At 40.1% G+C, this 72,089-nt stretch overlaps 2 protein-coding genes across 2 annotated transcripts; both read right to left on the reverse strand.

Moving 5' to 3' along the window:
• Nucleotides 1–3,445: 3,445 nt before the first annotated feature.
• On the reverse strand, nt 3,446–23,456 carry SELL (selectin L). The gene is made up of 9 exons (XM_012783908.2): nt 23,307–23,456; nt 22,372–22,453; nt 20,214–20,600; nt 19,209–19,316; nt 16,466–16,651; nt 15,073–15,258; nt 13,618–13,746; nt 9,606–9,624; nt 3,446–4,749 (listed from the first exon to the last, which is right to left on the reverse strand). The coding sequence occupies exons 1-9, from the start codon at nt 23,445–23,447 to the stop codon at nt 4,716–4,718; spliced, it is 1,272 nt and encodes a 423-aa protein (XP_012639362.2). The 5' UTR covers nt 23,448–23,456; the 3' UTR covers nt 3,446–4,715.
• Nucleotides 23,457–33,385: 9,929 nt separating this feature from the next.
• SELE (selectin E) lies at nt 33,386–44,269 on the reverse strand. The gene is made up of 14 exons (XM_012783909.3): nt 44,166–44,269; nt 43,745–43,828; nt 42,764–43,147; nt 42,131–42,238; nt 41,358–41,543; nt 40,023–40,208; nt 39,731–39,919; nt 38,569–38,757; nt 38,259–38,447; nt 37,876–38,052; nt 37,197–37,304; nt 36,412–36,433; nt 36,231–36,303; nt 33,386–35,258 (listed from the first exon to the last, which is right to left on the reverse strand). The coding sequence occupies exons 2-13, from the start codon at nt 43,779–43,781 to the stop codon at nt 36,246–36,248; spliced, it is 1,833 nt and encodes a 610-aa protein (XP_012639363.2). The 5' UTR covers nt 43,782–43,828; nt 44,166–44,269; the 3' UTR covers nt 33,386–35,258; nt 36,231–36,245.
• Between the last annotated feature and the right edge of the window lie 27,820 nt (nt 44,270–72,089).

Below are 72,089 nucleotides of genomic sequence, written 5' to 3' on the forward strand. Positions count from 1 at the left end.
TTCTGCTGCCCTTCGCCACGTGGTCTCTCCCTCCTCCGAGCTGCAGCGTCTCTGAGGGGCACGCCTGGCAGAACCATAGTGCCCGCCACCTGAACTCGCAGTTACGGGGCTTTGCCTTCCTTCCGCCTCCAGCTGCTGGGTCCCCAAGGGCAGGAGCTCTGCCCCTGTGTCCACAGCCCCTGGTAACGTTTCTTGCAATAGTACATTTCTGGCAAATGTTTAATTGATTTTTGAAAACAATCGTCCCAAGTCTTACACCCCTCTTTTTGCTAAACATGCCTATGTCGTTTCTCACTCGACAGCCATGATGTCGTCCTGTTGTCCTGATAAAGAGGTCATTCTGAGGATGCTGAGCTGAGACACAGCCTGCTCTCTCTAGATCGCTCTGGAAGGGTGATTTTCTTGTGAATTGGGAAACGGCTGCATAGTTTGGGACTGCCCACGTCAGCGAGAGTGCTTACAATCAAATCTATTCTAAGTAATATTTTATTCTATTTTCATGTCAGCATTAGACCACAGGTCCTTTTATGCTACTTTTCTTCATCGATTAAACAGATACTAGCTATACAGACATTGTCTAGCTATATATGGACTTAGATTATTTAATATCTCTGAGCCCCAGTTTCCTAAAATTTTAAAATGGGTTAATATCATCTAAGGCCAAGGATTAAATGTATGAGGAATATAACCTAGATGTCAGGTAGTAGCCCTTTGCCCCCTAAAATCCACATAGAATGAATTAAAAATACTGGGAATTGTGGAAGCCCAAACCCTCTCTAAGCGTTCTCAAGATTCCCAGAGAGTTTAATTTTCATGCTCACCTTGGCACTGATTTTCTTCTAAATATGTTGTTTCTGCCAAAATAGGTTTGTTCCAGCTTTGCCTTTTGGTGGCTATTCTTTCATATCTATTTCCCCAAACTGAGGAAGCGGCGCTTTTACCTTAAACCCCTCCATTAAAGCGAGTCTGTGTTTGCAGCAGAGTGTTTACAGAGATTTGTGCAACGTGGGGAATCACACCATTTAAATCCGTATTAGTCCTAGAGGCCAGGCTGCCCCACGGACTTCTTCAGCCTCTCACAGCATTTCCAGTTCTCCTCCTCTACCTCCATTATCTTCTTTCGTTCCTTCTCACGCCCTCACAGAAGAAAAGTCACTTCTCTGCATTTTCTTACATAGAGCACCTTAATTACACATTACTGTCAACCCTCGCTATGGTCACTACTACTATTAAAGCAATCGCTAATAGTTCTGGAATCACTACTGCAGGTCTGTTACTAGGACCAAGCTTCATACCAAGATGCTAAGGAAAGATGAGCTCTAACTATAAAACCCTGTCAGAGTCAGGGAGGGGAGCCTGCAGGTGTCTCATAAAATGTCAGGGGCCGCTAGATTTAGCAAGACTGCCAAGGCCCAGGGGAGGTGAAGATCTCATTATTTCTCCTAATAATATCCCTGTCCCTTGTCATGAGTTGTGGGCTGTTTTGGTGAGGGCAGATTTTTTTTTTTTTTTTCCTGAAGAGGACAGGTGAACAGAAGGAAAGAACCAAATTGTCAAAGTCAAGAGAAGGAAATTTTACAACAACTTTAAAGAAAAGTGAAGTGTACAGGCAGGTCGGCTGGCAGATAAGAGGAACTTTGAGGGGAAGAACAAAGCTATCTAAAGGATAAATTTATTAATTTTCCACAGTATGATTTGGGTATGAAGGTTCTTTCTTGCCTTATTTTACTTCTCATTAAATCAGTACAGAGCTGGGTCTGTTTAGTTCATGAGTCAAAGAACAGAGCACAGCCTCAGAGAAGCCAGGGGGTGAAGGCTGGAGTGTGTGACAATCAGGTGACGGATTTTTCTTATTAGAGCTAAATCGATACAATTAGATTTTAATTTGTTGAAATATTTTTGCTGGAAACTACAATAACATACATAGCCCAGGCACATTGATCTGGTGGACAAATCTATATGGATAATTCTATGTTCCTTAGAAGGAGTTTGTATTCTAGATAATGGGATAAAATAGTTATTTCATTTAATCTGGAGCACAACCCTATGTGAAAGATAATGGGACCCCGTTTCATACCTAAATCTGAAGTTCAGAGAAGGTGGCAATTTGCCTGGGTCACATCGCAGGGGTAGAGGCAGGGTTCCAAACAATGCCTTCCACTCCTGTCCTCTGCCCTTCCACCTCATCCAGTGGGGGTGTAGGCAGCAGAGCTGACCTTCTGCAGGAAAATCTGAGAACTGGGTTCCTCTCTAGAAGGACCAGAAAGTCCTTCTCTGGTTCCTAATCTCAGGAGAAGGCCTCAGAGCTGCTTCTGCTGCAGACTTTGGGTAAGATCCTGAATTCTACACCAAGAAAGCATGAAAGGTGAGATTTGGGTGGGGGAAAAAAATCTATGTTTAAGGTTCAGCTCACAAAGCAATTTCATACTCGAGATAATATCACCATAACCCTGTGAGGTAAGCAAGGCAGACTTTATTCTTATTTTATAGGCAAAGGAATTAAGTCTCAGGGAGTTTATGTCCAAGGCCTTTGGAGAAATTTATATTATGAATCTTTATAGGATATGGAATGATATAATTAGTAAGATCACATAGTAACCTTAAGGCTTGAATTTAGGACTGTATTTTAAAATCTATACAAATCTCACTCGCAAGAGGTAGTCTCCACTTGGGTTTTTTTTTTTTTTTTTTTTTTTTGAGACAGAGTCTCACTTTGTTGCCCAGGCTAGAGTGAGTGCATCAGCCTAGCTTACAGCAACCTCAAACTCCTGGGCTCAAGCGATCCTCCTGCCTCAGCCTCCCAAGTAGCTGGGACTACAGGCATGCGCCACCATGCCCGGCTAATTTTTTCTATATATATTAGTTGGCCAATTAATTTCTTTCTATTTATAGTAGAGACGGGGTCTCGCTCTTGCTCAGGCTGGTCTCGAACTCCTGACCTCGAGCAATCCTCCCGCCTTGGCCTCCCAGAGTGCTAGGATTACAGGTGTGAGCCACCGCACCTGGCCTTATTTGGGGTTTCTTGACCCTGGTGTTTTGGTTGAATAAACACTTGCCATCAGGGCTGCCATGTGACTCTGTGCAGGTTGCACATTGTACAACTCCATGGGATACACCCTAAGCCACACAAACGTGAACAACACATCCTACATTTGCAGTGTACAGCATGGAGAATCTTTTGCAACACCCCTTACTATAACACAGAATTTGAGATGGCTTTGGAAAAAAATGTAATCCTTACCATTATTATTCTCCTAACATGTGCAAATTTGTATGAAAGCTATATTGGTCATGGGACAAGGAGGTATTTCCAACTAGTTTCTGACAGGACCCCCTTCTCTTGTAAGAATTCAGCCCTTGACATTAGGTGAGTATCTGTCCAGGTCATCAGATGGCAGGGAGAGAGAGGGTTTGCTGAAACATTTATCAACAGTACACGGTATGCACTTTCCGATTTATTTGAACATGCATTTATTGAGAGTCAAATAGCAAACTAGACATTTCAGGTATCTGGCACAATCTCTGCCCTTAAGCGTACAATCTCATTGGGGAGAAAACATGACATATGATAGTTTTTAAAACAACTAGATAACCTTTAAAAAAAAAAAAAAACCAGGCTGTATTTATGCACAAACTTCCATGGTACAAACTAAGCTTGCAGTAGGAAGCCAGGAAGGGGAGATTGTTGTGGATTGGGCTGGTTAAGGGCTAGTTATAAAAGAAGTGGCAAGAGTGCAGGTTGCCTGAGATGAATCTTGAAGAACAGATAGAATCTAGGTGTGTGGATAGGAGGTTTGGGGGCAGGGGACCAGGGAGCATTTCACATGAGTCAGGGAATCTCTTTACTTGTTTCCACTCTTCTGTACAACATCAAATGCAGATGTCACCTGCAGCTAGCATTCCAGCGCTGATGTTTCTTTATTAACAATATAGTGGTCATAAAAGCAGCATTGACTTCAAGAAATGTGAATGTGTCTAATAAAAAAGGGACAGCAAAACCTTCAAACAAGGGAAAAAACAGTGCAGGCTATTTCTCTCTTCTTGCCTTTTGTTCGGTGCTCATGAAATGCTACGTGTGGAAGTCAGCCAACTGAGAAGGGGAGACGGCTGAAGGTGAGGAGGCTGAAGGCTGTGAAACAGGAAGGCCTCATTCACACAGGGCAGGGCTACGGTGCACACTGGACTTTCTCAGCTTGAGCAGGAGGACTCCATTACTTAGCTGGAGTAGCAAAGCAAGGGTAACGTCAATTTTATGAAAATTCACAGTATACAGAATTCCACAGTATACAGTAGACAGACAATGTTAAATTTGATCTCCAAGAAAATTGAGTCTGTAGTTACATATGTATCAAATTTCCACTGCATATAGAAGTTTGTGTCACCAGGTACAGCATTGAATTGAAACTGGAAACAAGAGTCAAGAAAGAGCAAGGTCAGCCATCTTCATAGTCCACAGTAATCCTTTCCCCCACGGTCTCATTTGTTCCTCCGCAGGAAAGATAAAGACTGAGCTATGTGAACAACACCTGTGGGCTGGGGGAGGGGGGATGGATGAGGGGCAAAATCAGGGCAGAGCAGCTGTTGGTTACGTAGAAATTTTTCCAGATGCACTGAAGGAAACACATTCATCTTTGATAAGGGAGATGCCACCATGCAAAACTTTTCAATGAGGTTTTGAAGAATCCAATGACCTTTAGCATACCAAGAGTTTTCTTTCATAGAGCGTGATGTAGTATGGGTTCATCCACACTGAAAGAAAAACAAGAGATTATAAATTAAATGAAGGAGCTTAAAAACTGCAAAAATGGAAGTGCTGGTAGTAAAGGTAAATATTCACTAAAGGTGACAAGTGGAGCAGGGAAAGGCTTTCAGCTGGAAATCACGGACAAGAGGCACGCCTTCAGGATGCAGGCAAATGGGAAGAGAACCTGAGAGCCGCACCTCTCATGTTTTCCTGTGCTTCCACCCAGAGATGGTGCTAAAATGCGGTAGGTCTGGGTAGGGCCTGAGATTCTGCATCTCTAACAAGCTCCCAGTTATGCCTATACTGCTGGTCCACAGACCGCACTTGGAGAATTTCTGTAGTACAGCCTTGGTGCCCATATTGAACGATTTGAAAAGACAGTTTAGATTGATTTTTGAACAGTGGAAAGTCAGGAGAGTAGATAGAAGACATGCTCAAACGGAAAGTAAAATCAGAAAAAATAAAAATGCATGAAAGGAATAGTGGTGGTTCTAAACATCAGATTCTGGTGGGATATAATTTAAGGAGTGACAAATTTAATTTCATGAAATAAACGCCACTTTTTGTGTGTGACACAACTGTGTCATTTTGGGGCAGGCCAGGTGGTATGTCTTAATAGCACCTTTCAAGGGAGAACCAGATTCTGAGACTCTGGTCTCATGATGAACTGTCAGGGTAAACCACAGTTCAGCAGCTGCAAAAGTGCTTGCAAATATAGAGATAAAAATGTTTCTGAAAACAAAATTTCACATATGCCCTCCTCTGAGGTTGGCATCGTATCTTCCTGTGTATCTTGGGTGTAGCTTTTACCCTGCCAGAATTTAGACACTAGAAACCAAATGAGGTGATAAACACTGCCAGTTTGCAGAAGAGTCAAAATAACCCAGCAAGAATTGAAACCACAAGTACCCAAGGACTCATTCATTCACCTTCCAAAAGCTAGTACAAATGAGCACAAGGACTATAAAAGTTAGCTCCAGGTCTTAAAAAATATTGGCACATGGTGTTTAGTGTGATATTGTTCATTTTAACTGTGGCTTGTTCTAGAAGCACACCCTACTTCTACTCCACCCTTCCTTGGGGCCATCACCCTATGGTTTCAGTGTGAGAAAAAAAAAATCACATTACTGAAAGAGGAGGGTGTCTGAGACTTACAACTCTAACCCAGGAGTCAAGAATCTTGAGTTCTGAAGTGGGGCACAGTGGTATGTACCTGTAATCTTAGCTACTTGGGAGGCTGACGTAGGAGAATTGATTGAGCCCAGGAGTTCAAGACCAGCTGAGAAACATAGTGAGACCCCATCTCAAAAACAACAACAAAAAAGAGTCTTAAGTTCTGGAACTATAAGGGTTAACAGCATGTACCCTGGATCCAGATGGGTACAAATTTAGCACTGCCATTTTTTCAGTGACTTCGGGCTATTTTATTTCTTTGTGCCTGTTTCTTACCTATAATGAGAATATTAATAGTACCTACTCCCACAGACTTGTAGGCAATATTTAATTATTTAAGGCATGTAAAACACTGGGAATAGTGTGCAACATGGAATTACTATTTGATAAAGTTTTATCATTATTGTAACTAACTCTGTCCCTAGCTCCAGGCCTATAGTAAATTAGCTCAACTAAAAAGAGAGCTTAAACATCATGTCCGCCAAGATCCTTTTCAGACTCAAAATCCAAACACTCTATGAATTAAGATAACCTTGGGCAATAAATGAGAGGTGTCCCAAGGCAGCTGAGCAAATAGTTCTTTGCTAGGTCTTTCTAGACCATCCAATAAATCATTCAAGACCTATGTTGGTGGGGCCAGCCTTCCCTTTCAACTTCTATTAATACTTCACTGCTCCTCAATGAACTATGGGTTCTAGAAAGTTCTACTAACTGGCCTCAGAACATGCTTTCATAGTCCCCCTACCATATCATTGTTTATATCATTTCCCTCCTCTGGACTGCCTTTCTTCCCTGCTTCTCTCTATATGCTTAAATCCTATCCATTTGTTAAAAAGCAACTCAAGGCCAGGTGTGGTGGCTCACACCTATAATTCCAGCACTTGCAGAGGTAGAGGCAGAGGATTGCCTGAGGCCAGGCAGGAGCTTGGGACCAGCCTGGACAACACAGCAAGATCCTTTCTCTAAAAATATTTTTAAAAACCCTAGCTGGATATGGTGGTGCACACCTGCAGTCCTGGCTCCTGGGGCAGTTAGAGGTTATAGGGTTACAGTGAGCTGTGATCACACCACTGCACTCCAGCCTGGGTGACAGAGTGAGATCCTATCTCAAAAACACAAACAAAAAGGCATCAACTCAGTTTTCACCTTCTTTATAAGATCTTCTCTAGTCACCAAACCAAATGATCTTTTTTCTTCTCTGATATAGCACTCATCAGCCATTAATTTACTTTGCCTTGTAGTTTTCTGATTTTTTTTTTCTGTATTTTTGTCTTAACTCTCCAATTAGATAATAATGTCCCTGAGGTCAGGGACAAAGGCTTACTCCTATTGGTGTCTTGATCAAGCTTAGCATTGTTCCAACAAAAAAGTGTTCAATAGAGAACTATTACTTGATTTATTGTAAATATCAGTGAGCCGTTAAACTTAATATGGCAATGTGCTTGCTCTGGTAATTAAGCAAACTAATTAACTAATGCTAATACTCTTCCAGCCAGCATCTCTTCCTGTGCCTCAAGGATATCTAAAAAAATTGAGTTGATCTACTTCCATCTAGTGGCAATTAAAACAGGTGGTTCCTGTGGCCAGAAAACGGCTCTGGGTAGATTGTGTCAGAAAAGACTTTCACTTAATAGTTGTGAGTATTAAAGAAAGCTTCACATCTTGTGGGTTTCCTGCCACAGAGATAGGGAGGCCAGTCCAGAGTCAGGACCCCTTCCTCACTGGACCCCATCTATACTGTGAAAGAGGAGACAGGATAATAGAAAAAAGAATAAAACAGGGACCCCATGTCACCATTCAGTTGCCCTCTTCCTCCAAAGCCAAACTTTTTAAAAGAGACGACTACATGTTCTGCCTCTACTTTCCCAACCTGAATAATTCCTCCATGCTTGGTTGACTCCTGTCTTGATCTGTGTGCTGAAAATGGTGTCCCACTGACACCCTCATTCCGTGAGTGGCAACTCACTGGTTCTCTTGGCAATACTTGAAACTGTTTCCACTTCCTTCTTTCCTTGGCTTTCATGACCCCATACTCTTCCTCCTCTTCTTTCTACCTCTCTGACAACCTCTTCTCCTTTCCCTTTTTCCTTAGCTGACTTGTGAGATCCTCTGGTTCCCACCCTCTCTCCCACCCTCTCTTCCATTTTCAGACTCCTGAGATGGAGTACCCACTCCTGAGATGGCAGTTACCCCCTGAAATGTGAGAACCCCCAAATCCACATCTCTCCTGCCCCAAGGTAGCCCCTGCACTGCGACAGGTCCAATGGACCACAATGGGATGAACTCCAGGCACCTAAAGCTCAACACACTGCAAAACTGAATCCATGATCTTTGCCTCCAACACTTCTCCTTCTTTTATGTTCCTTTCTCAGTAGCAAATAGTTCTACCATCCACCAGTTCCCAGGTCAGAAGCATGGCATCTTCTTTGATTCTTCTCTCTCCCTCTTAGCCAACTAACAAACACATTCAGTTGATTCCAGCTCCTCTTATCTCATGTACCCATCCTCACTGCTATTTCTCTTGACAGGTATCATGAGCGTTAACCTAATAACTTCAAATGCCTCCAGAACTGGTCTCTTTGCCTCCAGACTCAGCTGTCTCCGTATTTGCCATATTGCTGTGCAAGGTGATCCTCATAAGATGAAGAGTGCAAGGTGACACTGCTTAAACCCTCTTAGAGATACAGCTCAAGATAAAGTCCATAATCCTGAATATGGCTCATAAATTACTCTATGATGTGGCCTTTGGTACTTCACCTCCTCCCAGTTTCTCTTTACACTCTAAGCTACAGCCCACTGAATTACTAAGTTTGTGGTCTATAGGAGGGTTGCCCAAACAATCCCATGGGGAACCATCTTCTTTCACTTCTAGCATTTTAAAATGAGCCCAGTTGTCTATCTGGGCACTTAATATGTCAACAAAGTCTCATTTCCATAGTTCTTTTTGCTTACATTCTTCCTTCCTAAAATTTTAAAGCAAGTCACTAAATCTTTGAAACTGAGAAATATTTTGCCATCTTCATTTCTGTCAGATGGGCCATGCACTTTCTCCTGTCTACATTCTTTCTCGGTATGCTATTTCTCCAATTGAAGAAATCTAAGCTTCAAGATCAAACTGAAAAATAATTGCCTCTTTGGGAAGACAGCAGGTAGAATTCATGCTCCCCACCTTTTCCACACTGCTGAGGGTCAATACGTACTAGAGCTGCAGAGGTTTACCCTTTTGTATTAGGTATTCAGGGCTTAGAGTTTGGAGATATACCTTCTTCTTAGGGGCTAGTACACATTATTTTCTCAATAAGTACTTGTTGAATTGAATGTTTCTTGGATACTGTATTTAGAGCCTCACGTTCAGCCAGAACAAGAAGAAACATATGACAGTGCTTCTAACCCTCAAAGACAATTCTGAGACAATCAGGAAAATCGTTTACATAAACCTCCCTTTCCTAATGGGGTATTACTTGTTCATTTGTTCATTTATTCAGCTCCACTAGCACCAAAAAAACCCCACAGCTTTTAAGGGAAGCTAACAGAGTTATCACCTTATCTGGAAACTTCATTTAAACAAGGACCCCAATGTAAACAGCTACTATGAGGTTACTATGTCTGGCTAGAACAGGAAGCATCTTAAGGAAGGTAGAGAAGGGATCAACCGATGTGGAAACTCCTCACCACTGATAAAACTTACCTTTTCTGAGATTTCTTGCCTAAAAATAGAAAAGAAAATAGAGAAATGGCATTAGCAAAATAATAGACAATTTAAACTTTTTAAAGAAAGGGAGAAAGGAGATCTCCACCCTCAAAACTAACTTTTGTTAGGGGGACCCTACCTGTGTCTAAGATAATCTGAGGTACTGGCTTACTGTTCTAATTCAAGCAGTGGTAGATACTCAAATAGAACATATGTGTTGATGCAGATGCCTCCTGGGGTTCCAGTCCATTCTCTGTGATGCTCATAAAGACAAAAGTCCAGGCTGGATTGCCTGGTGGCCAGACCAATATGCCCATTCACGTGTTTATCCCTTCCCCACTTGCTGTCCCATCGGCTACCTGCAGATTCCTCCTGAAAAGGACTTTAGCTGCTAATACTATGAGAATACATTACATCTCACAGCGTCTTCTCTATGTGAATCCACGAGAATTTCATTCTGGCCTCTTTGGTAGGATTTGCACAGCCTCATCTAAGTAACTAATGTGTTTTTACAGTAAGTATCACAACTGGTTACGCTTCCTTCTCTGGCTGCAAGGAAACTGGGAGCCAGATCTGAGACTTTCTCCTATCAATTGTATAGGACTTTGTGACACACATTTCTGTGCCCTAACTTCAATTTGGGTACTTATTTTTATACCCTAAACTTAAATATGGCTTGTTTTCCTTATATTTTAACTCATTTTAATTTGATATGCTGAATGTATTTTGTATTATCTTACATTTTGTGAAAAAAGCAGAATATAAATAAGTAGATAATTTTATTTAGAAAAAAGCTCTTCGAGGAGAACTGATCATTTGGAAGGCAATATAATATTTCAGTGGCTGTCGGCTGGAGCATTATTCCACCCAAGTGCAAGCCCTGTTTTGCCACCTGCAGTGTTGGTGTGTCTTTGAACAGCTTCTTTTCTTCTCAAAACCACAATTCCTTCATCTGTAGAAAGGGTACAGTAATTGTATCTTCCTCATTGGGTTGACGAAATAAAATATATTCAAAGCATTTAGGCCAGGGCCTAGCACTTAGACAGTGTTCAGTTACTGTTTTAATTGTTTAAAGTGTTAGAAATTACTATTTTGAATGTTTTCTCCCAAAATCCAGCCTGCTGATGAGATGGACCAAAAGCACTTGAACAAGGACAATCGAGTCTCAATTAATTTCAAGTTCCATTTGTTTATCTTCATGTGAGTATTTCTTTTTTCTTTTAGGAACAATGGAACAATAGATCAGCAAGAATCTGTTTCTACTGAGAGGGTTTCTTTTGAAAGAAAAGGGAACTAAGGGGCATGTGTTCAGTTTCATGCCTTGTTCTAAACCTGTTCAAGGGGAGAATTCTTCCAACTGAGAAAAAAAAAAAGAGAGTCTCATGAATCTGAATACTAGTGGTTTTAGGGGAGATATCTGGGTAGGAGTTTAATCTCTGACTCTGGCATCTATTGACATGGGATTCTAGAGATTTGGACTAAAACACCATTGCCTCAGTTTCCTCATTTACTGAACAGGTAGCCAATTTACCTTGTTTACCAGTGGTAGTGACTAATCAGAGAAGTATAATGCTAGGAGCACGAAGTGTTTCTAGAGGAGTACATGCACAGGGGAACATGTTTCTGAACCCCTCCCTTATTCGTTTCCTAGAAGAAAGGAGCTAAAGTCCAGGCACCAAGACTACTAGGGCAAAGGCCAAAGTGCCAGGTTCAGAAGATCCATCTGAGGACAGAAGAGCAGGGGTCAGGAATCTGGTCACTTCATTGCCTACCTACCATGCTCCAAACATTTACTATCTGCTTTTACTAGCTTTTGGAACCCAAAAAAGCCTACAAAATTATCATAAAAGATGAATTACTGCATAAATGCAGATTTATTATTTTTTACTTTTATCCTTATAAATGCATGAGATAGCTACATTTTGTCTTAGAAAAGCTCTTAGGCTTAGCCTGGGAACCTAGCCATCATTTCTACCATTGCCTCTATAGGAAACAATATTTTGTGTGTTTTTAAAGAACCAACTTACAACTAAAATTTTTGGAAGACAAAAGCATCTGTAATTTGGAGATATCAGAAGATGCTTCACAAATGAACCCTATTTAAATGTTATGTTACAGATACCCTTACTTTCCTACACAGTCAGTGAGTGATCTTTTGGGGGCTTCTGGTCTCTTTGTGGGCATGACTGTAGCTAGCCTAACTGCCCGTTATCTGTTTCCTGTTTGCGCCACACTGATTCCCACAGCAGGAGCATGCAATCTTCAAGTTATCGGTTTGAGATCTTGTACAGAAATGACACTGAGATAAAAAATTTAAAAAACAACCCTACTGCTTTTCTCACCCCTGGTTCTAAAACAGCCTTAGCCACCTAAAGCCCTCATTAAATACACATGACTTTGATTCTACAAACATTTGTTAAAAGGTTAGGGGATTTGGGAATAGATATCTTCCTCATCAAGGTGACTTATAGCTCCAAAGTCCTTAAAGTTACTTGGATAGAAGCCACCTTATCCCAGGGGGTGGTGTGTAATTCCCCACTCTACTCTCTACCCCTCAGTTCTGCAGGCATCACTCAAGGTAGGAAGATAGAAAGGATGGATGGCATCGGGCTTTGAAGTCTCAATGGAAGAGATAATCAATGGTGGGAGAAAAATGTCATTTTTCTTTTGCTTTAATGCAGTACTTAAGGACTGAGTACTGTATAGTACTCTAAGATGGTGGGATCCAATCTCTACAGAATCTCTAACTAAGAGCAGGAGCCGAGACATTGTCACTGCTCGGTGATCTCGGGTTGTAGGTAATGAAGCTCTTGCACATCCGCAGTGCCCTCCCCCATTGTCTTTCTGGGTCGGTTAGAAAACTAATCTAGCACCCTCTGCTCTGAAATTTGGATGAAAGATCAGATTGAGTGGAAGACCACTAAGGATTGATAGATAACATTTCTGTGACTGCCAGTGCGGATGGGCAGAGGGCACGCTTTGCCTATTGTACTCAGTGAACAGAATACATACTAACTAATTCACAGGAAGTGAACTCAAAATGGCAATTGAAGGACCCCACAGAAAGGCAGCACAGAGCAGTTGGTTAGCAGTTATTCTGAGGTCATTCATGGTCCCCGAACTTGAAACAGGAATATCTTAAAAGCTGCCCAATGTCTAATGCCCAGTCTTGAATGGTTCTGCCAGGAGAGTTTGGCCAAATGTGTTCGTGTGCACCCCAGGCTTGCCACAGACTGTGGGTCTGTCACTGGTGGGCTGGTCCCACTTTAAGGCTTGGACACACTCAAGGGGAGCTAAGGGGAGTGACGCTGGTGTTCTTCTCTGGTAGAATTCTGTCTACTATTCCAGGCAGCAGATATTTACTTCTCTGGGAAGTCTTCCTTCTTCCCTTTTCTTCTCCAGTCCAGGGTGGAGGGAAAGCATACACGGTGCATACATGCTGTGGCCTTAGGGAGAGGCCTGGGCACTGGGGAGGGGCCTTGGTGACTAGACACTGGGGAAAACACGTGGGAATGTCTCCCAGGGTGAAGGCAACTCCCATGTGTCAGGAGCCTGGCATGTATGTGACTCTTGAAGAGGTCAGGTGTTTGGGAACAGTGCCTTGAAAACCTTAGTGGGCATTAGATTCATTTCTTAGTGGAATTATAGCACTGAAATCCAGGGTATGTAGCCTCTTAGAGGGCAGAGATTATGTATCCTTCTTTCAGAATTAAGTGAGAGCCAAGAACCATTAGAATATCTCATTTATTATCACCCTAGCAAGAGGTCTTAAAGATAATAGGCATTTTAAAAAGGCTTTTGTCAGATGAAAAGCAAAAATCAGCCAGCTTGTTTTAGTGAAGGTGTGTGCTGGGCTAATTTACATGCCTCCAGGGACCGACGTCTATAGAACGTAAAGCTTGGCATCCTGCTTCAGTTGAATCTATTGTGCTTAATTTCCTGTAGTTTTTTTTTTTTTCGTTTTCACCTTAAAGTCACATTATTTTCATATAAAGTTAAACTCACATACCTTTTCTTAATCGCCTTGCCAGCCAAATGATAAACATCAACCCAGAGAACGCAGTGACCATGACTGCCACTGGAATGAAGAGGGGGTTATAGTCACCCTCCTTGATCATTGAGAAACTCCTATCCAATTCTGAAAGAGAAACCAGTAAGGCACAGAGCATGAGACCACGAGCATTCTTTCCTTCGTCCATCTCAGGGTATTTGACTTTCTTCCTCCCTACGACTCGCAACAATAGCCCATTTGGTGCCATTTGACAGGTGAGGAAGCTGGCGTGGACAGCGCACGCTGAGACTACAGCAGGGGCAAAGACTGGACCAGCCTCGTTATCCCAATGCAGGTAGAATCTGAATCTGAGTCAAAGGAAACTACTAATGCTTTTACTTTAAAGCAGTTATACAAAAATAAGTACTTTATATGATAAGGACCTGCAAGATTGTATTTTTCAAATGATACAGTCCCACCACTTCCCTCCACTTCCTTCACAATTAAGTAAAAGAACATATCTATACATCCTTCTGTAACCATGAACTAAGTTCATTTGGGGAACTTTGCTGAAAAAAATACTGATATGAGATATATCTGTCTTCTGATGCCACCATTTGAAGGAACCTACTTTTACATGTTGGCAAAGGCTCTGATGGCATCCCTAATTCTTTGGTTACTTTGATGAACTCTTTCGAGGTGTTTCCATCCCCACACCCTAGTATATAATGGGGAGATGGCTCAGGCTCCCAAAGGCTTCAAACAGAAGACACCTCTTGGCTCGATGAAGACGAGGAGGAAATGGGTACTAACTAGGCCTTCAAGGAAATGTCCCTGATGGGCCTGGTATTCGGTCCTCTGCTACAGGCCTCCCTGCCTCCTCTCTTCTCTCCTACTCTACTCTCTGGCCCTGGGCACACAGAGATCAGCCTCTCTGATAGCCTCCACAGATCCTACCATTTAAAGACTTCTGTTATCCATGCAGATGGTCTCAGGGGCAGACATAGGTAGCTATTCTTTCACATGCTAATTTAACCTGCATTTATTTTAGCACCTACTGCCAGGCACCGTGTCAGGTGGAGGGTATACAAAGATGAAGAAGACATGGTCCTTCTCATACATGCACAGACGTGGGAAGTATCAGCTTAGTGATAATTGAGAAGGATCCACTACTTGGGGAATTAGGCAGTCACTGGTGACATTTGTAGAGGCATTCCAATGGACCAACAGAGAAGTCGGATGGTAATGGATAAGAAATAAATCAGTAGAGACAGTGGGTTTAGATTTTAAGAGTTATGGAGGAGGAAAGAACAGCCAAAGATTCTATATTATGTTAATGCATATAAATATTATTTTTAGGCTCCATATATTTAACAAAACAAAATTTAAAAGTGTAGTATATCTGTCCCCACCATCTGCTCACCCATCAACTCCATCTGCAAATCTTCAGTCTATTGGGACAAACTTACTCACTTTGACATATTGGACTAGGGTTTGACCAGATTCCAGATGATTCACAAATAGTTTTCTTCTCTCCGATTAACTCAGTTCCTTCTGAGCAGCTGAAGGTGCATGCAGAGGAAAAGCTGAAGTTGGCCAGGGGGTGGCTACAGCCCATCGTCCCCAAATCTGGTGCTGATAGAGGCTCACACTGGATCACTTCAGTGAAAAAGAAAAAGAAAAAAAAAAAGTATTTCTAAGTAGAGACCCTCCCTTGACCAAAGATTTTTTAGCCAAACCTATCTGACTCAACTGTGGAACTATTCACATGAATCTAGAAATTTCTAATTTCTAGAAATTACTTCTGATAATGCGTCCAGACTTGATCTTCTTGAAAATGTTGGTGGGTGGTGAGTCAGAGATGAAGCCAAAAGAGCACTGAAAGTCAGTGGTGGGGAGGGATGGTTGCTCCAGACTGCCAGCCCAGCCACGGTGACCCTCCAACTCTGCTGGGAGTGCCATGCCACATGACCTCTGTCTCATGGGCGCTTCTGGAATATTCTCAGTGAACGCATGCAGAGAATTTTCACCTTCTCACCTGTCCTAAAGCTTACCCAAGTATCTTGGGAAAACATCCCAGTTCTCTGAAGCAAGTCCAACTTCTGTAAAATTTTGTAGGTGGGTCGATTTAGTTCTGTGATTTCAATAGTGGATTTTGATAGTACTTTCGAGAATTAAAACAATTTAATACTTAAACTAGTGAGTCAGAAGCATAAACCCAGAAAATATCAACAAAACTTCACAAATTCAGATGCCACCAGTTTTCTCCCCAAAGAGGATAGCTTTGCCAATTAAAAAGGAGAAAAACCTACCACGTTTCAAATTTACAAAGGTCAAGAAATTCTGGTTTTGTTTTGTTTTCCACAGCAACTGTTATTCTCCCGAGAGTTCATGCAGGAGGAAAAGTAAAGATGACTTTAAGAATAAACAAAATAAAACAATCAAGAAAGACTTCTACTCCTCTGAGAAGGAAATTGGTTGATTTAAGTGGGACACCATATAAAATAGGTGTTATTGAAAGGAGAGTAACCAGAATTTAACTGAGGTTCAGCAAGATTGGTTATTCATACCATGGCAATGAGAAAAATAATTAAAAAAAAAAAAAAGTACTACAACCATGCTGTATTGCTGTGAATTATTTTACACACTCTGAAAGGGCTTCAGAGGTTTTTATTTTTTTGCTTGGGAGATTTTCTTTTTAGCGATAGTAAGAGTTCCCCCTTGGAAAAGCATCACAGTATAATCTAAGTTAGATTAAATTATTCTCCAAAAGAGAATGCAGACTTATTAGCAAGACTCCACTGAATTTTCCCAGACTGTGAACACAGCACTGCCACGACAAGGCCCCTACTCTGAAGTCACTCACCTTCACAGGTTGGTTCTGGAGATGACCAGTTTCCAAATGGTCCGCAAGTGGTTTCCTCAATCCCGATTAAGTTTGTTCCTTCCCAGCAGTTGAAGGCACACCGTGAGCTGAAGAAGAAGTCTCCCAAAGGGTGAGTACAGGACATGTTGCCCAGCTCTGGGTCCTCCAAAGGCTCACACTGAGTCACTTCAATAAGGAAGGAAATAGCATTGGGAGGTGTTAGAGGGCCTAACGCCTGAATCTGAATCTAGCTCTGCCACTTGATGGCCATGTGCCTTTAAGCGTGGCTGCTTAAACCCTCCACCTTCAGTTTCTTCATCTATAAAAGAGGAGCAATGATAATTGTATTAACTTTATAGAGTTGGTGTGGGAAATAAATGCAATTCAATTAATGTAAGTCGAAGACTTACAGCCTGGCTCATAAGAAGTCCTAATTAATCATTAGCTAGTCTTCATATTACTATCTTTGGCATTATCAGGGGGAGGATTTTTAAACCCAGAGAAGTCTAAGTGGGAATGGCCAGCTCAGTTGGAAAATAACTATTACATCAATGCCCCAGAATATACTAGAGTATTGAGAGTAGGAGGTTCACAGTGGGTCTCCAAAATCAGTCTTCTTTGCAAGGGGAGAAGATAAAAGCTTAGCAAGCATCTTGCCCTCAATTCTATCTTCATCGTCTCTAGCTCAGTTATAGAACTTTAGCTCATCTAATTTTGACAACCCTCTCCAGAAACTGGATCTATTTCCTTTCTGTGATTGGTGGTACAATAATAAATAAAATCAAGACTTGGAAATCAAAATTTTGATATTTTAGACACTGCCATGCCATTTGGGCAAATATCACAACTCTCATGTCTTATTCCTTATCTGCCAAATTTAAGCCATCATTGTGACATTGCACAGAGATTTCAGTGAAGAATGGACTAGAGGAATTAGAAGAATTTTTGTATTTTCTATACACAATACAAGTCCAAATTAAAGTTGGGAATGATATGAGATTAGAGAGAAAGATAGAAGCTGAGACAAAATGATCTTATCTTTTTTCACTTGATATAATGAGTATCTATTATATATCAAGCATTCCTCTAGGCCTGGAGGAGGTTTCATCCTGTGGGACTAATGATAGGTAGAAATTCAAGGGTGGATGGTCACATATGTGTGATGTGTTTCGATTGCTTTTAATTGATCAGCCTGCCTGTAGTATGAATAATATAGTTGGGGGAGGCTAATTTAAAGTTGTGGGACTCTTCTAGGAGACTATTGCAATAATCTGGGAGGAAGATAATGAGGGTAATAGTAGTAGAGATGACAAGTAGGAGACAAATTAGAAAAATAATAAGTTATAAGAATTATGCTACTTGCATAAATGTCGGGGGCAGTAAGAGAGTCTCCTACCAACATGCCCATGTAAATGGTGGTTCCACGTACTGAGAAAAGGAATACACTAGGGAAAGCAGGCTGAGGACAATTGATTTTGTAGCCTTTCAGAAATCCAAAAAGCTATCCTTAACATATTTGAAGATAAAGGCTGGAGGCAGATTTGTCAGATCAAAGATCACATAGAATTGTGAGTCCACAAAAGTCAGTAAGTTTGACCAAGGGAAACATGTAGAGTCAGAAGAGAAACAGACAAGGTATTATACAAAGGCTGAGAAGTAATAATAGTTTATAAGCATGCATAGGTCCCCACAAAGGATCTCAGGAGAAATGATCACAGGTAGGAAGAGAATCAGAAAAGAGTAAAATGTTCAGAAAGTAGTGAAATGAGAATACCAATGATACAATGATTGAAAAATAAAGTTCAGGAATAGGGAAGGGTAAAATACTGGGAAAGATTCACAGCTCAGGGATTGAGTTAAATGAGCTAGATCTATTCTAGTTGATTGACATTTAAATTTATTTTGGCTGTAATTCTTTATTCTTTAAAAATTTATTGATTTTTTTTTAAAAAAATTATATTGTCAATTCAATCCAAGCTCACCAGCAAGAGCCCTTTCTGAATCCCACAGATGTAATGATAGATAGGACACTTGCTGGTCTCAAGATGCTTTCTTAATCAGGGTAGATAAATAAGTAAATGGGTGACTTCAAGAAATGCAGGAGAAATCAGAAAGAAATATGTGAAACTATCAGAACACAGAATAGGGACACTATGCCTGTCTTGGGGTCTAGAGAAAGCTTCCTAGAAGGAATGGTCCCCGAACTATGTCTTAAAGATGAACAGGTGTGTTCGTCGTGTGCAGAACGAGAGAGAGGCCATGAGCTGAGTCAGTGAGATGCAAAACTCATAGCTTAAGTGTGAAGAACTATGAGTATTCTGATGTTACTGAGGGAAAAAGCAAGATTGCCTTCTGGGTAACTCCCCTTCCTAATGACAAGTAGTATATGTTCTTTCAGACTTTAGAGTTCTAATTAATCTAACAAGCTCATTAAAGTGTGAGCTTCCGAGAGCAGGAATCCACCATGCCTAATTCCTTTTATTGTAACCCTTACGGCTTTTATCCCAGCACCATGTTCCTTGTGGTACTCAAAAAGATTTGTTGAGAAGGGAATTGAAACTTCATGCTGACTTATGAAATCTTTACGGAAAGGTAACAACATTGTGAAAGCAGAACTTTCTGATCAAAACTTCCCATTTCTCAGAATGGCTAGTATCATGTCATTCTAACCAACTTCCATCATAAGCTACAGTGATCTCCGTGTCTTTACATAGGAAGAAACAAAGAAAGGGAAAAGACTTACCAAACTGACACTGGGGCCCATGGTACCCTACATCACAGTTGCAGGTATAATTATTGATGGTTTCCACACATTCTCCATGGCCACTGCATGACCAGGGCTGGCAAGAAGCTTTAAGGAGATCAGAAAAATATATATTTTAATGAAATTGCATTTTAATACTTGCAGTCATTTCTTTAGAAATAATTTTTGTCTGAGACTATTTTAATAAACAGGAAAGGTTTACTTGTACATTCATAGCAATTTTTGCATAAAAATCATACATTAAAATTTTTATTTATGGAACATACTAGGCATATAGCCATAGACAATTATTTGCTTTTAGAATTGAATTACTGATACTAATACTCCTTAACATTTATAATGAAACTCAGTAGCATACATTGAAACTCTTCAAATTACTTGATTTTAATGTAACAAGCAGTTAAATCATGACCTGACCTTAATCATTTCTGTGGGCAATCATTGCTTGGCAATCCCTTTCTTGATAGAAAGCATTAAGATTAAAAAGTCCAAACTTGCTAAAATAGTAGAGCCCAATTTATAAGAGACCAAATTGACTATGTTTCTAAACATATTTTACAACTAAAATATGACTTGGCAAAATTCCATTTTGGAATTGTTATAAGAGATTTTGCAAAAATTTTCATACACTGAAGATAGTGCAATGACGTTAGCCTGCGCCCCACCTGGCCCCAGCTCTCTGCTCCCACTCCACGGCCCTCTCAGGTACACTGATTGTCTCGTTCTTCCTCCTTACTTCCCATACATACTTATCATCATGATGTGATGTGATTTAGGGCTATGGTTTTTGGGTGTAGGGACCTGCTTACACACCAAAAATGCTCAGAAGTGGCATGATTCAAGCTTCAATAGAGGACTGGAAGTATTTTAGAATGAACTAGCAACTGTTCTCAGTCCCCAGCACTTCCAAGGGGTTAAACTGGTTGTTCTCTTAACTCTCGTCCTTCCTGAGTCTGGGGCACGGAGCGGGCGCTCACTCCCTACCTGTGTAACAGAGGGCTGCCTTCTGTTTGTGGCAGGCATCGTCGTTCCATTTTCCAGCGTCTTTGTTCCTTTTGATGTAGATCTCCACACAGTCTTCCTTGCTCTTCTTGTTGTTGGGCTCCCCGTCCCCCCAGTTCTCCGCTTCTTTAGTGAGAGACTTGTTGGTTCCCACCCACGTCCATACCCCTCCCACCTTCCGGATTCCTATCCAGTAGTAAGAACGACTGACAGGCAGTGTCTTCTCCAGGTACTCGATTTCCCCCTTGTTCTGTATGGCAACTAAATCCGTGTAATTTTTTTGGCAGAACTTTCTAGCCTGTGCCCAGTTCATCGGTTTTTCAGAATAATGGTAAGTCCAGCAGTTGGTTCCATGATACACCAGGAAATCTGAAAGACATCAGTGTGAACTATGTAGACCCGCATGACGGTACAGCGGAAAAGAGCCTAGCCCTACTCCAGGCTGAGTTTGCAGAGTAAGTACTCATCTCAGGACCCCAGAATTAGTTGTTGACAGATTTGAAGTAGAATCTAGACCTTCTCTCTTGAAGATGGAATGCTTTTTACTCGTGGTTCTATTTCAGACAAATTTGGTAGCTTTCTAGATTTCTTTTCATAATATTTTTTCTCAAAATTCCTTCCATTGAAGTTTAAGCAACATATTTTAGAAATTCCTATTTCTTTTTCTTAGTGGCTATTAATCATTTAAAGTAGAATATCAAATAACTTTAAAATTTACAATCTACTTTTTTATTCTGGGATAATTTCATGAAGGCCAACAATTTCATGAAGGGTATATATATATATATATATATACACCCAAGGAAGAAGCAAAATAAAGACAAGAAAATAACAACATATTGTTAAGTAATCCCTTTCAAACCAAAAAGATATTTTACCACAGAAAGAAGTGCCCCTGGGAAAGTCTTAATATGGAGCCCAAGCCTTATATATCCAACTGCATAATAAAAAAAAAATAATAACAATTTGCAAAACCAAGTGATGTAGGATTATGACATATCATGTTCTATACACAACAATATTCAACTGATGGTGTTTAATAAACATATGGTGCTTCAAATGTGAGGGCTTTGAAGAAATCTAATTAGATACATAATTACATAATGACTCCATAATAACGTATACCATTCTAAGTGTGGAATGGTCTGTGCAAACCACTATTATACAGTAAGGTAAAAGTTTTCATAGCCATCAACATTTATGAGTTTTTATTGTGTAGGGCAGGTACATTGGAGAAATATAAAAAAAAAAATACAGATTCAATTCTTACAGCTTCCTAAGGATTCTGAACAAGAATAACAGATGTGAAAAATACATAATCAAAATCAAATCAAATATATCAGAAATGAACTGAAAACCTAGGAACAGATATGATTAATGGGTAAAGAACATCATAAAATAAACACTTTGAACAGAGTTTTGAAGGGACATTCCACTACAATATAAGTTCTAAGAGGGAAGAGACTGTTGTGTCCTTAGTGCCTAGAATTGGGTTTGCCTATTGCAGAGACTAAGAAAACACTTGTTGAATGAAACAGCACGAGGTTCCCATGTGCCACGAGGCAGACACGCATGTTTGCTTGGCCAGAGCTGAAAATCCAAGCTAAGGAGTAAGAAGAATCAGCTTACTTAATGAATGGGAAAGAAAGTTCAAAGCTATTACTGGAGAGTCTTCAAGATTCAGACATAAAACTTGTCACATCAATGGAAGAAGGACCCAAAAGATACAAAGCTCTTAAGGAGCTCACACTGTAATTATTGACATGACATTGATGCACGCTGAACCATAATAAAAAAATAGAAAATAGAGTGCTAAATATTTGGCACAGATTGTAAGTGCCTTATTAGTGATTTCTCAGTTAACTTTACTCCTTCATAATTGAAGGCGTTAGTGAGACAGTCATGATCTGAACCCCACAGCCAGGGATATGGCAGGCAAAAAAATTCTAACCTTCTTGACCTCCTAGGTTTCTGGGGAAGAACTAAAGGTAAGAGTAAGAAAAGAGATGCTCACAGAAAGGATAGAATTAACAACTGTCTACCTAATAATATTCCCTGTGACTATGTATACTCAGTAGACATTTGAGAAAAATAAACATAAGTAAAAAAGGCTTAGCAATATATAAATATGGTAACATACCACAACAGAGTGTTGTCCAGACCCACAACTTGAAGATGTTCCTTAAGTCCTTCTGAGTGCTCTGACATTTCCATAGAAACATCTGCAAATACAACACAAAATTGTACTGAGATTTATACTCTTAAACCACACGTTTGCAGCACTTTGAGGTGATACTACAACTTTCTTAACGTTCAAAAGAAAACACGCATGTTCCACTACTAAATCTACTATAGTAACAGATGTCTCAGGCATTGGGGAAAATGTAACTTCAAATTTACATCAGAACTGATGCAGAGTTTTGTTGTTTTATTTTGTTTTCATGTTTTAGTGTCAAGTTGCTAATCATTACTGCTTTAATTTTTTTCTACATTTTAGCAGTTTCTGTACCTGGTTTTCTTCTGAGCTGTTAGGTCAAACTTTTTAATATTCAGCATGCATATTTTTTAAAGTATTTACTTTGCTTAATGAACTATTGATGTTTATATTTAATGTTATAAGCCCGCACTTGATCATAATGGGTCAATGCCTCAAATACCTAAAAAAAAACGAGATAGCCAAACAGACACCAGCAAAGAAAAAACAGTTCATTTTTTTCCCCAAATAAAAAGAAATACATTTTTGAGCCACGAAAATAACAAAATCAGAGCTCTTCTACACACTTTAAAACCTTATTTTCTGAAGCGTGTCACTTCTCAGGTAAACACAGTATTTAGTTGTAAAAGTACTGATTCACCGGTACCTCTCTTCAGAAGTCTCACCAGGGACAAAGTCAAGGAGAGGAAACCAGCACATCTGAGAGGAAAGATTCTAGGAACACTTTTTCAGACTCTGAGAGCATTTTTAGTTTCTATCTTTCTTAAAACCCAAAATAAAATGGGCTGCCCCTTGCCACCTGCATGTACAACCCCAAGAGTCTCTGAGAATCTGGGAATCGTTCCGGCTGAAAGGCTCACCATGGCTTTGCTCCGTCCTTCCCTAGTCTTCTGCAGCTCTTCAGCCTGTGGACCCCGAGTCTCCCGGCCTTGCCCAGGGGAGCCCGCTGTGCTGCAGGGAGCCCACACTGAGTGTCGCCAGTGAGGCTTGCTTTCTTTCATTTCTCTAACCCAGTCCCACATCCTCCCCCTCCTTCGCCCTCCCCTTCCTCCTCTTTCCCCACCCCTTTCCTAGACTGGCCTCCATCACCTCCCTGAGAGAAAATAAGCTTCTGGCCAGGAAGACGTTGACTAGATTCTCTCTTCCTTCCCTCCTTTTGTCCTTCCACCCTTCCTCCTCATCTTCTTTCCTCCTCTCTCTCCCCTTATTGTTGTTCTTTTTTTTCCTTCCTCCTCTTCTTTTTCCTCCTCCACCTCCCCATTGTTCTCCTCCTCCTCTTCTTCTTCTCCCTCTTCCTATTCTTGTTTTGTTCTTGTTCTCCTTCCCCTCCTCCTCCTCCTCCTTCTTTTCCACCCCCCCCTCTACTTTTTAATAAATACTGGGGCTAACTCTTGGCTACCTGTGGTAGATGGCCCCTGGAAATTGCAAACAACACAAGTTAAAATTGTGTTTTGGACAAATTTACGACGTCTGCCAAACTTCAGTAGAGCTTGCTAACACACCTGACCGAGTTCAGTGCGTTCCCTTCCCTCTTTCCTTGCTCACCACCTAGTGGAGGTCCTTGTTAATGGCACTTCCTAAAGCCCTGAAGAGAGTTGTTTGCCCTTGTATTCCTAGAGTGTAACACGTGAACCAGGTAAGACTGGTGAAGGACAATCAGAAGGAAGAGTCCCTGACATAATCAGATTTGCATTTTTAGGAAGATAATAATAGCAACCAAAATAGCTATAGAGCTCAGCACCCCATTTATTTAGCCTTTGGAGCAGCACTCTGCTGTAGCTATTATTACCCCCATTTTAAAGACTCTCAAAGAGGTTAAGATAGTTGCCTTTGTCACATAGCTAGTGAGAGGTACAGCTGGGGTTTTGAACCTAGGCCAGGCGGTCCCAAAGCCTGTGCTCTTGATCATTGAGCTGAACTTCTAGCAGGAGCTTGGAAGACGTGGTAAACTGGGATCAAAACTCTCATGGATCTGAAAGTGTCAAAGATCCTCCTATCCCCTGAAAGAAATGTCTGGACTTGTTTTTCTAAGTCCTCTCCTCTAATTCTATCTCGAACCTTGTCCAGTCAGGCTTTCAACCGCACCAATGCCCTGAGACACCTCTGACCAAGGTCCTATACTTCGCTGACACCAAAAGCCTATCTCCTATCCTCGTTTTATTTCACCTGGCAGCTCCTGTTTTCCTCCTACTTCACTGGCTGCTCCCTCTCTGTTTCATGTGTTGAGTCTCCCATATCTCCCCAACCTCCAAACCTCTGGACTAGTCCAGGGGTCACTGCTTTTCTCTTCTTTGTCTACCCTCACTGACTGGGTGATCCAATCCACTCTCATAACTTTGACCATCCAAATGCTATTGACTTCCAAATTTGTATTTCCAGCCAGGACCCTTCCCCTGCAGCCAGATGGCTACTCAGCATCTCCATTTAGTTATTCAATATGCCTCTGATATTTTACATATCCCAAACTGAACTGAATTTCTCCTCAATCCTGGAGGGCTCTTCCCATAGCCATTCCCATCTCAGTAAATTATAACTGCATCCTTCCGGTTATTTAGAACAAAACTTTCAGAGTTAATTGAGACTTCTTTTTCTCACAATCCGTGTTCAGTATGTCAGCAATTTTTCTTTTTGGCTTTACTTTTAAAATATTTTCAACATTCAATCATTTCCATTTTACTAGGCATCCAAACCACCATCATCTCTCACCTATATTATTACAAAAATCTCCTCTCTGGACTCTAGGCTTCTAAACTTTTCCTCAATTTAAGTGATTCCATTAAACTGTATATCATTCAGGGCCCCAGCCAGAGGCAGAAATCATCCTAGATGGATAAATTAATTATTCACTCATTGAAGAGCTTTTAACGGAGGGACCACTTACTGGGCAAGGCTAAGAGAACAAACGAGAAGAAAACGAGGCCTCCAGAGATTAGTAGTAGCTAGAAGCTGTTGTACCCCTGGGGCTGAAGGTTCAAGGGGAGGAAGTTGTGTTATTGAAACTCAGGGAGACCTGCAACCCTTGAGGGAAAGCCACCCCTCAGAGCTGTAGCGCAGGAAGGGTTCAGCTATCTCCAGAGACAGAGCACCGAAGCAGGCAGAGACTGAATCAGAACTACCCTTCCCTCTATCTCCTCTCCCTCTCTAATCTCCCTTAGGCGCCTCTTAGTCAAACCAATTGGAAACCAGCCTACCCATGATTGGGTGATCAGGCCACAGAGCAGGGAAGGATGAGCATGGACGGTGGGTGAGGTAGCACTGGTGAGAGAGGGGAGAGGATAACAAGCACCAAAGAACACAGGCCAGACCACGTCCCTCTTCAGCTCGGAATCCTCCAATGGCTTCTCATCTCACTCAGAGTAAAATCTAAAGTCCTTATGCTGCCTTACAGACTTCCAGGATCTGGGCCCCTGCTCCCTAAGCATTTTTTTGTCTGAGACTTTCATTCTTTTTTTGTAAGTTCAGCTTTTCATTTAAAGCAAGCCATTGTACTTCCCATGTAGTAATTTAAAATATGATAGTTGTAGGGGTTTGCAGAATATTAATCCTCTATATGTCCAGAAGCATAATGTCTTACACTCAATAAATGAATAAATGTCAGCTAAACAAATGGGTGGTTGAATGGATAAACAAACTCCTTTTTGGTTTTGGTTTTAAGCTATATGTTTTTTTATTTATTTTGAGACAGAGTCTCACTCTATTGCCTGGGCTAGAGTACAGTGGCATCATCATAGCTCCCTGCTACCACAAATGCCTGGGCTCAAGTGATCCTCCTGCCTCAGCCTCCCAAGTAGCTGGGACGACAGGCGCACACCACCATACCTGGATAGTTTTTCTATTTTTTGTAGAGATGGTGTGTTGCTCTGTTGCTCAGGCTGGTCTTGAACTGCTGGCCTCAAGTTATCCTCCTGCCTCAGCCTCCCAAAGTGCCAGGATTATAAGCATGAGATGCCATGCCCAGCCATATGTCCTTTATTTTAACAGAAGATTTTACCTTCTTTTTTTTTTTTTTGTCTTCTATTATTCTGCTGGATATCTTTGCTATTATATTTGTTTTCTGTACATTTCTGTTCTTCTTTTAAGACCATGGACAAACACAGAGTTGTCTCAGAAAGCTAGTTTATGTCTCCTGACACACAGCCAAGTTCGTTCAGCGCCCAGAGTTGTATTATGTCATTGGGCACTTCAGGCCCTTGTCAGACAGAATGACCTAGATCCTGTCAAAAGTTGTGTTTTCTTTGTTTTGCTTTTTAGGGGGAATTATTTAGTGAACATTGTCAAGTACACATGCAATCTATTCACTTTTCTATAAATTTTAAATTCTGTCATTATATAAAGTTAGTTTTTTAGAATACTTGGGCCATACAAACAATGCTATGATTTGGGGCTTTTATCAAAACATTTTCATATGTATATTTTTGAATCATATGGATTGATCTTGTGTTTGTCGAAAACATTTTTCTTGAGAACACAGTGAGAAATTGGGTTTAAGTTTAGGGCAGCACGTTCGTCTGTGCTGTAGAATATCATCCAACCATAGAAAGGAATGAAGTGCTGATACTTGCCCGAACGTGGATGAACCTTGAAAACATTATGCTATAAAAGAAGCCAGATATAAAAGGTTACATATTGTGTGATTCTCATTTATATGAAATATTTAGAACAGGTTGAATCCGTAGACACAGAAAGTAGATTGGAGATGCCCAGGGGAGAGAGGGCAATGGGGACTAATGCTTAGTGGGTACAGAGTTTTCTTTTGACGAAAACATTTTGGAACTAGGTAGAGGGGGTGGTTGTACAACATTGTGAATGTACTAAAGGCCACTGGATCGTACACTTTAGTATGGTTGATTTAATGTTATGTGAACATTACCTCATTAAAAAAAAAAAAAAAGAATTCATGCACATTCAGCCTAAAGAAGATTTGTGATAAGAGAGGTCACAGAAGCGTGTTAACAGCCACTGGAAGGGAAAGAGTGGTTCTCAGGCTGTTGTGTGGCCACCAAGGGGTAGAACTAGATTGAGCTGGTGAGTTTTATAAAAACCATCACAAAACCCTGGAGAGAGGAACCAATGCTGAAAGACCATTTGCCTGCCATGAGATGTGAGGTAAGTGCCATAAAAAGGGCCTCTGCCCAACCCTCCCCAGCCCACACCCCCATCACAGATAACCACAGGCTTACTTGTTCATTGCTGCCAGCCAAGGCTGCACTCACTGCAGTTGCCATCAGTTAATCCTGGGGAGAAGGCATGCACAGTCCCATGCAACAACCAGTAGTCCTCACTCCAGGCCAGAATTAGACCTAAATGCCCACCCACCTCCACAGTCCAACCAAGACAAATCCACCATGGCTCCTGTAGCTGTTTTCCTTACACCTGGAGTGTAAGCCCCTCTTACTGTCATCTCCTAGACAGTTCGCCCAAACTATTCTCTCCTGACCCAACCTTGATTTCCTTCCCAAATGCTTCCTTGCCACCCCTGGAATGCAAGCTTCAGGGCGAGCAAACTCCCCTAGATCCTCCAGTTCCTCTCCAAAGTTTTCTCCTGCCTCCTTGCTTCATCAGCAAGCTGGCTGCCTCCTGAGGACATCACATCCCCTGCACATTTCTCAAGATGATAATGTTTGTTCTCCACACTCCACACCTGTCAGGGTTGGAAGGCAAGGGTGGTCTCCTCCTTTATGATGAGTGCCTCTTACGGGTCTTTGTTCTTCCACCCTCTTGCTAAAAGAAATGAAAAGAAGAAGTAAAATAACCCTACTTCTTTGAAGCTCATGACACTGAAATAAACCATCTTCTCACCGTGCTCATTGCAGTGACCTCCCAGCCCCTCATGCACAGATGGCTCTGACACCTGGCTCCTGGTCTTCCTCTCCCTTCAAGCCCCTCTCTTAATCTTACAGGACTTCACCACCCATGGCATAACACATCCCATAGCCCAGACCCTCCGTTCTCCAATAACATTCTCCTCCACTCCACTTGAGCTCCCTCCTTCCCTGAGCACAGCCTCAACCTTGACATCACCCAAGGCTGTATCGTCTCTGCAATCACACCATCAAACATTTCACTCTGTATCTACAGTTTCCTATGCTTGTGAGTTTATTGCTCAAGTATTTCATTGCATTGCTTCTTAATTGCACTTCATTGAACCTGCCGGTCATTAACTCATTCTAACCATCAGCTATCTCCTCATTCACTTCCATTCTGTTCTGCACTACTGCTTCAATAACTGATTTTTAAAAAGATTAATCCAATTTACTACTGTATTAGCTTGTCTCAGCAGGTAAGAATTTAAAATCCAGTTATGTATCAACTGCCCCCTCCTCCTGCCAGTTTGCAATTTAATATGGGCATCTATCTCTTAGAAAGCCCAGCGATTATTAATATTTCAGCTCCCCATATCCAGTAATGGGGCTAGTGGGGATCATTGTGAGGGATAGAAACTAGAAAGAGGAAGAAAAAAAGCCAAAGAAATGGGAAGTAGAAAAACAGGGCATGAGGAAGTGTTAATGAAATTGTTAACACTTTTGTTAAAGGAAGTGTTATTGAAAAGTGTTAATGCTATGTCCAAATTCCTCTTCTTCCTTGTTGCAAAGAACTATACGGCTACATCCAGTCATACAGATGGAACGCTAATTACTCAGCACAGAGGATTATATCATACATCACTGCATTGTGGAAGTGAATGTTGCCAGTTGTCAGCTTTTGCCAAACTACAGAGTGTCTCGTGGTTTATGTCCCAATCAATGGTGACAACGCTCTGAAAGAAATACTGCCTAAATGTCAGGGACTCATGAAATTGATCAGTCCATAGTTCTTCCTCAGTGATCGCCAACCCTGGTAGTGTATCAAAGTCACTGAAAAAATAAAGACACAGCATTCACCCCCAAACCTACTGAATCAGAATATTCTGGGTTGGGTCAGGGGCAGATTCAGGATTTTGCAGGGCCTGAGGTTTATACAATTTGGAATCTCTCTTTAAGAACAATAATATAAAAGTGTCTTATTTTTACAGATTTTTACAAAAAAATATTACCATGTAAACACATTTCTAGTATCCAGGCCCTTGTAACATGAAGGTCCATGTAAATAATGGACCCTGAAGCTTAGTTTTTATTAGCTTCCAGGTAAATTTACCTGTGGGTTAGGGCCTAAGAACAAAGGTGTGTTTGTGTGTCTGTGTGTGTGTTCACATGTGAGCACGTGTGCTTGCCTGCATGGTTTAAGCTCCCAGGAAGATGAATACAGAACTGAGCCTCTCTCTTCTGTAGCATCTGTACTTCTTATTCTATGCTCCTCAATGTTTTTTCTTTGGGTACCTTTCATTTTCCTCACTTCTTTATTACTTCCTTATGTGCTCTTTTTCTACCTCCCATTCCTTTGACTTTTTTTCTTCCTATTTCTAGTTTCTAGCCCTCACAATGATCCCCACTAGCCCCATTACTGGATTTGGGGAGCTGAAATATTAATTATTGCTGGACTTTCTGAGAGATAGATGGCCACATTAAATTGCAAACTGGCAGGAGGGGGGACAGTTGATACATAACTGGATTTGAAATTCTTACCTGCTGAGACAACTCATTGCATATGGAGAAGCAATTCTGCACCTTATGGTGAAACCAAATACCCATGCATTCATTCACTTAGTCATTTATTCATTTAATAAATATTTATTGAATATCTACCAATTGTCAGGAATATGCTAGGTTCTGGGACTATAGCAATGAGCAAGGTAATTTTTTCCTCTCCCTAAGAAACTTAGAGTCCAGTGGGGAAGACAACGTTAAACAAGCAATTACACAAATAATTATTTATTGCAATTAAAGGAAGGATAAAAAATATGATCTGTGAGAGCTTTAAAGAGAAGACCTAGTCTACAGAGTCAATTCTCATGAAGGAACATATGTAAGGATTCTCTGGAGAAACAAAACCAATAGGATGCAGGGGGAGGGAGATGTTAAATACATGTAGACTTATTATAGGAATTGGCTTATGTGATTATGAGGCTGAGAAGTCCCATGACCTGCTGTCTGCAAGCTGGAGACCCAGGAAAGCTGGCAGTATAATTCAGTTCAAGCCTGGAGACCCAAGAACCAAGATTGTCAATGTTTGAGCGGGAGAAGGTGGATGTTTCAGGTCAGAGAATGAAGTCATCCGGCCAGGCCTGTAATCCTAGCACTCTGGGAGGTTGAGGCGGGCGGATTGCTTGAGGTCAGGAGTCTGAAACCAGCCTGAGTGAGAGCGAGACCCCATCTCTATTATAAATAGAAAGAAATTAATTGGCCAATTAATATATATAGAAAAAATTAGCCAGGCATGGTGGCGCATGCCTGTAGTCCCAGCTACTTGGGAGGCTGAGGCAGCAGGATTGCTTAAGCCCAGGAGTTTGAGGTTGCTGTGAGCTAGGCTGATGCCACAGCACTCACTCTAGCCCGAGCAACAAATCGAGACCCTGTCTCAAGAAAAAATAAATAAATTCACCCTTCCTCCAACTGTTTCTTCTATTTGGGCCCTCAACAGATTGGTTGATGGCCACTTACATTAGTGAAGGCAATCTTCTTACTCAGTCTACCAATTAAAATGTTAATCCCTTCCCAAAACACCCTCACAGGCACACACAGAAATACTCTTTTACCAGATATCTAGGTATCCTATAGCCCAGTCAAGTTGACCCATAAAATTGGCCATCACAGGACATTTAAGCAGAGACCTGAAAGATGAATAAGAATTAACCAGGCAAAGGGCGGAGGAGCTCCTAGCTGGTGGGAGGGACGGTGGGGAAGGTAATTCCAGGTAAAAGAAGCCAGCATGCCCAAAGTGGGCAGAACAGCTCTCCCGTGTGCACAGAATCCAATGTATGATGGGGCATGGTGAGGAAAGAGGTCAGGAGATGAGCAAGGACTAGATTTTGCATGTCTTGTGGACTGTGTCAGTGTCTTCTAACCAGGGTGCACCCCAACAGCAGACTGAGAACCTGGAGGCTAAGGAAGTTATGTGGATTTTACCATATAATCCGGGAATGGTGATAAGGGCCCAGTCTGAGGGCTGTCAGTGGGAATGGAACACGGAAGATGGGAGTTATCATTAAAATAACTATTGATAGGACTTGGCACCAATGGGAGATCAGGGAGAAGGAAAAATTTCCTTGATTATTACCAAAATGATGTTGTGGTTTTATCCTTATTTTTAACAAAGACAGGAGGCCTATCTTGCTGCTCTGTGCTCCTTAGTAGTTCAAAGATTTTATTAACCAACATCTGACATATATGTACATCTTCCATATATACAGGAAGAGAAAAAGATTTTTGTTTCTCTTGGCTTAGACTCTTGGGAGAGGAAAGCTAAAATTTGGGGGTGGAAGCTATACTTACTAATTCTAACTGAAAGAAGACCAAAAGCGCTTGCCTTTTAGATAATTTCTTTTTATATACAAAGCTCTATTCTAATCCCATGGTGCTAAGACTGAGAATTTTTCTACTTCTCACTTCTGTGCTTCCCACTTGCCCATGTCCATTTGACTTAGGGACCTGTATTTCTTTGGGTTAATTTAGTCTGTTCTAGTCTCTCTTCTTATATCTGGGAAAACCAACATTCACGCTATGCGGTTTTGAGCTGATGGCTCAAGTGTGTGCATATTTCAGTCCTACATGAAAATAGCCCTAATTATAGCAGAATCTATCTTTGTTTTCTATTTTGTCTTTCATTTTCTCTTAAGTAATACTTTTGAGCTAAGATGAAATATAAAATCCAAGAGAAACCAACTTTTACCTATGTTAGTGTTATAGCCACAGTATTTTAGCCTGGGTAACCAAGCCAAAAATTAAACCCTGTTTTCTTAGAAATTTCAGATATTTCTGCTCTCAGGAACTTAAAGAGAAAAGAAAGAAATTTCAGATATTCCTATTCTTTAATAATAATGAGATTCTTCAGGTGGTTTTGGCTATATGTCAAGCCTGTGGGTTGACACTACTCCAGAAGAGAGAAGACATATATTTTGGGTAGGAAAAAAAAAAAGCACTGTGACTCTAATCCTGAAGAGTAACTGAGTCTAAAGTGTTAATGAAGGTAAATCAGTTAATATGAGCAACTTGTAATTGAGACCAGCATGAGGCAAAGACTCTAGGATAATGCAAAGACTCCATGGTTGGGCTTAATAAATTTTTTTAGATCACTAATATTTTTTAGGCAACTTTCCAGTATCACTTTAAGAAACTTTATGTACATACAACACTTTATACTCATTAGGATGGCAATAATAAAAAAGACTGACAATAACAAGTATTGGCCAGAGCGTGGAGAAATTGGAACCCTTGTGCACTGCTGTGGGATTGTGAAATGGTACAGCCTCTTTGGAAAAGAGTTGGGTGGTTCCTCAAAAATGAAACCTGAAGTTACCATGTGAGCCCAAAATTCTACTGCTAAGTATTGAAGAGAATTGAAAACATAAGCCTACACAAAAAATTGAACGTGAATATTTATAACAGTATTATTTATGATCGTCAATAAGCAGAAACAGTCCAAAGTCCATCAGCCGATGAATGGAGAAACAAAATGTAGTCTATCCATACGATGGAGTATTATTCAGCCATAAAAAGTAATGAAGCATCAATAAATGCTACAACAGGGATGGACCTTGAAAACATGCTAAGTGAAAGAAGTTAGACACAAAAGATCACATACTGGATGATTCTATTTATGTGAAATATCCAGAATGGGCAAACCCATAAAGGCAGACAGTAAATTAGTAGTTGCCAGGGGTTTGAGGGAGGGAAGAATGGTGAATAAGTGCTGATGGGCACAGGTTTGCTTGGGGGATGATAGAAATTTTCTGGAGTTAGACAGTGTGATAGTTGTACAGTCTTGTACATTTTAAAAGGGTAAATTTTATGATATGTGAGTTTTATCTAAATAAAATTTTTAAGAAAGAGCCTATACAAAGAGATCAATATAAACACATTTATTGTTAAGCTTTCTAGTGCTATATCAAATACAATAGGTCCAAACTGACATAAGTTTAAATAAATACATACTTTAAAAAACTGTAAAATATTTTAAATCATAATTTAAAATACCTTAAAAAACCCAAAAGCAGACCACATTTATATTTCACACTATTTCTAATGCACTATACATAAATATTTACATTTGAACAATTTCAGGGAAAATAATAATTCATTCCGTATGTAACCTGATCACAATAGTTGTTCTCTCTTTCTATTTCCCAAAGTTCTGATCCATCAAAAACCTCCACTCTTCTGATCCTCATTACACTCCACGTTAACTGGGGCCATGTTTACTGCTCAGCACTTCTCTGAAACTTTCCTTTTTTGTACATGCTGAGCTAATGGGAGTGTGGGAGAGTTTTGATTTTCACACTCTGAGGCTGGACCAGCCTTGGCAATTACCGAACGAGAATTTCTCACTGCCAGTGCTCAAATGGTAACTGAAGATTCCTTAGGAATTTTTAAATCAGCTTATAAAGAAACACAAACACTTGCTCACACAGGCTTTCCCCTCTTCCAGAACACACTAACATACAGGATAAAACAAGTAGAGAATAATTATCAGACATTTTTGCTTTTAAAAAATCTCCTAGATGAATCTTTTACATGGTGAGTTCCTATTATGGATTTGAAATTTTATGTAACATACAAAAATCATATTCACATATCACATCTGACAAACATCTTTGTAGGAATGCAAAGCACATCCATATTTCTACATGTTTCTTCCAACAAAGACATTCATAAAATTGTACCTCCGTTTGTTTGCATTTATGTATGGTTTTATCAAATTGGAACATTTGGTCTCATGAAAGTTTTTCATCATGGAAACTACACATTCCTGAAAACATACCTGACAGTATACAAACCCTCCATTCAGTTTTTACTCTCCTGATACTACAATGTTTTTAAAACAACTATAGCAAAACACTCATAACTTTATACTAGTTAACATTATGCCTTGCTAGGGGACAGATAATATTTGCCCTTTTTTTTGAAGTAAACTTACTACAGATGTGACATAATTTGTTAAGAAACAAAGAAGGGGTAATCAAGGGTAAGGAACTTTTACCCTATCATCGTTCAAAACATCTACACATTTTTTAATTCCTTACTACACATGCACTGAATTGACAATTATGAAAGATTATACTACATTCACCTCAATTAAAACAACCAGTTTTCAAGAACCCTTTAAAAAGCATTAAATCCCATAGGGATAAAAACATTTAAGACTGTGCTTAGTAATCCTCGCACAGAACATTAAGTAGGATTTGCACCATCTACAAAGGCGCCCCTTGCCAAGCAGTCACCGGTGGACATTAAAAATTTGTCATTTTTTCAAGTTAGAATACTCTGGGGCCAATTTGTTTCCCTCTCTTGATACTTATTATTCATCCCCATGACAGTAACTATACAATCAACAGTGGAAACACCGTGAGGGGCAAAAGAAAGAAACAAAGCCCCAAAATACTGTTTCCCCAACTGAGATTTCCCAGTGAGCAAGGGAGAGTGAGAAAAGGAAATCTGAGATCCAGACTCTTGGTCTCTTCATCTTTGCTTGGGAGAAAATGTTTGTTCCCTTCAGGAAGCAGCACTTTCTTGATCCTGAGGCTGGGAAAGAGAAAACTGAGTCTGTTCAGTGGGAGGCTGGCCTCGTCCACAGGGGCCATTGGAGTTGTGGTGGGTGCCTCGATCCCGGCTGTAAAGGGAGTGGGGACAGTAGGCAAGAAGGGCCAGAGACCCGAGGAGAACTCTCTGTCCCTGCTGTCTGCAGTGTGTGGCCCGAGTTCTCCGGATGCTTCTGTGTTCCTGTAAATATAAGCATGCGTGTCATCAGAACACTTCATGTTCTGCATACTGACAGCGACGACAAAATGCACCTCCTAGCACAGACTGCTGCACACACTCTCACTGGGGTAGTAAAAGTATGAACATCAGAATCTATTTGGTTAAGACAGTGAAACTACCCTGTGTGCTGGCTACAGGTCCACCATTACACATCTGTCAAAACCTACAGAATGTACAACACAAAGTGAATCCTGATGTAACCTGTGGACATTATGTGGACATTAATCAATAATAATTAATCAACACATGAATTAATAACATGTTGTTATTAATTAACAGTAATTAATAATAATATTAACAATTAATTAATATCAATGTTGGCCCATGAGTTGTAGCACTAGTGCAAGATGTTAATAGTAAGGGGAAATTAGAAGGGGGCAGTGAGGAGATACATTGGAACTATCTGTACTTTCTGCTCAGTTTTTCTGGAAACCTAAAACTGCACACAAAAAAATATGAATTTAAAATAAATTTATTCAGAGGGATTTGGCCCTTTCAAATTCTTGTAAAGCAAAGTAGAATGGTTAAGAACACAGATCCCAGAACCAGACTGCCTAGGTTTAAATCCTGGCTACACCACTTACTAGCTATGAGATTTTAGACATTTTCTTCACCTGTGTGAGGAGGGCTATAGGAGTAGCTCCTATCTCATAGAGCTCCTAGCCTAGAACAGTTATTAGGACATACTAAGTGCTATATAAGCATCAGCTATCATCATCACTATTATCTTTCATAAATAAAATAACTCAGTAAAACCAGATCCTTTTTCTTTCTTCTCCTTCTAGAAAGAAATGAAACAACTTTCCAGAAAATACTATGAAGGTGGTGATCACCACCCTCCCCCCAAATTGTCAGCTTTGGAGGGTTCAAGGAGAAATAGAACATGTAGAGAGGATACCTCTCTTATAACCTTAAGTCATTTCCAAGTCTTACCTGATTCTGTTGAACTTAAACGAGATCAGGAGGCATTTGGTAGTTTCCCTCTGATTCAAGGGTTTGGCAGCTGCTGTGGAATACATGAGAACACTAAATTAAGCCCTGTTTTCCAACATAATAAAGAGAGGAAAATGTGTAAAACGTTCAGTGGCATGCATTGTACAAGAATTCAACTTACCTGGAAGGAACGAATTTCTTTACTGTAAGAGAAAGAAAACCATTAATTCAGACTACATGACCTTTAAGGACATATCAAATCCAGACGCTTGATTCATTAGGGGTTGCAAACACAATGCCTTATGGCCTCTGTGGTGATCAGAGCACAAGCACAGCTTGGTGGTAATTAGGGTAAAATGCAGAGTGCACATCCATCCGAAGGCCACAGCCACTTCCTCACACCACCTCATAGTTACGGCGTCATCTGGCCAGATTCAGCTTCCAATTTTTCATGAAAAATCTTAAATATGAATTTTCATGTGAAATTTCCTATGTTTTAAATGCCAGAACTTAACTCAAAAATGTCTAAGTGCTCTGTAGGCCAGACAAACCATGAGCGTGGTCAGACGTGCTTGCATATTCCTTATGAATATGCAAATTTAAACCTGCATTCCAAATAAATATTTTAAGGAAGCATTTTATCCATTTTCCCGAGATCACTAATCACGGCAGTCTCATTGCACCACTCCAGGGACACCATAAAATTTGATGTGAATAACACCCGCACCGGAGTTGTACAATCTTAGCACAACTAGCATTTATATTTCCTAAAACACTTCCCACACTGAGTTGTACTACAAACTATTTTCCTGAGACTTCTGCTTAATTATACTGCAGTCTGTTAATGGTTACCTAATAATTAGATTCTGATTACTGTTTAAATTTTTAAGAGAGACGATGACTCATCAATGAGAAAAAAATATATTTTTAAAAACATTTTTGGAGTACATTCTTAAACTCCCTCACCTTTCTTCCGCAAGTATTTCAGAAGGAAGAAGAGAAATGATGTTAATGTCAGGATAGAGGTTCCAGCAACGGAAAGCCCAGTTATCAGGGTATTGGACTCAGCGGGAGCTAAAGAAACAAGAGGGAAAGGACTGTCATGAGAAGGAATTGACTTTAAAGTCTTTCTGTCCTGTCCATTTGGCCTTTTCTCTGCACATTGATTACTAGAAGCAGAAGAGCCACCTAGTTCAACACGTGAAGTAGAGATGTTGCATTTAAGGCCTTTTAGATTTGCCCCAAACCACCCTGGAGGCTCTCTCCCCCCACTGCCAGGCAGAACTCTAATTTGCCAAGCTCTTTCACAATACCACACATACTTTGGTTAATACTGCACTGGCTTGTGATTGTGTGTGTTCTCTCTCTATCTCTCTCTCTCTGTGCACCCCACCCCCTACCCCATTTTCCTTTTCCCCTCTTGCTTTCCTCTCTAGCTCTCCTTTTTCCCACTGTCAGATTTCTACCCATCCCATCAACATGCCACCTCTGTTTTCTCTCTAGCCCCATACAACTAAATATTCACAACTTTCTAACCTGGGCAACCTTTCTGGTTTGGACATAATGGATAGCTAGTTACTGTAGCAAGATAGCTCCCCTTTTCCTCTTTAGTCCCTCAGACAACCAGCATCAATCAGTGCGTCACCTTCACAGGTAGGCAGCGTCCCAGACCAGTGTCCCATGGCATCACATGTCAAAGCCGCAGAGCCATTGAGCGTCCACCCTTCAGGACATGCAAAGTTGCACACGGTGCCGAACACAGGCTCCCCGCTGCAGCTCATGTTGATCTTCCCCGGAACTGCCAGGCTTGAACACTGGACCACTAAAAATAGACACACAGGTAGAGGTTAAGAAAAATCTACTGGAAAACTTCCAAAACTGGCTTTGAAAGTCACCAATACATGTAACTTATAAGCATTACTTCATTTTCAGCATGTAGGAATTTAGGATCAAGCCCCTTGGAGCAATCTAGGTTCAGACACTTAAGCGGTATAGACTTGTTCCCAGAAAGTCTGAACTCAGTCCTACCTTGGCAGGAGGGGACCTCCTGCGTCCACTGTCCCTGAGATGTGCACTCAAGTTGAGCTGATCCGTGTAATTCAAAGCCTTGCTCACAGCTGAAGGCACAGGTGGACTTGTAGGTGAATTCTCCAGTAGGGGAATGAGCATAATTCACCAAGCCCCTTGGGGGTGGGTGGACGGCATCACATTTCACAGCTGGAAGACAGCAGAGAGCACTTGAGCTTACATCAGGGAGAAACAGGTTTCTCAAGGTAATCAAGCCCCTAAACTCTTCAATAGGTTTTACCTTGAAATCAAATAAAAGCAAAGACAGTACCTTCACAGGTGGGCGTCCTGCCGTCCCACTCCCCTGTGGGGCCACAGTGGAGCCTTTTGGATCCCTTTAGCACAAATCCCTGCTGACAGGAGAACTCGCAGCTGGACCCACTTTGGAAACTTCCAGAAACACTGGGATGACAACTCATGCTCCCTCCCTTTGGGCTGGACAAGGCCGTGCACTGGAGAGCTGAGACATCAAAATCATGGTCAGAAAATATCGCAGTGCACCTAGCGAGTACTTGGTGTTTGATGAGTGAACACAGCCCATGCGGGACAAAGCAACACTTAGGGAACTCAAGAGTCTTCGCTATTCCCTGGATAACTGGGAAGACGGCTGTGTGGTTTTGAATCCCAATCTCCTCATTGATAACGGCACTAATTAAAGGACAGCCTTTCTCGGGAACATTGGTTCCTGGTCACTGTTCTAACATGCAAAAGGAGTTAGGGTCAAGGGAAACACTGCCTATAGTCAGAGGGCAACTTAAAGGTCCTGCATGCTTACACATGGTGCCAAAAAGAAAGGACGAGAAGAAGGCACAAGAAGAAGGCACCCATGTAAAATTTGTCTGCTCACAATTTAGTTTTGGTGCTGCAACTTTTTGCCACTGGAAATCACTCTGTGCTACCTTTGGCTAGGTGAATGCCAGTACCTAATAGTAAAACCTGCTTGTTTTCCATATCCTCGCTCTTGCTTTAAAAAGTGAACTAAATTTTAGTGCTTACAGATCTATCGAAACTATCACTGCAACTGACACCATGCTCGAAGCATTTGCATCACTGCTAGTTATGAGCCATTTCAGAAGAAAAGTATGACAAGAGTTTTAGTTTCAAGTCATGTTCTCATTATTTTGCTTTTAAAAATTTCTAATATGATTTCCTTTAAGGATTCTGCCTACTCCACGCCAATGTCTATACTATAAAGTGATATCAGCACAGTACAATTAAGAAACCAGCAAAGCATTCACTCTTATTACATACAGTCCTTTCCCTGGCCAAGCACTGGTTCTTTTAAATGAATCTCAAAGATGTAAGATGAGTGTTGCTCATCAAATCCGCTTTCTATAGTTGAAGTGGGCACCTGATTTCATTTTCACTGCCCAAGTTTGAAGATTGCTGCTGTGTAAGAAAGGAAAGTGTAAAGGAAAGGATCTTGGGCTTACCTTCACACACTGGCATTTGCTCTGACCACTGCCCTTGCGTGGTGCATTCAACCTGGGCTGGCCCCTGCAGCATGAAGCCTTCCTCACAGGTGAAGCTGCAGGATGACTTGAAGGAAAACTCTTCAGCAGCGGAGTTGCTACAGTTCACAGAGCCATTCTGAGGCCGTTGGATAGCACTGCATGTCACAGCTGCAACACATGCACCCATTCATGTTAGCAGGTCTGGCTTGCCCATTGCTAGTATGGACTGAGAAAAGGAAAGTTCGTGGCTCTTTATGTGGAGCAACTCTACCTTTACACGTTGGCCTCTCGCTGTCCCAATTCCCAGAGGAGGTACACCGAAGGCTCCGGGCTCCCATTAGTTCAAATCCTTCCTCACAGTCAAATGCACAGGTTGTGTCCCATGGCGAGCTTTCAGGACCTTGCCAGCAGTTCATGATCCCATTGGCAGGGGTTGTCAAGGCGTCACACTCAACCGCTGGGGATTGGAAAGAGACCATGAATTTTACAGAAGAATAATATTTTCACTTAATGTTGAATTGGAGTTTATTACAGAGTGAGGAAGCTGCCTTCAAAGGGTAGATCCCAAAGTCCTGTGCCCAAGCTTGGGGACATGCATACCCAAAATAAAGCTTTGACTTTTTTTTTATTGATATTTCTATCTTATCTGATTAGTTTTTACTTTGACTATGATGAGTGGTCTGTGATCTATTTTATCTTTTACATAAGGGAAAAATGAAGAAAATAATAGATTCTAGTTCAGGATTTGGGACTAGTTGTGATTAAAAATAATCCTGACGGGCCGGGCGCTGTGGCTCACGCCTGTAATCCTAGCTCTTGGGAGGCTGAGACGGGCGGATTGCTCAAGGTCAGGAGTTCAAAACCAGCCTGAGCAAGAGCGAGACCCTGTCTCTACTATAAATAGAAAGAAATTAATTGGCCAACTGATATATATAGAAAAAATTAGCCGGGCATGGTGGTGCATGCCTGTAGTCCCAGCTACTCGGGAGGCTGAGGCAGAAGGATCACTCGAGCCCAGGAGTTTGAGGTTGCTGTGAGCTAGGCTGACGCCACGGCACTCACTCTAGCCTGGACAATAAAGCGAGACTCTGTCTCAAAAAAAAAAAAAAAAAAAAAAAAAATAATCCTGACGGACATAGGACATTCATTTATTTTAGCCCAGCAGGACCTGAAGGATTGATTTTTGATTTTTTTTTTTTTTTTTTGGCCTCTGGTCCAGAAAAATAAGATTGAGAGAGAAAAAGAGGTATTAATACTGCTTGATTATCATGGTCTTAAGTTAGTCCCATTGCCTAGAAAAGTGGAACAGGGAAAGACAATGAGAAGGTCATTAAGATTTCTAGAGTTTCACTGCTTTATAATCTCCCTTACAAGTCACCAGAGCCTTGGATACACTCATTTGAAACATAAAAGCCTTTCTCAAACCAAACAGATACTAGATTAATCATATATATATATATATATATATAGGCTGAAAGAACAAGTTTTATTAAAAACAACAAACTGAACTTTCCCGGCAGCTTCGGAAATGTTATCCATTGGATAAAAAGCGGAGGCCATGAGGGATGAGTTAGGGAATGTTCTGTGCATTCTGGGAGAGAGTTACCATTGCAGGCTGGAGCAGGAGCAGTCCATTCTCCGGAGGATGCACACCGCGTGGGCTCCGTGCTGCTCGGCACGTAGCCCCTTTCACAGCTGACCCGGCAGGAAGAATTGTAGCTGAAGCTCCCGAATGGGTGGGTGCAGACCAGGCTTCCGTGCTCAGGGTCTTCCTGGGCTTTACAGGCCACAACTGAAAAAGAAACCCAAATCAGTTCTGCTCGTCCCTCACCTTATGTGAGTGGGAAGAACACCGGAAACTATAACTACACTTTATTGAATGTTTTCTGTGTGCTAGGCACTATGGAACCGTAAGCCTACGAAGTTGGTATTATTATTATCCTCATTTTACAATAAGAAAGCTATGACCAAGAGTTTAAATGCCTTGCCAAGGTGCTATAACGAGTAACTGGTGAATCTAAGGCAGGGGTCCCCAAAGTTTTTAAACAGGGGGCCAGTTCACTGACCCTCAGACTGTTGGAGAGTGCGCACTGTGGGACCGGGACGAGTCAGCTGCTAAGCAGGACAGGCAGCCCCAGCAAAAACACCCAGAGGGCTGAATAAATGTGCTAGGCGGCCTGCATGTGGCCCGTGGGCCATAGTTTAAGGACGCCTGATCCCAGGTTTGAACTCAGAAGGGTCTGACTTTATAGTCACAGCTGTTAACCACCATATTATATCACATGCAACAGGGTAGAGAAGACGCACAGTCCAAAGCCAGCGAGGACATGAGGTGGTGCTACCATCTTAAGTGAAGGAAGAGGTGAGAACAAGACTTACCTTGCTCACACTTGAGTCCACTGAAGCCAGGGTGGCACTTGCAAGTGTAGTTATTGACGGTCTCTATGCATTCACCATGGCCGCTGCAAGACGCATTGGTACAGGCAGCTGCAGAAAACACAATCCATGTTGACGAGGGTTGTTACTGCACTTACAATGAGTTCCTTTGAACTTAGGATCAACAGTGTGCAACAAAGACATCGCCAATGATACTGAATTCCAGAGATTCTAAATGAAGTTAAGTTTACGAAATGCCAAATCTGGGTTTCAGGCTTATCTGTTTTAAAGCTTGATGTTAAGGAACTAAGTGTAGCTGCCACCAAGCATAGAAAATTCCTTTATCACAAACTCTGAAGACACTACTCCTACCACAAATAAACAAGTAACTAAAATATGTATGGTGTGTGTATATGTATTCTGCCTACAGTGTATGTATACACAAATGCATACATTTTTGCCTACATCCACACAAAGATACAAAAAGAGATACTTCAGCAGTTAAATAGTATGTCTTCAAATCATATCTTTTAGAACATAAAATTACTGTAACAGAGACCAATGTCTGCATACCATAAATATGTCAAGATGCCCACACACTGAAACCAGCGCCTGCCGCTGCCCCAAGCCCCCTACCTGTGTAGCACAGGGCAAGCTTCTTCTTGCTGCACCTCTCATCGTTCCACATGCCCGTGTCTTTTTCTCTCCGGATGTAGATTTCCACGCAGTCCTCTTCGTTTTGCTTATTGTTGGGTTCACCTGGAGCCCAGTTCGTGGCTTCTTTGGTCAGAGGTTTCTTGGTTCCTACCCAGGTCCACACATTATTGATTTTTCTGATTCCAATCCAGTAATAACTTGGTGAATAGTTTAATATGGAGTTTAGGTATTCGATCTCTTCTTTGTTTTGAATTGCGACCAGGTGTGTGTACCTCTGCGTACAGTACTCACTGGCCTCCTCGTAAGTCATGGTTTTCGTGGAGGCGTTGTAAGACCAGGCTCCGCTCTCCTTAATGAGGAGCACTAGGGGAGGAAATAGAAAGGAAACGGTAGGGTTTAGTCCTGCTATGGGTTAACTCCGTTAACTGGGTTTTTATTGTCGAATTTTTTGCCTACTGTGGCCTTTGGAATGACCCCAACTTTTTTCACCTTTTCAAAAGTAAAAAAAAAAAGGTATGTATGAAGAAACTACCACTCATGGTATCTCTTTTGTGACTGGCCATCCACTAGGTGCTTTACCTGCACTTTCCCAACACAATCTAACAGTATGCCCACTCTAGTAGCATAATAATCAGGATGACTAAGATTTCTTGAGCACTTAATAGGCACCACCAAATACTGTATGAGGCACTTTACATGACCATGATATCGAATCCTCACAATGCATCTGGGAAATAGGTCATTTATGATCAATGATTTACAACTAAGGAAGCAGAAACACTAAGAAATAAAATAAATTGCCTCCAGTCCAGGGTAGAATGTATTGCAGGCAGCAGTGAGGGACGCTGCTAGACATTCTGCAAGGCACAGGACAACCCAACGCAAGAAAGAACGCCCCAGTCTGATATATCAATGGTACGAGGATGAGAAACTCGGGTCTCCCGAATAACACTGACTTACCACAAGTGAGAGCAGAGAGAAGCTGTGATACAATCATGACTTCAAGAGTTCTTTTCACCAAAAGATTAGACTCGAAGTACTTTTCTGGGGAGAAAAAGTGCAAAATTGATTACAGAAGGAAATCCTGGGTAGCCAATTGCATCATTCTACCACGACGTTTAAGGCAGCATCATAAGATTTAGAGTAACAGGTTCCAGTGCCACAATCTTTGCTTATTTCAAAGAATTTTAATCGCATGAATAAATATAAAATGTAAGATTTTAATCATTTAAGTCAAAGAGAAAAGATACGTTTTAACTACAACACAATAAGAGCTTGTACAGATCTGATTTTTATCAGAAGGCTTTTTGCATATTTGTTCCTATTGATAAATCTATGTTTCATGGCCCAAGGCTGCTTTTGTAAAGAATTCTGTACTTACTGTTTTTCGGGAAAGATTGTTTGAATGTCAAATTCCTCAGGTGCGTACCGCCGCTACGTCTGTCTCAGGCCAATATAGTAGTTCTGATGTGAAGTCGGCCAAGAACAGCTGAACATTGCCTCTACTGAAGCCCTTTTGTAGGAGAGATTGCTTCCTGTGAATAATGGGAGGATGTTGTCCAAACCCAGTAAAGAGGAAATCCCCAATGGCAACCAAAAACTTTCCCGGGAATATCCACAATGCTTAAAATTACAATGATGTCAGAAACTTTATCCCTTGAAACTAATTCTCCTTTGTCCATGCCTTTATATTTTATTAAATAATACATGCAATTTTATAAATATGACACAAATGCGTGACTTTTAAATTCTAATAAAATAAAGTCTACGTCCTTAAAAAGTCTTAAAACTTTGTTTATGAGTAGTGTCTCTCATGTAATTATGGTAGTAATCAGAATTTCATAAACATAAGCAAACTAAGAATAGGTTTGTCATCCATGATCAACTACTCTCCATTTTCCATACATGGGTACCAATAATGGGTCAATACTCACTTTTTCTTTCTTTTTCATCTGCCAACTCAACACATTTAATGGGTACTGTCTCATAGGGGAATGAATCATAAGGTAGATATTAATTCTCAGACACTGTGAACCAGTTATAAATTACTAAAAATAATATCTTCCACTCAAATTCTTGAAAGAATGCCTTGTTTTTTAAAAATAAGAAAAATAGGAAACAGACTTCAGTGTTTATATTTGGAAAGCATTCATGGATTGTTCAGAAAAAAGATAAAAATTATATATACTCATATTTAATTGATCAAAATTTTCTTTAACAATTTAAAAATGTAAATGGGCAAATAATAAAAACTCTGCCAAAATATTAATAGTGGCTACCTCTGGACGGCAAGACTTGGAGAAATTTTTATATCCTTATTGTTTTCAGCATTTTCCAAGTTTTGCAATGGCCCTTTTTGACTTTTACATTTAAAAAAATCCCACAATTTAAAGAAACCTGTGTCCAAATGCAACTGAAGGAGATGTGTGCAATATCTTATATTCCTACTCTTCCTATTGACATTTCTTTTGGGTGACTGTATATACAATTATCCTGCATATTCCCCAACTCTGCATCTTGTCCAATTTAAATGATAGAGATAGTAAGTGGGGATCCTTTTAATTTCCATTTTTATAGGTTTTCAGAGCTCAAGTCAAGCTAATATTCTATGATTATAGCTTTTTAAAATATGAGATCTAAAAATGTAGTCTCAGCAGACATGAAGGAACATGGAAGAAAGCTTTATTTTTCTCTTTACTTATTAGCACTGGCTTTTTCTGTGTTCACTAAGATATCAAGACCTAAGCCAAACAAGAAAAGAGAAGAAAAATTCCAATGAATACAAATGATTTTTTAAAAGATAACCTAATTACTAATTCAACCCCTATAAAAAAAACAACTTTAAAAAAATATTTCAATAAATGTAGGGGACAAGTGGTTTTCTGTTGTACAGATGAATTATATAGTAGTGATGTCTGGGTTATTAGTGCACTGTCATCTGAATAGTGTATGTTGCCCCCATAAGTAGTTTTTCTTCTCTCATCACCCCCCACTTTCCCCAATCTGAGTCTCCAATGTCCATTGTACCACTCTGCATGGCCCTGTGTACCCATAGCTTAGCCCACTAATAAGTGAAGGTATTTGGTTTTCCATTCCTGTGTTACTTTACTTAGGATAATGGCCTCTAGTTCCATCCAGGTTGCTGCCAAAGATTATTTCATCCTTTCTTATGGCTGAGTAGTATCCCATGGTGTGTATGTACCACATTTACTTTATCCACTCCTCAGGTCTTACATTTATGCATTTGATCAATCTTGAGTTAATTTTTGTATATGGCAAGAGATAGGGATCCAGTTTCATTTTTCTGCATGTGGCTACCCAATTTTCACAGCACCATTTATTAAATAGGGCATCCTTTCCCCAATGTATGTTTTTGTCTGCTTTGTCAAAGATCAGTTGGTGGTAGGTATTTGGCTTTATTTCTGGGTTCTCTACTCTGTTTCATTGATCCATGTGTGTACAGTACCATGCAGTTTCAGTTACTATTGCCTCATAGTATAATTTGAAGTTGGGTAATGTGATTCCTCTGGTTTGCTTAGTGTTGAAAAATCCAACTTTTAACCAATGATTTATAGCCCTCACCTTCCCACTCTCTTACCTTATCCAGATACTGACCTTATTTCAATTCTTTATCCCATTTTACATAGCTAAATGTAGTGGTTGTTGCTTAATAAATGTAGAAGAGTAAACACACAATTTTATTTAGACTTTGGAGAAGGATGTGAAACTGGGCTAATATATAATCTGCATATATTTTATTTTTAATAAATTGTGAATAATAGCATGCAATTTAAAAAAGCATCATCAAATATATGATCAAACCTTAAAACAAAATTTATGTGACATATTAATAAAGTACCTAATAATTATTTTGGAAGTAAAAATTAGTCAAATAGCACTAGATAACTACATTTATTATTGTGAATTTTTCATAACTAAATTCATAATTTGTCTTTTCCCTTTTTTTGTAGTTCAAAGATATCTAAAAATAGCCCCAATGGTGATACATCCCTATTTCATTTACAAATATAGGTCCTGGGCCCCTAAATATAATCTCTAATATTTATTGAGTGCTTGCTATGTGGCAGGCCCTGTTCTGAGCATTTTTCATGTTCATCTATACGATTATTTAATCCTCATAACAGTTTATGAAATAGGTACCTTTATTATCCCCATTTTACAGATTAGGAATTTGAGGAAGCAGAGATTTTACCTGTCTCATCCAAAAGCACAGAGCTAAGGGTTGAAACCAGGCAGTTTGTCTCAAAGTCCATTCCCTGAACTGCTACCCCATGATCTCTTTTGTTGTTATGCCCGGCACTGAGGTTCCCTGTTCTGCCAAGTCTCCAGTCCCCCCTTTGCCCTCTTCTTCCTCAGGCTCCCTTGACCATTGCAGCTCTCCACTGAGAATTCTGTGTCCTGGACTCTGGGACATGGGGCAGGAAGGGACCCCGGGGGCAGTGAGCAGTAGGAAGAGGATGCAGCAGGGACTGGCCCTGGGTCCCAGCGTACAGGGAGAAAGTAGACAAGGGAAAAAACAAGCAAGCAAGGCCGAGCTATGCCTGCGTGAAGTTGTTGACCCCTAAGCCTCACTTCCCTGAAGGTTCTGATTCAAAAGCAAATTCTCTGTAAGGCAAAAGGGCAAAATGATCATTTTAAACTTACATTGAACAAACTTCAGGGAGAGAACCCAATACCAGAAGGAAGGATAAGAGAAATAAAGAGTGGAAGAGATTGGTGAGTATAGGTAGGTTTATATGTAGATACAATTTAAACGTAATTTATATGTTATATATATATATATACAAGTGTGTTTTAACCAGAGTTATGTCATTCTAAATCCACTCACCCTTACAATTATCCTGCATTCTCCCAGAATGTTTTCTATGCCCCTGCTGAGTCGGGACTGTGGCGGGGTCAGGGCGATACGTGGTACTTAGGAGCTAACGGGGGATCTTCAGGCTCCCAGGGCTGCAGAGGAGCCGGGACAGACCCGGCCTGGCTCTCATGGGGAGACCGGGCCAGCGAGCGTGCAGCAGGCATTGAGTGACAGCTGGACTGCAGCTTCTTCACTGTCTTTGTCCTGCCAGGATCTGATGAGGGGCACTCACTTGTTGGGGGGTAGGGGGAGTTGAAGAAGAAATTGGGTGAGATTTGATAGCTTGGGGTGTTGAATGTTATCCCCCTCTATAAATAATCCAAACTTTCCTCAAGAAGCAGGCGCTTCCGGGCTCTGCGGAGTCTCTCACACTCTGAAGAATGTAGCCGCTGCCCCTGAGCTGCTCAGGTGTCCAAGCCTGGCCACACAGGGTTCTCCTGACAGTCTCCATCTTGGGGCAGGTGGGGGGGTGCCCTGCAGGGAGTAGGCCGAGGAAAGGGAAGAAGACGGAGGAGCACACGCAGGCCCAGCCCAGGCTGCTCCACCAGGGCTATTTCACCTCTGAGGCGCCACACTTTCCGGCTCTAGTATCCCTTTTCCTGGAAGACCCTTGTCCTTTCCTCCACACCCTTTAATCAGGAATTGAGGACTTTAATCATTTTTGCTCTGGGCCTCGGCCCACTGGTTCTCACCTTTATGCCAAAGGGGCCTCCCTGAGGGAGTGAGAGAGCCAGAAGTAAGGTATTGAGTCCCCACGACACATGTTAGGATGTTAACCAAGGCCACCCTGTGGACAAGAGATTACTGGGGCTGGCGGGAGAAGCACTGGCCGTAACCACATGTGGCAAGAGCATCTATCAGGTGTGAGCTTATGTTCGGTCCCTCCCTGCTGAATGTCCCTGGGAAGCATGGGCCGTGGCCTCCTCCGGCCTCCCAGGTTCTCCGTTCCCTCCCCTCTGGTAAGGCTTATTTTACCTGTAAGTGCTCATTTTTGAAGGTCTTGGTTCCCTCTCCACCCTCCAGCCCCCAAATTCCACTCTGCTAACATCAAAGTGACCTTTGCAGAGTCTTAGGTCGAGAGAGGAAATTCCAATGATGATTCAATCCTATTTGCAGAACACAAATGTAATATTTCTTGCACACCCAAAATTGTGAAAGAAAATGAATACCAGTGTGCCACCACAGTTTAGAATGGCATTTTTTTGTTGTAAGTATATTTGATGAAAAATTTGGTCTGGTGCCCTCTAAATTTATTTTTCAGAAAGCCACATGCACACACTTGAAATTTGTAGATAATATCCTGAATCTTTGAATCCAAATTTTACAGGACAAATCCTTTTAATAAGGGGATTTGTTCTGTGAAGTTTGGATTCAGTTGAGGGAATGCACCTGGGATCTGGAAGGCCACATGTGGCCATGGGGCTGCAGGTTCCCCACCCAACACCTGGGTCAGGTAGGAGCTCCGGGTTCTTTCTCACTCTGCTGGTGGGAAGAATGGGGTTCTCAGACTTTAGCATGAGGAGGAATCCCCTGGGCGACTCATTTAAAATGCGTATCTTCAGGTCTAATACTCAGAGACTCTAACTCAATAGGTCCAGGTGCAGCCCGGGAATTTGCGCTTTAAATGAATATCTCAGGTGTTCTGATACAGATGACCGAACCCTACCACACTTCGGGATGGCCACCTAATACAGAGAAAATATCAGAAAGACCCCATGGTTGGTGCTCAGACATGGATACTAGAACTTTGACCAAAATTTCAGCGCAGTTAATCATGACATATTCTCTCTGGAACTGGGCAGCTAGAGGCCCCATTAGTAACAGTGCTGGACTGTTACAATACAAGAACTATTTAGGATGCGTCAGTGTTTTGAATTCTCATGTGTGGAATGAGAATTTTTTTTTAAGCAAAGAAAGAGAATACCTGCTAAAGAATTAACACAGTATGTATATATGAATTTATTAATTTATCCTCTTTCTCCTCTGATTCAGGAGGACTTTGTAATTCCACTAATTCTCCTTCTTGAGCTTCCTAGATGATTCTGAGACTTACAACTTCAATGCGTTTTTTTGCTTCCTATTTGGCAGCACCTTATCTCGAAGTTTCCGTTTTCTGTTTTGGGATCTAAGAACTAACTAATGGGAATGTCTTCAAAATGAGCCAACTCCGGTGAATTCCCAAAGAGGAAGCAACAAAGAGGGTGGGCTGGTTAATTAACACAACTTTTCCTGAATGTAGCCAGACTGTTTGCCGGCCGTTGCTAGCACGGGGGGGAAAAATACCCCTGGATTTTAGAAAAGCCCCCTCGTTGTTTCCCTTGGCCACTTGTGCTGCTTGTTTTGTAAGTTAGAAATTTCCTACAGGACTAATATTAGCTTTGTTCTCAGTGCCTCACATCCGAAAAATTCTGGCCTGGTCACTTTTAAAACATAAGCTTTAAAACATAAGAAAATATTAACAAACATAGAAAGCTTTAACAGGACACATTATGATGAAGAAAAGGCATCACTTCCCCCCCCCCCAAATTCAAAAATAGGTGACTTCAGAGAGAAGTAGGAGAACAACCTGAATTTTCTAAATCTCTTTCTAGCTCAATAATATATATGGTTAATTTTGTAAGTATTTTATATTTGGAAATGACTGAATTAACCTGATAACACCAAATATTTAAATACAGTGATTTAACACAAGAGATTTCTATTTTATACTAATTAGCTCTACGACTTAGACTTCTTTGCCTTATTATGTCTTAAATTTTCCATGTGGGAACCAAAGGTGCTCCAACTACAGTCCTTGCTAGCTGTGACATATTATGACATAATGTATAAATATGGGAAAAGATGCTCATTTAACTCAAAGTGTTCATTATCTTTCCTTGCTGTGAAGTTTTTAGCTACTAATTGATAATAGGATACCATATTTAGAATGCCTACTGTGGGCCTAGCACTTTACATACATGGTTTCATACAAATTTCACAAGATGAAAAGTAAACATTAATCTCAAAGGACAAAAAAGAGACCTCTGGGAAGGCTTCTTTTGAATACCTTGCCTATGTTTTCGGTTAATAAATGGTAGAGCCAGTATTACTGTAATACCCATGTGCTTTTCATTGGCTCCATGCCTGCTCAGATTTCAATCTCAGCAGGCAAGTATACCTTGCCTTTTGTAGGAGAAAATGTTATAGCAACTTCCCTGGCTCCATTTGCCCTGGTATGTAAGCTTACTGTCTTAGTTGGGTTCCCTCAGAAGTAGACCCTGAGACAAGGATATGGGTACAAATTGTTTATCCCAAGAAACACTAGTAGGAAAGTAAGGAAGTCATACAGGAAAAGGAAGAAAGTCAACAAAGGATGTGCCAATAAGCAGATGACTGCTGTGGGCATCCGGGGTTCAGTCCCACTGGCAAACTCTGGGAGACAATGTAGCATACCTCGCAGGGGTCCTCAAACTATGGCCTGCAGGCCACATGTGGCACGCCAAGGACATTTATCCAGCCCACCGGGTGTTTTTGCCGCTGCTGCCTGTCCTGCTTAGCAGCCGACTCGTCCCAGGCCCCCAGTGTGCATGTGTGGAATGTGCGCCGCACTCTCCAATGGCCCTCCAACGGTCTGAGGGACAGGGAACTGGCCCCCTGTTTAAAAAGTTTGAGGACCCCTGCCTCAGCGTATCCACAAAGAGGAGCAAGGAGCTGGGGTATGTACCCACTAACTGCAGTCAATCATTGGCTGCCGACTGATCCTAGGAGGCATGATTAATTCCCCTGCACTTGCAAGTGGTTTCCTGTGGCCAGAAAACCCTCCATGATGGACTGCAGGTGCTTGCATTTAAATATGACCTAATCTGAATGCTGTGTTGGGACACAGTAGGCATGTTCACTTTCTATCACTGCTATAACAAATTACTATAATACATACTTGATGGCTGTAAACAACACAGGTTTATTTCATGGTTTCTGGAGATCAGAAGTATAGGCTGCCTCAACCAGTTTCTCTGCTCTGAGTTTCACATTGCCAAAATCAAGGTGTCATCTGGTTGGGCTCTTCTTGAGAGGGTTGGGGATGAATGCACTTCCAAGCTCATTCAGATTGCTAGCAGAATCCAGTTCCTTGTGGCTGTAGGACTGAGGTCCCTGTTCCCTTGCTGGCTGTTGGCCAGGAGTCATTCTTAGCATCTAGACGCTATCTGCATTCCCTGACAAGGGCCCCCTCCACCTTTGAAACCAGCAGTGGCTGGTCAAGTCCCTCTCTTCAAATCTCTCCAACTTCCCCTTCCACCTCATTGCCCCTCTGCCTGCCACTTCTGCCTCTACTGCAGTTTGTAAGGGCCTGCGAGATTACATTGGATTTATTAGAATCATCCAGGATAATCTCCCTATTTTAAGCTTATCTGATTAGTATTCTTAATTACACCTACAAAGCCCCTTCTCAGCAGTACCTAGATTAGTATTTGATTAGATAAGCAGGAGACAGGAATTTCTGGGGGGTTATCTTTAGAATTCTGCCTACCACAGTAGGGATTTAGTCCCACAAAGATGTCACCCAGGAACTAGGTGAATGGCCTAAATTAGCACTGGGATGCTATGGCCAATTCTGTGGTGATGTGTTTTCTGACTTGGCACTTATTGCTCCCCGGCTTAGAAGTGGAACTAATTCATGAATTCAGGGATTGTCCATACCTTTAAATGGAAATTCAGTACACAAGGTATAGCAGACATTGTAGGTGCCCAGCCATAGCCCGTTGGCACTCGTTTTTCTTGGATAACCCTACTCTTTTATATCTCACTTGTTCCTTTACTCTATGGACAAATATCCATACATAGATCCTTCATTTTTCCAGTCCTACTTCTTGAATAATAACCATGATTATTAATTTAGCAGCCACCATTAATTGGCCACTTCATACCAGATACAATGTTTAGAACTTAAATATACCATGTCATTGGGTCATCATAGCATGATCAGGAAGTAGGTATTACTGTCCCCATTTTACAGAGAAAGACATTAAGGTTTAGAGGATTTAAATTATTTCCCCGAGATCTCATAGCCTGTAACTAGCAGAACCAGGACTCAAACCCAGGTCTGTCTGACTCCAAAGTCTATGTTCTTGGTCACCGGACTGCCTCTGCTATAGCTGTTATATTCAGACTCTCCTAACATTACCAGCTCCAATGAGCCTGTGGAAGAGAACACATGTATGAAAAGTATGGAACTACCTATTTACTACACAGAATCATTCTAATACATGGCGTTTGCTATAATCCAGTTTTGCTCATTGTCCATTCATTACTGGTGCCCAAATCTTTCCTGAAACATGGGAATAATTTAGGAAGTCATAATAATGCCTTCTTCTCACAAGTTATTTTATTTGTTGTTGTTTCTCCAACCCCCAACTCAGCCTGGCTTTTAGTAAATGATCAAAATATTTGTTGAATGAAAAAATGAATGAAATGAATTGAGACCTGTAAAACATTTGTTCATGTGTTCTAATCATGGATTTCAGAATGGTTGGCACCCTAAAAAGAAAGCATGCACAATGTCCTTTCCACTTTAATTTACCACAATATTTAAAAAAAAAGCATCTGGGAAAAGTTGCAGGCCCCTGTATCTCCTAATACCCAAATGAGTGCAGACTTTGAGAAGCCAGGTGAGAGGGCTGATGAGCCTCACCTGCATGCCCCATCGTGGGGACAGCCCGGGGGCAGGAGAGCAGAAGGGCACATTTCCATACTGAAAATAATGAGACTCAAATATTGTATGCATAGCTAAAATGTTTTTATGTGTAAAGGCTGTAGATTTTCTCAACAAATGAAGCACTCCTGCTATAAGCATTTACAAACCCTTCTTAGAATATCTTACAATGTTGTGAGAAGAGTAAATTGAGCCTTTCCATCTAATTCTCGGAGTTATAACCTTCATACCAAAATTGGACAATGCTAGCACGGAAGTGGGAAACTGACCTCTTTTACGATGAGGCTGTCCAGAAGGAAGAGTGGGCACTGGGCACGGGGAGTCCTAGAAACCCCACCTGAGCCAACCCCCCTGGCACCGACTATGAGTGTGTGTGAGTGTATCTTGTGCACAGACAGCGATCATCTATCTGCGATATAAAAGTCAGGGTGTTTGCCAGTGCTACAGGTTAAAACGCTGATGTTTTGTGCATCAGAGCATCTAAGGTGACGAAATTACAAATCTGACACTGTGTAACATGCATGCATTGTCCAGAAAGGGAACTGGGAAAGATTTGGAACTGACTTTCAAAACAGAATTTTATTGCTCTCTACATGTTAGCTTACTTGGCCTTTGATGTTTAGAGGTTCCTTTCTGGAGGTTCCTTTGTGTTGCTCAACAGTGTTGATTTTGGAGAGAAAACAGTATTCAAAAACCCACAGGTCATTCCCCGGGTAATATTACAGGAAAACAGAAGACAATTTCTCCAAGCCAGCAAGGCCTCATCTCTGCTTCCAATAGATAGGAGGAGAGGAAGAGATGAACAATACCTTTACAAGAAGCTCAGCTTTGTCTCCTAAAAAGATGCCTCCAGCCAGACTGGCTAAAGTCAGCATGGGAGAGTCTTTATCAGTGATTCGAACAAGTGGAATGTTTCCTCTAATTAGGAGAGCCTTGTCTGACTCAGGGAAATGAAACACTTTCTCAGATAAGAGCAGGGCCTGATCCTCACTGTTAAGACACGCAGTAGAAATAAGACAGTGGTGGAGTGGTCAGAAATGAGTCACTCACCCCCCTGGAAATATTCAGAAAATCGAATCAAAAATACATTCTCTTGGGCTTTCATTGTCTAATTGACTAAGGTCTTCACTTTACTAAATTGCTGGGAAGCAGTATGGAATAGAAGAAAAACCTGGTCACTGTAGTCATGCAAATCTGCAAAACAAACAAAAATTCTGGGTGTTGCCCCAAACAGGCTGTGTAACCTTGAACAAATTGTAAATCTCTCTGAACTTCAGATTCATCTGTAAAATAGTATTGTATCTATAAAATAGAAATTCTTTTTATATCATGATGCTGTACGATTATTAAAAAAGGTAAAAATAGGTGAGATGATATGAATAAAGAGCCTGGCATAGATGGTCACTCAATAGATAGTAGCATGTAAAGATACTATTAGATCACGCCTGTAATCCTGGCACTCTGGGAGGCCAAGGCAGGCGGATTGCTCGAGGTCAGGAGTTCGAAACCAACCTGAGCAAGAGGGAGACCCTGTTTCTACTATAAATAGAAAGAAATTAATTGGCCAACTAATATAAATAGAAAAAATTAGCTGGCCACGGTGGCGCATGCCTGTAGTCGCAGCTACTCGGGAGGCTGATGCAGGAGGATTGCTTGAGCCTAAGAGTTTGAGATTGCTGTGAGCTGGGCTGACGCCACGGCACTCACTCTAGCCTGGGCAACAAAGTGAGACTTTGTCTCAAAAAAAAGAGATACTATTAGAAATGCTAATTTTAGACCATTAAAATGCTCATTTTAGCCATTCAGAGATAATCATCCAAAGCTGGTTATATCAGAAGACAATTGAGAATTTGCCTGGCTTTTAGAATACGAATAAATAAATGTCAGCAATGCCTCAAAACTGAAAAAGAGCCTATCAGTCTGGTTAGGTGGGAAATGTTCAGGCTAGTATTGGGAAGCCCATTCCTTGAGAAACAGGTGATGGATTAAGTGAAGGAAAAGAAACAGTAAATGCTGCCCATGGTAAAGCAACAAGGCCCTCTAGAGGCTCTGGAGAGAATGAATTAAATTTGGAAAAGTGAAGTAGAAAAGACACTTAACTTTTCTGTGAAATAAATACTAAGAGCTTTCGGAATCTTCAGGTGTATAAACAGTGCCATAGCAATTGTTTATAACATATGTTCCATAGAACACTACTTTCCAGAGATGCTCAGTGAAAAAGGAATACCATGGTCAAATAAGTTTGGAAACACTGCATAATATAGCAGCTCCCTTCTTGAAGAGTGTTAATGCATGTTAGCATGTTAAACATTCAAAAGTCCTGCAGAGCATAAATATGCTTCACATCTGTCTTCTAATGTAATAATTTCCCAATATATTTGATGATGGATACTTTTTTCCCAACACCATTCTCCGATATGCCTCCAACAACAGGAAAAAATATATATGCACAAAGTTATTAAAATTATGGCATGATTTTAATAGCAAAATATTGGAAACAATCTAGATATAAATGCACAATATTTACCTTGTCTCCATAAACTATATACAAGCACACTTTGCAGATACTATGCTTTCGGTTCCAGACAACTGCAATAAAACAAGTCACAAATTTTGGGGTTTCCCAGTGCTTTTAGAAGTTACGTTCACACTACACTGTAGTTTATTGAGTGTGCAATAGCATTAGGTCTAAAAATAAACACATACCTTAATTAAAAACACTTTATTGCTAAAAAATACTAATGATCTTCTGAGCTTTAAGTGAGTCATCTTTTTGTTGGTAGACGGTCTTGCCTCTTGCTAATTGTTGACTGATCAGAGTGGCTGTGGCAACTTCTTGAAATAAGACAACAGTGAAATTTGCCACACTGATTAACTCTTCCCTTCATGAAAGATTTCTCTGTAGCATTCAATGCTGTTTGATAGCATATTACCCACAGTAGAACTTTTCAAAATTACAATCAGCCCTCTCAAAACTTGTAGCTGCTTTAGTAACCAAATTTATAGAATATTCTAGATGTTTTGTTGTCACTTCAACAATGTTCACAGCATCTTCACCAGAAATAGGTTCCATCTCAAGAAACTACTTTCTTTGCTTATCCATGAGAAACAACTCTTCATCCACTCACGTTTTCTCATGAGATTGCAGCAATTTAGTCACATCTTTGGGATCCACTTCTCATTCTAGTTCTCTTGCTATCTCTACCACATCTGCAGTGACTTCCTCCACTGAAGCCTTGAACCCCTCAAAGTGCTCCATGAGGGTTAGAATCAACTTCTTCCAAACTCCTGTTAATGTTGATATTTTGACCTCCCATCAATCATGAATGTTCTTAATGGCATCTAGAATGATGAATCCTTTCCAGAAGGCTTTCACTTGCAATCACTATCAGAGGAATCACTATACATAGCAAGTACAGCCTTCTAAAATGTATTTCTTAAATAATAAGACTCTAAACTCAACATGACTCCTTGATCCATGGGCTGCAGAATGGGTGTGTGTTGGCAGGCATGAAAACAACGTGAATCTTCTTGTACATCTCCATCAGAGCTCTTGGGTGACCAGGTACATTGTCAATGAGCAGTAATAGTTTGAAAGGAATTTTTTTTTTTCTGAGTGGTAAGTCTCAACAATAGGCTTAAAGTATTCAGTAAACCATGATGTTAAAAATCCAGGCTTTGTTGTGACATTGATAGAACACAGGCAGAGTAGATTTAGCACACTTCTTAAGAACCCTAGGATTCTTGGGGAATGGTAAATGAGCACTGGCTTCAATTTAAAGTCACTATCTTCATTAGCCCCAAACAGGAGAATCAGCCTCTCCTTTGAAGTTTTGAAGCCAGGTATTGACTTTTCCTCTCTAGCTATGAAAGTCCTAGATGGTATCTTCTTCCAATATAAGGCATCTACATTGAAAATCTGTTCTTTTGGTGTAGCGACCTTCACCAATGATCTTAGCTAGATCTTCTGTAATACTTGCTGTAGCTTTTACATAAGCACTTGCTGCTTCATCCTGCACTTTTTATGTTATGGATACGGCTTCTTTCCTTAAACCTAATGGACCAGCCCCTGTTAGCTTCAAATTTTCTTCTGCAGCTTCCTCACCTCTCTCAGTCTTCACAGAATTGAGGAGTTAGGTCCTTGCTCTGGATTAGGCCTTGGCTTAAGGGAATATCATGGCTGGTTTGATCATCTATCCAGACCACTAACATTTCCTCCATATCTGCAGCAAGACTTTCACTTTCTTATTATGCATGTGTTCACTAGATTAGCACTTCTAATTTGCTTCAAGAACTTTTCCTTTGCATTCACAACTTGGCTATTTGGAACAAGAGGCCTACCTTTCATTCTGTCTTGGCTTTTGACATGCCTTTCTCACTAAGCTTAATCATTTCTAGCTTTTGATGTAAAGTGAGAGATGTGAGACTTTTTCTTGTTCTACAAGAACAAGATCCTTTTACCTACACTTAAAGACCGTTGTAGGGTTATTAATTGGCCTAATTTCAATATTGCTGTTAATAGGGAGGCCTGATTAGAGGGAGAGAGATGGGAGAATGGTTGAGCTGGTCATTGGAGCAATTAGAACACACACAACATTTATCAATTTAGTTCACTGTCTTATGTGTGCTCAGTCCATGTGCCCCCACCCCCCAAATTACAATGGTAACGTCAAAGTTCACTGGTCACAGATCACCATTAACAGATATAATAATAATGAAAAAGTTTCAAATTGTGAGAATTATTAAAATTTGGCATGGAGACACGAAGCAAGTACATGCTGTTGGAAAAATGGAACTGACAGTCTTGCTTGAAGCAGGGTTGCCACAAACCTTCAATTTATAACATGAAATATCTGCAAAGTGCAATTACACAAACTATGCCTATTTATACAATTAAGACCAACAGAGCTCTAGAGAAAATGACTCACCCATTAGTTAGGAGACAGTCTCACACACATACACTTGCCTTTGTGCTGTGTACAGAATTCTCAGCAAAATTCCAAACTACCAAATGTCATGCCCATACAATACTCAAAGCTTCAAATATTAAATCTTTGTAAACCAGAAGCCCACTGTATATACAAGGGTTGCTATAAGCATTGGTTTTCCTCTAAAGAAAATAGTCCTGCTGATGAAAATACAAAAAAACATTTTCTGCAAGAACAAGATCTCTTGGCCTCCTATCTACATAAGCAAAAATGTAAGATGTTTTCTTATGATTTTTTCCATCTATCTTATAACTTTCAGTGCTGGCTTGGACACTCATTTTTCCTGTTGTACATAGCCATGTAAAAGTTCAAGGTAAGAAAAATTTGTTTTGAGATTTGTTTTGCTGGGTGACAGGTCCCTAGAAGGAATTTGGCTTTGCTTTTGCAAAGCTCAGCGTAATATTATGTGAATTTTTTATGGCTAATCATTTTTAGAACTGTTGTTATTTGTTTGTTTTAAGAATATGAAGCAAAAACCTTCTGCCTTAGAGCAGACTAAAAATAAGCAGCTTCTCTCAAAATGTTGTAAATGCAAAAATTCCAAGGCAAATATGATAAATTCCTAGTCTGCATTATTTCTGGAAACTTAATAGAACCAGAGAAAGTCCTGAAAAGGCAAAAAATACATAAGAATTATGGGTACAGGTGGAAGAAGTGGAATAGAGACCATATGTGGATCAAACTATTTAAATGTGGGAGGTCTTTAAAAGCTTGACAACACATTCTTTTGGTGAGGCATATGGGAAGCAGTCATTGCTGGTGTGGTTGTCAAATAGTACCACCCCCTAAGAGAAGAATTTGGCAATATCTAACAAAAGTACATATGCAATTATTCTTTGAGCTAGTAATCCCACTTCTAGGAATTTGTGGTGAAGATACATTCCAACAATATAAAAAATATTTGTACAAAATTATTAATTATGGTATAATTTTTAACAGCAAAATATTGGAAACAATCTACATGAACAAATAGGAGACTTATTGAATAAACTATGGTATTCCTATATAAAGAAGTGCTATTTAGTTATGTTGTTAATTTTTAAAACAAAAATCAGAAAGCCAAAGAGTATATAATATTCTACTTGTAGTATGAGAGAGGAAAAATAAAATATGTGTGCATTTCTTTATTTTTATAAAAATAAACACAAGGAGGGTAAATAAGAAACTAATGAAAGTGATTACCTCCTGGTGTTAGTGAAACTAGAATGGAAGCAAATGAGGCTTCTTTGGGTATGTATGCATGTATACTTTTGACTTTGAACCATGTTTGTGTTTACATAGTCAAAAACAGAATAAATTAATAAGAATAGCAATAAAAGAAGAAAAAAGACAAACTCTGAATTTGAATGCAAGCAGAAATAATTATACCTAACAGTATATCAAAGTGATAACATAAACTAAGGGAAAAAGACCTAATCTAAATACCAGTGGAATATATAGTCCTCTAACTGTGTATTCTAAGGGCAAGAAAAATTGAAAAAATATTTTGGACTTTAGCTTGTAGGATTTTATTGGTAGTGATATTGATGTACTAATCCTGAAACTATTTTTGTGTATTGTAGGATTGGTTAAATGAGTAAACAAGTTGATGTTATTAAGAACTAAGATTATCACTGTGGGAGAAGAAAAACATGAGGTCTGTCCAGAAAGTATCCAGCCATTGTTAATATAGTGAGAACAGTTACATAGCTGGATACTTTCCAGACAGACCTTGTATAAATATAGACTTGGCAAAAGAGAGAAAGACCCTGCAATGAAGCAACCACATGAACTCATTATTAAAAATAATATGTCCTAGCTCTGTCCACTGAAAGGGCCTAGATTCATTGACATCCTAATAAAAATGAGCACAACTACTGCCCAGAACTTTGCTTCCCAGTACCATTTGCCAATGAAAGAAACAAGGTCTTCTTGGAGAAAATGCTGATTCTAGGTTTGGATCAGGTAAAGTATAAGGTGAACCTAGAATTTCTTGCTGTTCTAGAAGTAAATTTTCAAAAACTTATGGGAACATATCAAAAGGACACATGAGGCAGCTTGAAGTCATCCTCGCAAGCTATATTTGGGACAATTTGACCATCAGAAAGAATATTGAAAAAAATGGGTTATAACATTTAAAAAAGAATTCATAAGCCCACAGAAGGGGAAGAAAGTGGAAGCTCTTTTTGATAGAAGAATATCAAATAGTAAATATAGAAAAAAAAATGACAGAAGTGGAGGAAATCGTTTTGCAAAACACCATTGTAATAGCCAATTCAGGCAAGTATTATTAATATATGTATTACCATTAGGTAGAGATGGTTGGGAAACAGGCTATGCAATACAGTTTTGAGGTGTCATCCTGAAGATAACTTATTAATTACAAATGGAAATGGGTGCCCTTACAATGGAGAGAACTGGTAGATACTACCTTAATCCAGTGATCAAACTTAACGTCACCAATAAGGGATCACACTGAGTCATGTGTCTCCTAATATAATACACTGGGAAGGATACAACATTGTCAATGGAGTATTCTTTTGCATTCAACAGACCACCCAGGGTGAAGGCCAGCTTTGCCACTTAACTGAAGTTGGTTTTAATTCATTCTGGGGATCTTAGATTCCTTACTTTCTTGTCAGCGCAGTAATATATTTAAGAAGATGATTTTTATATTTTATTCACTATTTTGGTTGTTTTTGTTTAGAGTCTTTCAGGGTTTCTAACTCATCATATTGCCAGAAATGGGAAAACAGCATGGTTACTTTAGAAAAAGTCTAACTCTCTGTGAATCTCTTAGATTCGTACAGCCCTTTTGCCTAGTAATGTGGTACCATGTGCTAAGGGCTATAAAAATGTTTATAATCTTTTATTCAATAATATGACTCTTGAGGGTTTATTCTAAGGAAATAATTGAATAATAACAAAACACTATTAGCACGAAAAATAGCAATTTGATTTGGGCAACCGAACACTGGAAACAACCTAAATGTCCATTGGGGAAAGTAATTTACTATGCAACCATTAAAACATTAATTGTGAAGATTATGGGCACATAACAGATTGTTATGAGGCTAAATTTTAAAAGTTGAACACAAAATCGACATACATTTCATTTGCAACTTCTAGAAAAATATGTGCATATAAGGATAAGATGATACACAAAATGTATTTGTGTTAGATTGGTAGAATTATGGTTCCTTTTGCTGTTTTAATTTTTTTTTACATTTTGATACATTATTTTAGTTTTGAAATGCAGAAGAATTTGGCACTCATCTTTGCCACTTCAAGGGAAAAAGAGATGTGTTTGATTATTCTGTTCTTACTGTAGTCTGTCAGTTTCCTTATGTGTAAAAAAGGGATATAATTTCAATCTCAATGAGATAATACTAAATGAAAGAATCTAGCCCCTGGCACATGGAAGATAATTATAAATAGTTATTGACTTTTTCTTTCTCACACCCAAGTATGGTGGCATCAGTGCCCCCCTGTGATCCAGGGGACCCTGTGATCCAGGGTGTGTGCCAGCACTTCTGGGAGAGAAGATTTTGGGAAGGATGATGATTCCTGGGTACGCAGTGAGGTGAGAATTCAAGAGTAGATACCTAAGTAAGAATCTGTGCTTGTTCACTCCTTCCCACGTAAGCTTCCCCTTTCCCTGTACTTTGTATACTCTTTACAGAAGGCAGAAGAGAAGGAACCAAGTGTGCTCTGAGTCATTCACCATGCTGTCTAGCCTGCCTTCAGTCTTTCCTACCAGTTCAAGTTAGAATGCAGACCTCTGCTTAAGTCCCTGTTCTGCCACTGACAATGTGTGTTCTCTGAACCTCAGTTTCTTCATTTGTAGAATGGGACTCTATACCCCATTTGTCTCACAGGTGTTTTATAAGCTCTATATCCTAAATACATGTAAGTTGCTATTATCATTATGTTGGCAAAGTTATTCTGAGATATGGTAACAGAATTGTCTGGTCTAACTCCACATCCCAGGTTTAGAGAGTATGAAATTAAAAGTTTTTATCCTCAAAAATATCTTCGATTCTATTTTTCTCATGCCCTTTCTCCACATCCCCTTCCTTAGGAAATGACAAATTTTACATGATTAAAAATAAATCTTGTTTACTGTTTGATATCCACGTTTCAATTATATATTTGAAAAGTGGTTGTATTTGTGGTGTCAATCTAATTGAGGAGATATTATTGAGGAGATATAAGACTATACTTTTTTCAGCAAATATTGCATCTTTTACAGAATTTCCCAGACCATAGACAATCCTAAGGATTTATTGGCTACTAAAAGTACTGAGATATAGGTGGATGAAGAAGTCAAAATGGAATCCTGCAAGTTTTGTGAGAATGAGTCCAAATGAAGAGATAAGAGGTTCTGAAATATTAGTGGGAGTAAAAATGATTACAATGTGTTCTGGAAGAAATTTTGTCAATAGCTATGAGAATTTTACCAATTGCTCGAACAATTCCGTTTGTTTCTTCAGAAACAACCACATAGATATACAAATAAAAAGTTATTCACCGCAGTATTGTTGTTAGTATAAAAAATTTAAGAATCAGAAACAACCTAAATTATGGCATATCTAGATCATGGAAATATTAATATAACAACTAAAAATGTTAGTATAGACATACATGTTTGGTTAACTTGGCTGAGGTCTTCAGTGAAACTGGCTTAACATTGCACCCCAGAATTAGACTTGTCTGTTCATCACTGACCTCACACGTCTTATCCTGCTGGAACAGACTCTGCATACCATAAATTATGGAGCAGAGTAGGACATAGGTTCTCTGCAGGCAGGCAGATCCCAAAGAGAATGGAGAAAGGGGCTGAGACACTGCATGGTAAATTCCTTCTGAGCTCTGCAATGTAGGAGGGTGGAGAGTGGCCAGAAAGATTCCTCCAGTGAACCTTCTATCATGGTGACACAATAGCCTTTTGCCTACATCTCTATTGTGGCACTCATTTCACCTTCTTTCAAGAAGAATATCTATTTCATCGCTCTATTTTATACAGCAATTAGCACAGTGGCCAGCATAAGGAAAATGATCGCTTGATCATTAATGATAAATTAATAAAGCTACTGAGGATAGGAACAGCAGCCTTCATGAAAAGAAAACTATGAGCCAAGTAGTGACATTATCCTAAAAGGCAGAAGATTTTGTATAGGAAAAAGGTATGCATTTGGAATGTAGAGAGTGGGGGTTTTGGTAAGAAAGATATCCTATTTATCTTATCCACCTACTTCATCAGCTCCACCTGTATCTGAGGCGTTTTGTTTTTACTTTCTTTTCTGTTGTATACAATCTTTCTGTTGTATTCAGTCTTTCAGACTGGGTTATTCCTGTCGAGTTAACATCATGTTCACTGGCTCTTTTCTGTCCAAAATGCTGTTAAATCCATCCAGTGAATTTTTAATTTTACATAGCATACTGTTCAGTTCTAGAATTTCTACATGGGTTTTTATAGATTCCATTTCTCTGCTGAGATCTCCTATGTTTTCATTCATTATGACCATATTTTCCTCTACATTATTGAGCATAATTATAATAGCTGTTCTAAAATCCTTGTCTACAAATTCCAACACCTGAGTTATTTTGGTAACTGGCTCTCTCTCTTGTATTGCCTTTTTAAGAAAAGTATAGGTCACATTCCCTTGTTTCCTAATATGCAGAATAATTTTTGATTGCATACTGGACATTTTCAATTAAAGATTATAGATCTGGATTCTTGAAAGAGGATTGAATTTTTTTTCTCTTAGGAAAGTAACTTGATTTGACTCAAACTCCAAACTTTAGCTCATCTGCACCAACAGAAATCTTTGTTCAGGTCTTTCAGCCTTATCTGTACTGCTTGACATCTACCATGAACACATGAAGTTCACGGGTCACTTAGAGATTGGGGCACATTGTACACAAAATTTGGGTCTCCCTTTCCCTGGATTTTTTTTCTTTTTTTGACTTCTTTTTTCACTTTCCAGCCACTATGGCTGCCCTGAACTCATCCTCTGTTTTTTTAAGTGAGTAAATTTTGGATTTTTTTGGTTTAGCTTGCTCTCTGTCAAAATAAAAAATGAGGGATTTTTTTTTTTTTACCTTAGTGCTATTCCTTTTTTCCACGTGCTGATACCCTTCTAATGTCTAGTTGCTTTGGGTTGCTTTCCAGAATCTAAAGGTTATGATTGTTTTCTGTGGGAGGGTTGGTCTGATAGGAATACTCCTCCAAAATTGATAGCTGGAAGCCACTAAGAATAACTGGCCTTTGAGCAACATTCTTCTGTGGAAAGGGACTTTTAACTACTTCCCACGTACTTCCTTATATCCTGTTATTGTCAGGCGTATTCATTTTATTTCCTTCCTAAGTCAGAAAATTTCCCTACTTGAATATTCAGAGACCATTATCAAATGCCCCCCATCTTGTTAAATACAATGTCCCCATTGTATTTATAAAAAGAAAACATATTATTATTTATTAGTGAACAATGGTATAGTATAGTAAAATGCTGCTAGGCTTTGGAGCCAGATAATCAAGGTTAGAATTCCAGATTCCAACTTATTAGCTGGGCGGCCTTGAGAAAGTCACTTAATCTCCACAAATAGCAGGTTTCCCATTTGTAATAAAGTAAAAATAATACCTATATTTTATTGGATGCTGTGAGGACAAGTGATAATTAATACAGCCTGGCATGGTGTTTGCATAAATAGGCGCTGGGCATCTACCCAAAGGGAAAAAGGACATTCTATTAAAAAAGACATCTGTACTAGAATGTTTATAGCTGCACAATTCACAATTGCAAAGATGTGGAAACAACCCAAGTGCCCATCAATACATGAGTGGATTAATAAAATGTGGTATATGTATACCATGGAGTTCTATTCAGCCACAAAAAACAATGGTGATCTAGCACCTCTTGTATTATCCTGGATAGAGGTGGAGTATATTCTACTAAGTGAAGTATCCCAAGAATGGAAAAACAATCACCACATGTATTCACCAGCAAATTGATACTAACTGATCAACACTTAAGTGCACATATAGTGACAACATTCACCAGGCGTTGGGCAGGTGGGAGGGGGAGGAGGCCATGAGTATATTCACACCTAAAGGGTGCGGTGTGCCCCATCTGGGGGATGGACATGCTTGAAGTTCTGACTCAGGTGGGGCAAAGGCAATATATATAACCTAAACATTTGTATCCTCGTAACATGCTGAAACAGAAAACAATAGGTGCTCAATAAATAGTAAAAATAGCATTTCTAAAACATGACTTTATTTTTTAGAGCAGTTTTATGTTCACTGTAAAATTGAGCAGAATGCACAGTTTCCATATACTACTTCCCATCCCTAAGTTCAGACCCCTACTATCAACATCCTTCACCAGAGTGGCACATTTGTTCCAGTCGATGAACCTACATGGACACATCTTTATCATCCAAAGTCCATAGTTTACATCAAGGGTCTCTCTTGGTGTTGTATACTCTATGGGTTCTGACAAATGTATAATGATGTATATTCACCATTATAGTGTCATACACAATAGTTTCACTGCCCTAAAAGTTCTGTGGTCCACCTATTCACCTTCCTCCCCACTAATCCCTGGCAACCACTGGTCATTTGATTGCCACCATAGTTTTGCCTTTTCTAGAATGCCACATGTTTCAATATGCAGTATGTAGCATATTCAGACTGGTTTCTTTCATTTAGTTCTTTGCATTTAATGTTCTTCCATATATGTTCTGGCTTGGTAGCCCATTTCTTTATAGCACTGAATAATATTTCATTGTCTGGATGTGCCACAGTTTATTCATTCACCTACTGAAGGACATCTTGGTTGATTCCAAGTCGTGGCAATCATGAAAAAATCTGTTATAAACATCTGTGTACAGGTTTTTGTGCAGGCATGCATTTTCAACTCCTTTGGGGAGATTCCCAGGTGCACATTGCTGGATTGTATGTTAGAAGTATGTTTAGTTTTGTAAGAAGCTGCCAAACTGTGTTCCTGGGTGGCTGTAATATTTTGCATTCCCACCAGCAATGAATGAGAGTTCCTGTTGCTCCACATCCTTGCCAGCATTTTGTGTTGTCAGTGTATTGAGCAATAGCATTTTTTTTTTTTTTATTTAGAAAGAAAGCGGAAAAGTCAGCAATAGCATTTTGAGCTAACTTTTCCTAGATTTTCTTTTTCAAGGAAGTAAGATAACAGATAAGAGAGAAAGGATATATGATGACAATTCCTTTATTTACAGTGCATCAATTAATGAGGTGCTCTGGCCATACTTGATATTTTTAACTCTGATCCTCCCTCCTATGACCCTCCCAAGCCCTAGTTCACATTGCTTGTGCCCTTCTCAGGCTCCCTGTGGTCTGATGCATGACTTTTGCTTTAATCATACAGAATATTGCTCTGTTTTGTTATCTAACTGCTCAAAGTGCCACATCCCCAAACCTAAATTGTAAACTCCTATAGAGCAGTAACAGTATGTATGTATACTAGTATGACAACACAGCACACATCAAAAGCCTTTATGTATCTTTCCGTGAATTGATCTTTTCTGACTTAAAGAGAACTCAGGGCCGGGCGCAGTGGCTCACGCCTGTAATCCTAGCACTCTGGGAGGCCAAGGCGGGTGGATGACTCAAGGTCAGGAGTTCAAAACCAGCCTGAGCAAGAGTGAGACCCCATCTCTACTAAAAAATAGAAAGAAATTAATTGGCCAACTAAAAATATGTAGAAAAAATTAGCCGGGCATGGTGGCGCATGCCTGTAGTCCCAGCTACTTGGGAGGCTGAGGCAGAAGGTTTGCTTGAAACCAGGAGTTGGAGGTTGCTGTGAGCTAGGCTCACTCCAGGGCACTCTACCCCAGGCAACACAGTGAGACTCTGTCTCATAAAAAAAAAAAAAAAAAAAAAAAACAAGAATAAATAAATAAATAAAATAAAGAGAACTCACACAGTACCACTTCCACACCATTAATTTCTCATTTCACAGCCAGACCCTATTCTGTGAAAAGTGAAGTGAATCATATATCATCGGTTCCCCCTCCAGGCCTTTTTCCTTTGTGGATAGTGTGTGGCTCAAAAGAAAATAAATTCAATAGGTAAATTTGTTCAATGTGCAAGTTCTTTATCACCTCTCACAGTTCTCAAGTGAGATAGGACAGAAAATCCAGTGCCTTGAAAATTGTCTGGTATGTAGTAGGCACTAAATAAATGTTTGTTGAATTAATGAATTCTATTTCTTTACACAGTGTGGTAGACAGATAATGGACACCCAAAGATGCCCAAACTCTAATCCTCAGAATTTGTGGGTATATTATGTTTCATGGCAAAAGGGACTTTGCTAATATGATTAAGGATATATATGGACCTTGAGATTGTGAGATTATCTTGGGTTATCCAATTTGGCCAATCTAATCATGTGATACCTTAAAAACAGAAAACCTTTTCTGGCTGAGTTATAGAGAAATGACACAGAATAAAAGGGGAAGAGATTCGAAGTGTGAGAATGACTCTACCCACTGTTGCTGGCTTCAAAGAAGCCACACGACAAGGAATGTGGGCAGACTTTAGAAACTGGGAAAAGCCCTCAGGTAACAGCCAGCAAGAAAGCAGCCCTACAACCACAAGGAACTGAATTCTTCCACCAGCTCAACTGAGCAGGGAAATGGGTTCTCCTCTAAAAGCTCTGGAAAGGGGCACAGCTCTGCAACACCTTGATTTCAGCCTAATGAGACCTGACCTATAGGTTTCGGACCTACAGAACTGTAAGATAATAAGTTTCTGGGGCAAACTGCTAAATGTGGGGTAATTTATTACTGAAGGAATTGAAAGCTGATACACATAGAATTGAGAAGGAGAAAGAGAATGAGCTCTTTCCTGATAATTTTGCCTATGCTGAACCAGCTTCCCAGAAGATTAGCCGGTTCTCTAGCAACTATTATGTTCAGTCCTCCAGCCTCACTTTTGTAGGCCTACTGAATATCAGCTCTATGCATGGGGGAGTCCAAGCTGGACCCTGAGTAGCTGGAAGATGGGATTGGAAATGAGTCGTGCTCCAAGGGAGAAAACAAGTGGCAGGAGCCTGGCCTCTCTTTCTCATTTGTCTCAGGCTGACTCTTGTGAGTTTCTCCCCTCCGAGGCTGTCGTTGACAGTCACAGTAACCAGATGGAACCTGGATTGTAATGAAGGAAATAACAGTGACAATGGCTCTGACTTCCAAGGGTTCCAGTGTCCTATAGCACTAGCCGAACAAGGCCGGTTGGAAATGATCTTAAAATGGGGAATTTCCTGAACATATTCCCTATTGTTAGGGAGCCAGATTGGCTTCCTCACCTGCAATTATGCCAAGCAGTCACACAACACAGTCTCAAGGGACATAAAATTAGTAATTTCTTTCAACGCAAGCAACTTCTTAACAAACACCTATACTAAGCACAAAAGGGTCGATAGCTTATATTTCTCCCAAAATGAAATTGGCTATCCAGCTGGAAGGGAAGACAGGAAGAGGTGATCTCCAGGGAGCCACTAAATAGATTGGCACCTGACTCTGGATTGCACATTTCCTTATATTACTTCTCAGAACTAGCAGGACCTTTATTTCAGAACATCAATTTGATGAATATTAAGTCATGTCTCTGAGAATTTGGTCAACAGATAATTTGATCCTTGGACAAGAAGGACCTAGTTTGGGATCTGGAAAAATATGGTTGACTTACCTACTTAAGTATAGTTACTAGCAATAGTGGGTAATGGCTTTCAAATTTTACTGAATGATTAAAGGAATGACCAGAAACGATCACATTCTAGCTTATACCACAAAAAACTTGAAATTTTTTTTTCAGAAATCTTAAAATGCACCCATTTACTAACTAAGCCACTAAGACACAATTATTATGAACTAGATTCCTAGGTGACTTTTAGGGACTATTCTACAAATTATCATAATTGACAGTAGATCCAAACTAGCAGACCATGCTATACAAGAATGATTGACAGTGTCCACACTGGATAAATAATTTGTTTCATAAATACATTAGAATTCATTTGTACTTTCTGCTCAGACCCAAGGCCAGGGCTCTGCCCAGAATAAGTCTGTGCTTTCTAATCTGCTACTTCCTAGAGAGATTTGAATTTACTTAGCAATTTAGACTTTCTCATATGTGACCAGTTAGTCTGTTTCACTTCTCTATGCTTTAAGCATTAATATACTTGCCAACTTTAAAATGCCTGCTCTCAACTTGACAAAAATACCCCAAGTTAGGAAATCCTTATGTAAATACTTAGATAGTCATAACTGCTGGCAGGTGATGATCTCTCTTCTCCTCAATTTGAGAGAGGAGATAAAATGGACTAATGCAAGTGATGGATTAAATGAGAATAGGTGAAAGAGAGAAGAATCTAAAACCGGCTCTCACCGTCTGGCCTAGATAGTAGGCAGTTTTGTTAGTAAAAACAGAAAATGAAGGAGGAATAGCAGGCTTGTAGGGAAAGATAATGAGCTCATTTTTAAACAAGCTGAGTTCCAGGATGTGAGACATCAGGTAAATTTACCCAATAGGCCACTGGAAGCAAAGGTCTGGAGTTTAGGAGAGAAAACTGACCAAAAGCTAGCAGAATTGTAAAATGGTACAGCCACTCCAGAAAATTGTTTGTCAACTTCTTAAAAGACTAAAAATGTACTTACAGTCCAGCAATTGTACTCTTTGGCATTTATCCCAGAGAAATTAAATAAAAATGTTTACACAAAAACCTATACATGAATGTTCATAGAAGCTTTATTCATAAAATAATGGAAACAACTGAAAGGTCCTTTACTGGTTGAATGGTTAGGCAAACTGTGGTGTATCCTTATGATAGACTACTACACAGCAATAAAAAGAAATTAACTATTGATGCATGCAATAACACAGGTGGATCTCAAGGGAATTAATGCTGATTGGAAAAAGAAAGCCAAGCTAAAAATGGTACATTTTTGTATTGTTTCACTTATATGACATTTTTAAAATAACAAAATCATAGAGATGGAGAACAGATAAGTGGTTGTTATGATTTGGGATAGGGTGTAAGAAAGAGTGAAATGTAACTATAAAGGGGTAGCACAAGAGTGCCTTGTGGTTGAAGTGTGCCACAGTGGTTGGTTGTGGTGGTGGTTACATGAATCTACACAGGCAATCAAATTGCACAGAACTATACACACTTTGTCAAAGATCAGTTGGCAGTATGTGGATGGTTTTATATCTGGGTTCTCTGTTGTGTTCCATTGGTCTATGTGTCTATTTTTGTACCAATACCATGCTGTTTTGGTTACTATAATCTTGTGGTATAGTTTGAAGTCTGGTAATGTGATGGCTCCATATTTGTTCCTTTTGCTTAAGATTGCTTTGGCTATTTGGGGTCTTTTCTGGTTCCATAGAAAGCATGGAACTATTTTTCACCTATGATTTCTTTTATCCATGTTTTGTAGTTCTCATTGTAGAGACCTTTCAACTCCTTGGTTAAGTATAAATTCCTAGATATTTTATTTTCTTTGCAGCTATTGTAAATGGTACTGAGTCTTTGATTTGACTGTTACCTTGACTGTTAATGGTATGTAGGAATGCTACTGATTTGTGTACATTGATTTTGTAGTCTGATATTTTGCTGCTGAATTTATTTATCAGTTCTAGGAGTTTCTTGGTAGAGTCTTTGGAGTTTTCTAGATATAAGATCATATCAGCAAAAAGCAATAGTTTGACCTCCTCCTTCCCAATTTGGATACCCCTTTATTTCATTTTCTTGTCTGATTCCTCTGGCTAGGACTTCCAGCACTATTTTGAATAGAAGTAGTGACAGTGGGCACATTTGTCTTGTTCCAATTCTCAATGGAAATGTTATCAACTTTTCCCCCATTCAGTATGATGTTGGCTATGGGTTTGTCAAAAATTGCTTTTATAATTCTGAGATACGTTCCTTGTATGCCTAGTTTGTTGAGGGTTTTTATCATGAAATGGTGCTGAATTTTGTCAAATGCTTTTTCTGCATCTATTGGGTTGATCATATGGTCTTTATTTTTGCTTGTGTTTATGTGGTGAATCACATTTATTGATTTGCATATGTTGAGCCATCCTTGGATCCCTGGGATGAAAGCCACTTGGTCATGGTGGACTATATTTTTGATGTGCTGTTGAACTCAATTTGTTAGCATTTTATTGAGGAATTTTGCATCCATATTCGTAAGGAATATTGTCTGTAGTTTTCTTTTTCTGTTGTGCCCTTTCCTGGCTTTGGTATCAAGGTGATACTTGCTTTGTAGAATGAGTTGGGGAGAATTCCCTTCTTCCTGATGTTATGGAATAATTTCTACAGTATGGCTACCAGTTCTTTGTGGCAGGTCTGGTAAAATTCAGTTGTGAATCCATCTGGTCCCAGGCTTCTTTTGTTGTTGTTGTTGAAAGATTTTTTTATTACTGCTTCAATTTTGTTGCTCATTATTGGTCTCTTCAGGAGTTCTATTTCTTCCTGAATGAGTCTTGAGAGGTTGTCTGTTTCTAGGAATTTGTCCATTTCCTCTACATTTATGATTTTATATGCATAGAGATTTAATAGTATTCACAGATGATATTTTGTATTTCTGTGGTATTAGTTGTAATACATTTCCTTTTTCATTTCTAATTAAGTTTATTTGGGTCCTTTCTCTTCTGTTCCTGGTTAGTCTAGCAAGAGGTCTATCAATTTTGTTTCTCTTTTCAAACAACTAACTTTTGATTTCATTGATTCGTTG

The sequence above is a fragment of the Microcebus murinus genome, chromosome 2, assembly GCF_040939455.1.
Source record: "Microcebus murinus isolate Inina chromosome 2, M.murinus_Inina_mat1.0, whole genome shotgun sequence".
NCBI lineage: Eukaryota > Metazoa > Chordata > Mammalia > Primates > Cheirogaleidae > Microcebus > Microcebus murinus.

Coding starts and splice junctions, on each gene's coding strand:
- SELL (XM_012783908.2), bottom strand. CDS start 23,447: ATGAAAGAAAGCAAGCCTCACTGGCGACACTCAGTGTGGGCTCCCTGC. Junction 16,652..19,208: donor TGGGCCCCAGTGTCAGTTTG/GTAAGTCTTTTC, acceptor TCCTTATTGAAG/TGACTCAGTGTGAGCCTTTG. Junction 15,259..16,465: donor TCCAGAACCAACCTGTGAAG/GTGAGTGACTTC, acceptor TTTTCACTGAAG/TGATCCAGTGTGAGCCTCTA.
- SELE (XM_012783909.3), bottom strand. CDS start 43,781: ATGATTGTATCACAGCTTCTCTCTGCTCTCACTTGTG. Junction 42,239..42,763: donor GCTTGCCCTGTGCTACACAG/GTAGGGGGCTTG, acceptor TGTTTTCTGCAG/CTGCCTGTACCAATGCGTCT. Junction 40,209..41,357: donor TCCTGCTCCAGCCTGCAATG/GTAACTCTCTCC, acceptor TCCAATCCCCAG/CGGTTGAGTGTGACGCCTTG.